At 31.2% G+C, this 62641-nt stretch overlaps 4 protein-coding genes across 7 annotated transcripts; 2 read left to right on the forward strand and 2 right to left on the reverse strand.

Moving 5' to 3' along the window:
• Positions 1-7367: 7367 nt before the first annotated feature.
• Positions 7368-30523, forward strand: LOC108907539 (death-associated inhibitor of apoptosis 2). Of its 3 annotated transcripts, XM_018711268.2 has the most exons (5): positions 7368-7453; positions 7555-7651; positions 11186-11219; positions 11313-11356; positions 29007-30523. In XM_018711268.2, exons 2-5 carry the CDS (start codon positions 7617-7619, stop codon positions 30109-30111), a joined length of 1218 nt encoding a protein of 405 aa, XP_018566784.1. In that variant the 5' UTR covers positions 7368-7453; positions 7555-7616; the 3' UTR covers positions 30112-30523. The 3 variants fall into 3 exon arrangements, with proteins under 3 accessions (XP_018566784.1, XP_018566786.1, XP_018566787.1); XM_018711270.2 differs by lacking the exons at positions 7368-7453; positions 7555-7651; positions 11186-11219; positions 11313-11356 and adding an exon at positions 27223-27405; XM_018711271.2 differs by lacking the exons at positions 7368-7453; positions 7555-7651; positions 11186-11219; positions 11313-11356 and adding an exon at positions 28237-28390.
• A 7004-nt stretch (positions 30524-37527) lies between these two features.
• On the reverse strand, positions 37528-40941 carry LOC108907541 (trihelix transcription factor GT-2). The gene is made up of 3 exons (XM_018711273.2): positions 40743-40941; positions 39847-40689; positions 37528-38606 (listed from the first exon to the last, which is right to left on the reverse strand). The coding sequence occupies exons 1-3, from the start codon at positions 40828-40830 to the stop codon at positions 37627-37629; spliced, it is 1911 nt and encodes a 636-aa protein (XP_018566789.1). The 5' UTR covers positions 40831-40941; the 3' UTR covers positions 37528-37626.
• An 812-nt stretch (positions 40942-41753) lies between these two features.
• On the forward strand, positions 41754-52155 carry LOC108907540 (protein inturned). The gene is made up of 9 exons (XM_023455418.1): positions 41754-41923; positions 41979-42237; positions 42287-43324; positions 43383-43661; positions 43893-44147; positions 47290-47544; positions 47600-47869; positions 47929-48068; positions 50791-52155. Exons 1-9 carry the CDS (start codon positions 41802-41804, stop codon positions 50900-50902), a joined length of 2730 nt encoding a protein of 909 aa, XP_023311186.1. The 5' UTR covers positions 41754-41801; the 3' UTR covers positions 50903-52155.
• Positions 52156-57948: 5793 nt separating this feature from the next.
• LOC108907545 (F-box only protein 6) lies at positions 57949-59872 on the reverse strand. Of its 2 annotated transcripts, XM_018711282.2 has the most exons (4): positions 59510-59872; positions 58831-59340; positions 58494-58754; positions 57949-58372 (listed from the first exon to the last, which is right to left on the reverse strand). In XM_018711282.2, exons 2-4 carry the CDS (start codon positions 59308-59310, stop codon positions 58163-58165), a joined length of 951 nt encoding a protein of 316 aa, XP_018566798.1. In that variant the 5' UTR covers positions 59311-59340; positions 59510-59872; the 3' UTR covers positions 57949-58162. The 2 variants fall into 2 exon arrangements, with proteins under 2 accessions (XP_018566798.1, XP_018566797.1); XM_018711281.2 differs by having other exon boundaries at positions 58831-59872.
• Positions 59873-62641: the final 2769 nt, after the last annotated feature.

Below are 62641 nucleotides of genomic sequence, written 5' to 3' on the forward strand. Positions count from 1 at the left end.
ACCGCTTGGTAAATTTCCAAAAATATTTTGTAATTTTATCAAACTCAATTCAAGTGAATTAAGTGGTATAGTTACAAAACTGCACAGTAAATTTACTAAGCATTTTTATGATAAATTATTGAGTAAAATTACAAAACTGTGTAATAAATTACTATTCAAATTTTGTGGAACTGCTTGGTAAATTTCCAAAAATATTTTGTAATTTTCTCAAATTGAGTTGAAGCATTCTGTTTAGTAAATTTACTAAATTGTTTTGCGTTAAAACTTCCTACACATTTTTAGTAAAATTACCAAAGAAATTTTTAACAGTGTACCTGTATTCAAAAGTGCACGCCTACTGAGATATAGCCTTCTAAATATAGAATAGATAACCCATTTTTTTTCAAATAATTTAAAAACTATTTTTCTTGGACACTTCAAATTTGGTTCACTTATTTTTTTATAGAAGGGCAAGGTAAATATAGAATTTGGAGAGAATACATGTACAGGATGTTCTATTTCTAGTGCCTGTGCGCCACTGCATATCCCGTAACTTTTTTGTGTGTGTGCCAATGAAGACAGAATGTATATTTTTAAAAATAAGCACTATTTTAGAAGATTTTTTTGCTCTTACAAAATTTCGATATCGTTTATGGATTTCGAGGAAAATTCGCATTTTTTATACATTAAATATAGGCACAAATTCCGTTTTATAAAAAATAATTTATAACTGCAGCCTCAAAGCAGGGAATAATAATGAAAAAACGTCACATTAAAAAAATAACTACACATTTTTGGTATTAGTATTACCTATCAATAAAATAAAAATCAACACTAATATTTTAAATAAACAATATCAACTAATAATGTAGGAAAGTCAACATTAACATTTTTAAAAACTGATATTTGTAATAACATTAAAGTAATATTACAGTAAATGCTCAAAGTTACTTTCTTTTTCTTAAACGCGAACATTAGTTCTTCGAAAATTAGAAATTATCCAATAATTGTACATTACCACTCATAACATTAATTTCATGTTCTTTTCTTTTACTGAAAAGTTATTTTAAAATGTGGTCCTCAACGCTCCCCAAATGAAATAATTACATGAGTTTAGGTCCGGGGATCGAGGTGGCCATTTTAAAGGGCAATTATTTCCTCTACCTATCCACCTGTTAGACCTTTAATAACCTGTAATACCTACCTGTACCCTGTAATACCTGTAACCTGTAATAACTGGTCTTTTAATACTCTATTAAAGAAACTTTTTGAAAGCCAACCTCTCCCGTTATTTACTTGAGGAATTTCTTCGACCCTTTCCAAAATTTGTTCCTCCAGTTGAATAATTCCGGCCTTACATTATCCACTATTTAATGTTACAGGTAAAAACGTGCTGTTTCCCGAAGACATCTCTCCGCATTAGCAAATGTTTTGTGATTAGGGAATTTTTCAGCATATGTTCGAACAGTAGCACAACAATTTCCTTCACAATAACCCAAAACTACTAACATATCAGTTTGTTCAGCAAAAGTATAAATTGCATTAAAAAACAAAGTAAGCTAAAATTAAATCACAGCTAGCTTGACACATAACCTTTTAATTATTGTTATGAATTTGTTTCTCTGTTATATGGCGCCTCGTATTAGAATGTTCTATTTATCTTAAACTGATTTTATATTATTTAATGTGTAAAAATGCCAATTTTACTCGAAATCTATAAACGATATCAAAATTTTGTAAGAGGCAAAAAATCTTCTAAAATAGTGCTTATTTTTAAAAATATAAAAATAAGCACTATTTCTATAAATTCTGTTGTCATTGGCGTACATACAAAACAGTTACGGGATAGCCAGTGGCGCACAGGCACTAGAAAGAGAGCATCCTGTATATGTATTTTCACCAAATTCTATATTTACATTGCCCTTATATAAAAAAATATGTGTACCAAATTTGAAGTTTCTAATAAAAACAGTTTTCAAATTATTTGAAAAGAACTAGGTTATCTGTTCTACAGGGTGTTCCTAAATAAGTGTCGCAACGGAAAACTGTAAATTCCTCTTGAAAAAAGAAACATTATTTTCCTCTTCCATTTTTCTATCCGGGCTTTCGTTTTCGAGATACACGTTGTCAAAACTTTAATTTTCTTTTAGTTTTTCGCCAATATCTTAGGAATCGTTTGAACTACGGGACTGAGCTTTTGTACACACATTACCACTATTAATAGCTACTTTTTCACAGCCTTCTCGAATTCATTGGACGTGCCAGTGGTGGAGATTTTAAGGTATTGTAAGGGTTTTCCTCCCCCCTCAAATTTTACGCCACTGGAAAAATTGACTTTTGACAGCAAATTCTAAAGCGCCAATGAATTTTACACAATAAGAGTTCTCTTGGTTCATTGCTCTAAAGTCAACCGTTTTCAAGAAAAATGACTTTATGAACAAAAGCAAACATTTTTGCTAACGTTCCATGTCAATACTATCGAAAAGTTGACCGATAGAGGTGAAGCCGCAGCGGCAGAAAGAAACATGATTAGAAGATGTAATGCGTGCATTCAAGCACAACGGACGTAATTTTGAACAGTTTCTGTAAATTTTATTCGCCAAATTGATAAAAAAAAGTTAAAATCCTATCTGTTGTTAAATTTCGTTAAAATTCTTAATTATTACTACCTATTTTTTGAATTACAAAAGATTTTCGAAACGTTAGCAAAATGTTTGCTTTTGTTCATAAAAAGTCATTTTTCTTGAAAACGGTTGACTTTAGAGCAATGAACCAAGAGAACTCTTATTGTGTAAAATTCATTGGCGCTTTAGAATTTGCTGTCAAAAGTCAATTTTTCCAGTGGCGTAAAATTTAGGGGGGGAAAAACCCTTACGATACCTTAAAATCTCCACCACTGGCACGTCCAATGAATTCGAGAAGGGTGCGAAAAAGTAGCTATTAATAGTGGTAATGTGTGTACAAAAGCTCAGTCCTGTAGTTCAAACGATTCCTAAGATATTGGCGAAAAACTAAAAAAAAATTAAAGTTTTGACACCGTGTATCTCGAAAACGAAAGCCCGGAGAGAAAAATGGAAGAGGAAAAAAATGTTTCTTTTTTCAAGAGGAATTTACAGTTTTCCGTTGCGACACTTATTTAGGAACACCCTGTATATTGAGAAGGCTATATCTCAGTAGGCGTTCACTTTTGTATATATAGGTAAGTTAGGCTAATTGTAAAAAGTCTTATTTTCATCCAAGGAACCTGTGGTCAAGCGTTGTCCATTCTTTTCAGGGACACCCTGTATAATTGATAACAAAACACATACCTGATAATATATTAAAATTGTTAAATAATGTAAACAATCAAATAAGTGTTTTGTATTTTTGTTCTCTCGCCACCTTAGACAAAGATAAACATGTAAAAACCAATTACTACAATTGAAAAAGCTTTAAAATAGCAGGTGTCATTCAAAATAGGGTGCCATTTAAAGTTTAAGGGTATTTTACCCCCCTGCTTAAGGGGTAGCTTCCTTCACGTATCCCCCTTGAAAAGAATATCGACGTGTCTCAGTTTTTTTTTGTTCCGAGTGAATCGTCCTAACGTTTATTTCTTAAATAAACTCTGCCAATCAAACATACAGATGCTACTCTTATTATATTTCAGTATCGTGTACAATTATAGTTATTATAAACATGTCCTTGTACTCAATACTGTTTTGTAATAAATACATAATACCCATTCTAATCGCAAGGTATAACCTAAAATTCCAAGGATTGTGTGGGTGGGGGGTAATATATTATATTTATTTTTAAACTTATTAAGTTACGGTGTGCGGTATTCTGTTACTTACTGGACAAACAGTCTGGTTACGTAAACATCAAGCATTTGTCAATGCGTTTTGGAAAGGATATTTCTAGTTTATAATAATCCGTGACTTCCGCTATGCGCGAGCGGCCACAAAAATCCATTCTGATTCATAATTGAAATCTCCGCTAGGCCAGGAATTCGCCCGGGGGCGCTAGGGCCGGCACGACTGTGTGGGAATGGATTTTACGCCACCAGTCCCGAAGGCTTTTTATGTAACCGCGCCGCATATCTAAGCGGCGGAATACCAGCTAGTTCTACACATGAACTTTTAACTGATTTGAAACGAGCATTATGTATCTTTAAAACAGCAGGAAATTGTACACTGACGGAGATATCGTTTAGACATCGGGGGAAATTGATTATCCCCACGAAAATACCTGCTTTAAATAGGCTCCCTCCAGAAATGTTACGGCTGCTGTCATAATGTATTTTGCTAACTTTTTATGTATTGTTGTAAGACCATCTTTTTATGGTAGCTACAGTAGCAAGTTGATGAGTTTTGTAACTACCAGCAAATATCTTTTTTACTTCAAATAAGTAACTTTTTAGACACTAATAGGTGATTTATTTTTTGCCATAACTAGATTTAAACATTGTCTGAATTTTCCCTTCATGTTTAAAAAGTTACAAGTAGAAAACAATATAGTTATAATTGAACAGTCTCATCATCCCTCGCTTTTTATTTTTATCTTTTTATAATATAAAACAAAAATTATGAGCTACACATTACATACAAATACTTACGTACAAATTACATACAAATAATTTGTGTATTACATAGAAATAATTTCTGCTAAGCTTGGCATATGATATTTTAACATTAATAAGAAAAATAATTGCTGTAATAATACTTATAGATTATCTTAGCAAAACTTTTTTATTGGCCGATTTCCCTGAGTATTTTTTACGCAGTATATACTGAATCCGAATATTTTTTTTTGCGCCAGACGATTGATATGGTACGATTTTCCTGGACATCCTGTATATATCAAAATATTATTCAAATGTAACCGTAATTAACCTACACAGTTTCTATAACATTTGCCGTTTGGTTCCTAGCGGCCGAGATTTTACTGATGCCCACCCTGTATATTATTATGGAAAATAGAAAAAATGTATAGATCACAACCAATTATGGTTCCAATTTAAAAAAAACAACGTTTTTATTTGTTTTTGTGTATTTCTGCTAGTTGATTTCATCGAATTTGGTTCACACTGTACATTGTTATGGGAGATAACGGACAAAATGGAACGATAACAGCTCAACCCGTGCACTTGCCTATGCAAACAGGCTTGGCCAGAATAGGGTAAACTTCAACGTTCAATTAGATTATAAACAGTAAATACTGTATTCATGATTCACTGTAAATTTCTGTTGTTGTTCTCTGAACAGAGGCCGAGGAACAATGAACTTTACTTGTTTGTAAAGCATATCAGAGTTTACCATTATTATTATTAAGTGCAGTTTGTTTATTTGGAATTGTGGAGATTTTATTGCTGTACCGATTCGTCCTTAAGACAGCTAATCTTGCATGAAAGACTCGTCATTGTGAACACCTGGAAGGCTACCGATTTATGAATGAAAATAGCGGTTTGGGTGTTTCTAGAAAGGAAATTATTTTTCTGCCACATTAATTGTTTCAATGCTGCTTTGTTTTTATTCGGTAGCGGCTAGGAGGAATTTGATGTATCAGCATTACCTTTTCTTTTATGAGGTACTTGTAAAAAACCTGAAAATTGTTTATTGATTTGAAATCAGTGATATTGGCTTGGTGCACAAATACTGAATCTGAAACGAATAATACAGGAAGTCGAACTTGAAAGAGCGAAAACAAAAGTTGTTATTTATCGAATTTAAATATCAATATTCATTAATTATTATTTTATATACCTACAACTTATGCATTGATAATAAGTATTTTAATAAAAACGACAAAAAAATCCCTTCCTCACAAATTTTCAAAAGATTATTAAGATATACCTACGATAAGGAAAAATTAAAAAAATTAAGTCGGTAAAACGACGAAGAAAGAGCGAAAATTGAGAGAAAGGAAATTAATAAAAGTGGAAAAGTTTGGGAAACAGAAGGAAGTTCGGAAGAAAAAGGATGAAAGTGCAAAAGAATGACTTCCTTGCACTTTTCTTTTAATTTGGAGCTTATGCTTATCTTATTCTGATTGTCCTTTTACGAACTTATTCTCTTTTATTATCTACACACAAGAATCAATTTTCGGGAATTATTTTTCACTGAGTCACAAGCTCGTCAAGTTTCTTAAGGAATAGATCTGGTACTTTCCACCGACAATGGTATTATTGACGTAGCAAAACGAGACTTATACGGCAAAATTTGAATTAAATAAACGCCGGGCATTATATGCAAATTGGAGAACAAAATAGAATTGTACGATTTCGTGTTTTTTAGTTGAACCTGTTTTATTTTTCAACTTTCAATTGTTTTTCACGTACACCTTTGTCCGGGGCAGCACAATGACTTATTTACATGATTTTGGAGTCTATTGTTCCAAGTTAAGACCCATAACCATAAATTCTAAGCGTACACGTATTTCTTTACAGCGGAGTACCTATTTGTTTTGAAAAGTCAAGACGAACTACTGCTTCGAAATATTTTAATGAATATTTGGAAAAAAATTCAATTGAAAAATTATGATTCCTTATTACAAATGATCTAATTTTCGTTCAAACTCCTGGTTACATGCATGACTTCATAGTTAAGAACGGTATAGTAACTATTGGATGAATATAGGTACTTGTAATTTTTTTATAAGGACATATTGGTGACGACAACAAGACTATTTTCTTTCCTGAGTGATTTACTTGATAAGTAGGTACCTATTTCCCGGCTCTAAGTACTGTTCATATCGAAAATCGACATCCATCGAGAATCTCGAGTGACCGGTAACGAGTATAAAGTAACGAATACTGATCATAAGAGTATCTAGTTCACGATTACTGGAAAGTAACTGGATCTGACATCATTATAATAAACTGAGCGAATTGGTCAAACTCTTGATCTAGTGCAGATAATAGTAAGTGGAAATAATGTGTTTTTTTTATAAAAGAGAAACAGCTAATGTTTGCATTGAAGTATCAGTGTTAAATCTGTTAAAATATAATTATATACATCTTTTGAAGTGTATGATAAAAACAGAGAGATTAAATAGTCTCTAAGAGTATCAGAACAATGAACGATAATATGAAATAAGAAATTTTGTATTAAGTACCTACGTTTTAAGATATCATGCTATCTAGAGGATCGTCGGCGCCAATTCTTATCGGATTTTGCTATTTCATTTTTGGCACATTATTGTATTACACTCCGTACAACTTTAAGTATCATATCAATGACATAATGAAATAATTAATGGCGAGCTTAATAACTTAATGCGTTCATGTTGATTTGAATGCAATGTACAACAAATAATAATTTTTATCTTTTATCGTCTATTATCTTATCTTTTTTTAAGTTTTAGCTTAAATACGAATACCTACTTAAAATATCCTTTTTATTTACTTAACAAGTAAAAGTATATTCATCTACAAAAGAAGGCTGTTTCAACAAACGACCACAAGTGGTTAAAAACAATGTAATCTACACCGTATTGGGTAGGAATCTTATACTTTTATCATGGTATCATTTTCAGATATCGGTTTCGTGCCCTAAGATATTTTATTCTAAGTAAACTAATATGTTTTTTTTTTTTCAGGTAACAAAAATCGTTTAAGAAACCTCCAGACAATCTAAGTGAACGCGAAAGAAGAAAATATTATGGGACTTTCCGTACTTCGAAGAAACTTGCCTGAGTAAGAATCCTACTTATGATTAATATTATTTTTGGTTATCGAGATATTTTTGTAGGGGTACATAAAATCTTATATTTCCTCAGAGATTGGTATTGCAAAAATTAGTATATTTAAAATAAAATATGTTATATCTATACCTACTTTTGAATAACAATTCTCCAGAATTAAAATACAGGGTGTAACATAGGGAATAAGGTTGGGAATAAATTAAACAGTGGGTTTTTTATTTTAAAAAATAAATATTTGTCATATAAAATTATGCTCTACGGGTTTTCTTTTCCAAGCTACAGGGTGTTAAAAAATTTCAAAAAATTTAGTTTTTTAATATCATTTTCAATGCAAAAATCTTTTTTCAATGCCTATTTGACCATGTTCGGTGGCTGAGTCAAAGCGTACTTCATAATGCTTTTATTATTTTTATATTCCTCTGTTAGCAGTGGGATAAAATGGTATTTACAAAAGTTTTATTTACGGAAACATTACATGAGCTAGAAATAAAACGCAAGAGGGTAATTTTGTTTAAAATAAAAAGTAGATCATAAACAAATATTAAAAAAATGTTTTTACCAGTGGCGTACCACAATTTTCTTCGAAAAACCTTATGGTACAATCCGTACGCGCGCCACTGAGTAACTTACAAAGTCAATTTTTTCCTGTAACTAGGGGATTATCAAATTAAGCTAAGGCTAAAATTTCGTTCCATTATCTTATAATGTTCGAAATTTATTGGAGAAAAACTAAATTTTTTGAAACTTTAGCGCCCTGTAGCTTGGAAAAGAAAACCCGTAGAGCATAACTTCATATGAGAAAAAAATATTTTTTAAACCAAATAATCCACCGTTTAATTTATTCCCAACCTTTACGTTACACCCAGTATTTTAAGTTGATTTAATATTGATAAAACTTAGGTTAATGATTTTATCAGCTAAATTAAAAAATTCGTTAAATTGTTATAGAGATGTTAACCAGTGACAGAGGTATTTGGCGACACGGGCTATTGAAAACCTCAGAATCTCTACGCCTTCGAGTTTTTTGAAATATTCGTAATTATATTTGATAAAAAGATATCTTCTCATCTTACAGTTAAATAAATCGAAAATAGTTTCCAAATTGTTCGTTTTACAAAAAAGAAATATAGGAATTTTGTGTACAAACGAAATTTAAAATATAATAAACTAAATTTAAAATATAAAATAAAAACTTCCAAGAAAATCATTACAGTAGAAATATTTAATTATTTGAAGAACAGCCAAGGAGTACAGCTACCCAAAAGTTTTAAAATGAATACGCCAATGATTCTGTTTTGTAAGTAAGAACTTAAGAAACACCCTGTATAATAAGTTTCTCAATACATAGGTGTATGCATATCCCAATTTTTACTGTTTACAAATTATTAGGTACTTAAAAATTTTATTACCTATTGTTGTTACTGTAAAAAAAAATTATTTTCAATATTATCGGCTTTTCTCTTGAAGCTTCTACGCGCTGCATTTTTAATCACTGATTATTATTTGGGTTAAACGAATGTATACCTACCTAATGAAAAATCATCAAAACAAAGCTCTACGATATGGAACATTTTTATAATACTTTTAGGAAGTGCATAAACAGTTAATATATATTACAAGGACGGCATATTAGACGCCTACGGCCCTGTCACAACTTCATAATCATTATCAGTAGATACAGGATAATAAAACGAAATTGCATCATTATTCTTACTCTATAGTATACCTACAGAAAAATAAATTGTATATCGTTACAAAATTCTGAACTGACAAATTCGCAATTTGTAAATTATGACAAAAGTATCCATTTCAATTTTGCGTAGATTATAGTTAGTAAGTATTTGGAGAAATGGTGTAATTTTTGTATAAAAAAATAACATTCAAGAAACATTGCTAATGATGAAGGGAACGGTTGTTGTTGAAACGTTTGTCAATTCTCAAAAGTAGATCAACGTGTAGAAACGTGTCTGTTTATCATTCGTAACAAATTATTCAGGCGCCTGCAATCGCAGATAAGTCACAATTTAAACTACCTACAGTACTCATTATTATTGTACTGAGAATCTTACAGTGCAGTCATCAATAAGTTAATCTCCCTGATGAAACATTTCTGCTTGCTCAAAGCCGTCAGTTTTATCGTTATCATTTTTGCAGACTGCATCGGAGTTTCCCAATATTATAATTTCCTCTTTCCGATTTTATTTCCTAAGTACGTTCGACAGTAAACACTAATTAGACTTTATCTGTCGTGATTTCCCACTTTTTTTTAAATATATACAACAAAAATTATCACCCCGATAACTTAAATTAAATTTAAATAATGCTTTATATACAGGGTGTGCCACTTAAGACTGTTACACTTTTTTAATTCTTTTAATTTTTGTCTAATATTTTTTTATGATTACAGTCTTAAATGGAATATCATGTATATAGAATTTTTTTAACTTTAACTTTTAACCAAATGGGTTACATTTGGATTGAATTAAATTTATTTTATTACAATTTAATTGAAACCTTTTGAAAACCATAAAACTTCTTTCCTCAGTTTAAAAATAAAAAAAGTTACCAGGGAGGTCATTTTCGGTGACAGCGATATATTCCACAAAATTATTTGAAATTAATAAAATATTGTAGGTATTCTGTTTCTGTTGCATAACGACTTGTTGCGCAATAGTAGTGGACAAAGTTCATGGTTCATGTTAAAAATAAATTCGCAATTTCATGCAAAAAAAAGCAGACACAAATTCTGGAAAAATGTTGAGATAATATCAACTTTTTTACATATTTCGTTGATTTTTGTTTTAGTACTGTTCATGTTACAACTTGCAGTTAACAACAATAAATAGAATTTAAAGATTAGTTAAAATAAAAAGTAAAAATGTAACGGAAACAAAAAATAAAATTTCTAGAATTTTTCTGTAATACGTTCTTATATGAACAACAAAATTTTGTATGAACCCAATTTGTACGATTCGCAAAAATATATTCTATTTCTCGTACTAACATAAATTATCCTAGGAACTCGTTATTTTCACGTCCTAATAAATGTCAATAAAATCTGTGTCTGCCTCATTATATCTGTCTGCATGACTACATAGATTTAATTGACAAATAAATTTATTTGGAAAACTGGCTCTTATAATAGAAAATTACAACTCGTTTTTACAATAATTCTCTGATTTACCTAGGCCATAGAGTGTAACTATCGCCTCCTATGAGCTACGCCAAAAATTAGTCGGAAATTACTATTTGTTAAGCAAAAAAAAAAGGTAAAACACAATTTTTAAGTTGATATTTCAAAAAAGTTTTTCAATTATTGAGAAATTTCAAAATAATTTTATACACCCCTATTTTATATCTTCTAACTCGTCAATATTGTTTAAGGCTTGTCTGGTTTACTCTTTAACTTTAATCTTTAATATTTCCAGATTCGAGTTTTGTCATTATTAATTATATACAATTTTTTAAAACGATAGATAGATTAGTTTAATGATACCAATTTTTCAGCAATTTTTATTTGTTCTAGGCCGCTTTCAGACTACACAAGCGACATAAAATTGGTAAGTAGGTATCATTTACCATTTCACACACAAAACCTAAAAATTTATTTATATGTAGGAGGTATTTATTTTCTTTCTTTCCGTTTGTTCCAGGATACAAACCCCAAAAATATCCCGCTTTGTAACCATGATTATAGGTATGTATGTATTCTTGTAGTTTACTTGTTAGTGATATTATTGACCCTGTTGATCCTCATTTATAAATAGCGCATATCCTTATGCCTGTTGATTTTCAATGTTGTTCCGAAATACCACAATTTGATTCACTAAAGGCAGATAAAGGACGACATTGAAAACAATTGTCGAGACCGATTAGTCATTCCAGAAAAATTTAAAAGGCGTTTTCATTAACGACAGCCACATGTTTGATAACAGTGGTCCAGTTTGTCGATGCATGATTTCAATATTGTGTTCTTTTTATCAGTGATTCAACTGTTTCGCTAATGCAAATGTGGTCATCGAAAATTGCGGTCTCTGTATTATTCACAGTTAATCGTGGATGCTCCCATTTCAGATATAACAAACGCATTGTAGAGATAAAATGAGTATTATATTCAAAGTATACAACCAATTATTAAAATCTTATAGACGTCAGCAGGTACTTTAAATTTCTCGCGATAAAAGTGGACTTCGGAAAACCAAAATTGGAAAGAAAGCCGAAACAATGATATTGTTTGTTAATCATGTTATTTAAATTAAATTAATATCAGGTTTTCATCTTTCTTGACGTCAGTATTTTCGTCAATTCATAATTCTTTCTAATTAGGCATATATTATTATATTAACAAGTCTCTACTCTAAAACCAGATTGCAGCTGAATATCCAGTGACGTGCTGTTATCATAACGACCCCTTTTCAAAATAAATGTTGTTAGCCACTAGCACTATACATATAGTCCAGACGGTATCTGTTTCATAAAGCCATATTTAGGTGAATCGTATATCCCCGGAGATTTTTGGCTTTTTGGCTTTTTGGCTTTCAAATATCACTAGAAAGTAACATTTTTCTATGCGCATAACAAAAACGTGGGCTTAACTTTTGGCGGCACAATATGTTAAAAAAATTGGAAAAATGTCATATTTCTCTTCCTATTTAATTATGTATCCTTTTAAGAGTTGATTTTAGGCGAAAATGGAAGAGGAATAAAATGTTTGTAATTAATTTTTTTTACAAAACATGACTAGTTATAAATCGTGTGAATCATGATTATTATGGTAAAAATCGAAAAAATCACAAAAATGGGGTTAAAAAACAATACTTTTTAGGGAATTTTTTTGGTGTATTTAAATTGGGTATAGGACCTTTATACTTGGCTCAAGAAAACTTCAAGTTATGTAGAATCATCACACCAAAATTCATCAAAATCGGTTCTATAGATTTTGCATAATAATTTTGCAATCCAAATAAAAAAGAAAAATTTGCAAATTTTCAAAATTTTGCACAGCAAAAACCAAGGCCCTTAGATACTTGATAATTTAATCACATATAGAAGGGCTCTCAAGCGTTCAAACTTTTTTTGAAAAATTCGAATCCGTCAATTAGGAGAGCTCTGGTGCTTGTTTAAACATTGGTCGAATTTTTGTAGTTATAAACAATTAGAACTTTGTGAATATTCAATCAAATCAAATTTTTTAAAGCAGGTTTTAAAAATTCTTGAATAGACGCTTCTTAAAAAAAAAACAGATCGATTGATCAATTAGTTACGTAGTTATGGACGATTCAATTTCGAGCAGGCCGAAGCGGCTCCTTGCTTCCCCCACCACCACTCGTACGATTTTATTGAATTTCTCGCTTGCATAAATAACTAAACACGTTTTAAAGTAGGTTGCCAATGAAGAAAAGTATTGTAATCTTAGGCCTGGTAAGTACTCGGAATACCAAAGGTATTTTTCGAAAAATTAGCCCGGATGTCCAAGTACATTTAGTGTAAATGACGGCTATAACTACGTAACTAATTGATCAATCGATCTGTTTTTTTTAAAGAAGCGTCTTTTCAAGAACTTTTCAAATCTGCTTTAAAAAATTTGATTTGATTGAAAATTCACAAAGTTCTAATTGTTTATAAGTACAAAAATTCGACCAATGTTTAAACAAGCGCCAGAGCTCTCCTAATTGACGGATGCGAATTTTTTAAAAAAAGTTTGAAAGCCTGAGAGCCCTTCTATATGTGATTAAATTTTTAATATCTAAGGGCCTTGATTTTTGATGTGCAAAATTTTGAAAATTTGCCAATTTTTTTTAATCTGGATTGCAAAATTATTATGCAAAATCTATCGAACCGATTTTGATGAAATTTGGTTTGATGTTTTTACATAACATGAAGCCAAGTGTAAAGGTCCTACACCCAATATAAATACACCAAAAAAAATCCCTAAAAAGTATTGTTTTTTAACCCCATTTTTGTGATTTTTTCGATTTTTACCATATTAATCATGATTCATTCGATTTGTAACCAGTCATGTATTGTAAAAAAATTAATTACAAACATTTTTTTCCTCTTATATTTTCGCCTAAAGTCAACTCTTAAAAAGATACATAATTAAATAGGAAGAAAAATATGACATTTTTCCAATTTTTTTTAACATATTGTGCCGCCAAAAGTTAAGCCCACGTTTTTTTTATGCGCATAGAAAAATTTTAATTTCTAGTGATATTTGAAAGCCAAAGAGCCAAAAATCTCCGTGGATATACAATTCACCCAAACCAAAACAGATACCGCCTGGTCTAATAGTTTTCTTGAGTTATACAATCAGAATATTAAAAAAAAATACTGTTAACTTTTTCTAGAAAAACTATAATTTTGCGTAATGGAATTTAATTATTACAAACTTGGATAATCATTAAATTACACACACCAAACTTTGCATTGTCAGAATATACTTCAACATAAGAGAAAAAGTTCATGTAAATATGTTTCTCAAAATCTCCGTTTTCAAAAAACAGGGAGTTCAAATTTATGAAAAAAATACATTTCTTGGGGTAATGACTTGCATGGAAAAAAATTTGACCTGCTATACAAATTTGTCAACCAGTAGCAGAGGTATCTAACATCTCCGCTACTCTAAGAACTCCAAAATTTCAACGCCACTGAATATTTTAATTAAGTGCATTTAATTCCGGTTGGTATTTCTAAGAAAACAATTAATCTTCTGTTTTAATCGAAAAACAAGCTATTTTCGAGTAATTATTTTTTAATTTTAAATATGCCCTGAATTGAAAATAACTATTCGTTTAAGAAAAAAAATATATATTAATTATTAGCTGTTAAATGTTGAATACATAATGTAATTAAGAAAAGTCCAATAAAGCTCTAGCGAAAGAATTTTAAATATTCTGGGAGATAACCACCCCCTAAAAAAATTAAAATTTCTATGCCAATGGTTTTTTAGCTTCTGATGGTTACAATATGCTTAAAATTACATTTCCAATAACAAACGCTATTTAAAAAAATATACATTTTAGACTATAACCATTTACGTAAAAAATAAAATAATGGTTAAATGATACCTAAACGTTTATATTTCTTCGTATCTGTATCAGAAAGTTATTGTTTAGTCTAGAGACTATACCTGGGGCTAGTATTTCATTAATATCGTCTCAATGTATATTTAAGCACCGTTACGTAGTCTACAATGGTTCCATTTTCTGTTCCTAAGAATAAATACATACAAATACTATTACCACCGACTTCAACGTGTTCACATTTCCTTAATGCCTATAAGCCATTCTTTACAACGCAGGTGGCCAGTACTCCAGACAGTTGGTTTTTCGTTGATGTATTCGACACTAGGCTTCTAAGATGCAGGTTTTTTAATTCGATGTAGTACATTTGTGTAAAATTTTAAAATTTGACCGGGCGGAATTTCCCATATAACTACCTATAGGTTATCCCTACTAGATTGCTAAATTTGAAGTTAATTTCAAGAAAATACTTGTCAACCTCAAATGAAATACCTTGCAAATATAAACATTTAATTTTGAAATATATAGCTAGTCTTTCACCTGCTCTATTTTTCCCGTAAAAAATTATTTTTGATTCGCATAAGCTTCATTTGACAGGATTTTTTTAAATTTATTTGAAATAACCTTAACACATTAAAAAAACCGAGAGTTACTAATAAAATATGTATATATTTAGACACTAAAAAACTTGTTCATACGACAACCAAAAAGACAATTATGGCTAAACGTTCAGTGTGAAGGAAATTCGATAGGATTTGGTCCAAATCATTTGGAGTTGTCGTCGTCGCCAATAACCCAGTCATTAAAGACATGAAAGAGCCTGTTTAGGGAAAAAAATACTATTAGAAGTTTCTCTGCGGAATATAATGTTCGGAAACCTGTTATAAATAAAATATCAAAAAATCAACTCGAGGCTAGTTGGGAAACTTTGTTTTAACAGTGGTCAAAGTTATGGAAAAGTGGTTTTTTGACTCACGTAAAAAAGCTATTATTCACAGCGAAAAAAAGTTTATACAAAAAAGGTAAGTATTAAATAAGCCTATAAAATGAAAAAAGTCCGATTAAATTCCGATAATTTGTTTATGCACAAGAGCTCAAAAATGGTCGAAAATTGCCGTTTTTTTCAATTGCTAATAATTAATGCAATTTTCATCGCAGACACTTGTAATTCAGGATTTTTGAGGCTTTTTACACCCTTAATAAGTGGTAAAAATTTCAGCTCGAAAGCTTCATTGGTTTGGCGTTGGCGGAATTTGTTATCTAAGAAGATGCTATTTTCAATTCATTTTTCCCAAGCTCACAGGCGTTGTAGGGTTTTGATCATTAGTTGTTTTTGTACCTAAATAGTTGTATTGACATAGGCATTTACTGAGAATTTAGTTTTTCAAATTTAATTTGTTTAAAATTGACTGAAAAAATGTTAATATTTATTAAATTGTTAAGATAGGTAATTATTATAAAATAAAATAGTAACCTCTTTACTTTAGTTTTCTTCGAATTTAAAAAAAAAATCGTTGTTGTAAGTTGATTAGAAGCTGAGATAATTTTTTTTATTTATTTAATCGCAGTGACCTTAATTATTAATATTAAGAGCCGAAATTTGGAGAGAGTATACATTAAGAGCTATATTTTCATGTCCTACATTAACATTAAGGTGAATTCAACTATTTAATTTCGAAAAAGAAGATAGCGGCGATGCGTTCTATTACTTGGTCTAGCGAACGAGTGGGGAAGGCGAGGCTTAGCATGCGCGCTTAACGATGTAATAAATATTAACATTTTTTCAGTCATTTTTAAACAAATTAAATTTGAAAAATTAAATTATCAGTAAATGCATATGTCAATACAACTATTTAGGTACAAAAACAACTAATGATCGAAACCCTACAACGCCTGTGAGCTTGGGAAAAATGAATTGAAAATAGCATCTTCTTAGATAACAAATTCCGCCAACGCCAAACCAATGAAGCTTTCGAGCTGAAATTTTTACCACTTATTAAGGGTGTAAAAAGCCTCAAAAATCCTGAATTACAAGTGTCTGCGATGAAAATTGCATTAATTATTAGCAATTGAAAAAAGCGGACAATTTCGACCATTTTTGAGCTCTTGCGCATAAACAAATTATCCGAATTTAATCGGACTTGTCTCATTTTAAAGGTTTATTTAATACCTACCTTTTTTGTATAAACCTCTTTTCGCTATGAATAATAGTTTTTTTACGCGAGTTAAAAAAACACTTTTTCATAACTTTGACCATTGTTTAAATAAAGTTTCCCAACTAGTCTCGAGTTGATTTTTTGATATTTTGTTTATAACACGTTTCTGAACAATATTCCGCAGAGAAACTTCTAATAGTATTTTTTTCCCGAAAAAAAGCTATAATGATTGGCCTACAATACCTAATTAAGCAAATGCAAATACGTACTTCAGCAATACTTTAAATGTAGGAAATAGGATTTAAATCCAAAGACTTTACAATACCCTTACTTCCTTTTGTGGGGATTTTGACGGTAAGAAGGGAAATAAAATCCTTTCTTTCCCATCAAACCCTCATTTCGACCCTCTCGAGAACTAATGGGGTAGTGAATTGTACGTTACGATATTCCTATTTATGTTAGAGAATTACCGTCATAAAAATTATTGTATTCAATGAGTACAAACATTTAAAATAATATGTCTGGATCTGGTCTAATCACCAAGCACAACATTAGGCGCCATGCCGAGTTAAATCTAAGTATAAAATGACAAGCCTCTTTACCAACTAGTCAATATCCATTGTAAATATCAAATAATTCTTGGTATACCTTCATCAGCTTTACAATATAATAACTGTCGTGGTTTATTTAATTCAAACGACCCATAATTGCTCATAATAGCCTGCATCCACTACCTATTAAGGTCCCCATGCATTTCGAAGACGGCCTACGCAGAGGCTTGGTAAAAACTCTCGTCGGAAGTAGGTGGACTAAATTGTACATTGTTTTCTCTATGATAAATGCGCCCACGGCTGTTGATTTCAATTAATTTGCCGGAAAATTAACTTTGGCGGATTATCGACGTATGTGCGTTTACGTACACGTGAATAAGGTGGTGTGCAGATGGCTTTTCGGCGTAGGTGAGCATCGACGCCTACACCGTCGGCATCATCCCATAATTCACCCGCAAGAGCAGTATTTTTTATGTAACGTTCAACATAGTGACGAGAGTAAATTATATTTTCTGAAGGCACAGTTTTTCTATGTACATACTGTATATAAAATTAAGAATTGTACAAGGTGGTCTTAAATTGTTTTCGAAGTATATCCAAAAATAAGGATACCTTTTTGTATAAACTTTTTTCCCCGCATAATTTCTTTTGTATTTCTCTTTGAATTTCTAAGATCCATAATTACTATTTTTATATTTGAAATGTGTGTTAAGTAAGCAGGTAACTAAAAAGATAAAAGTTTTTTCTGCTTGATCGAATGGCGAAAACCACATTTAGTTTCCTATCATGGTTAATTTCGGATATATTTAATATTTTCAAAAATACTGCAAACGCCATTTTTTTAATGTCAAAGAAGACGGTAGCAGTCCGTATTCCACTCAATATTTGTCTATGAAAGTATGTAGGCGTTAAACTTGATGATTGCAATAATTCAGTATTCCATTAAAAAAAATTAAGTTAGGTACCGCCCAGAAGAAATATGAAAATGTTTGTCGTTGTATAAATTCCATACATGTCTATGTAAATATTGCGCCTTCCCGGGTCAAAGTAAATGGTTACAAATGGATTCTTTTGGAGAAAAGACAAAAATAGAACCCCAATAAAAGCCTATTGTGCTACAAAAGTCGAGAAAAGTCAGGTTAAAACAATGCAGTATCTACGTTTTACCTTTTCGTGCTCGTAAACTTTCATGATCTCATTGTGCGACACATTTTTCAAAGGAAAATTTTATTAACAAACTAATTCAAAACAATTTCTCGTTAAACAATGGGAAATAACCATTTTTACGAAACGAGCATAATACTATATTTGCTTTTCCATTTCATATTTACTATTTCAATAACGAAGCAAATAACACGGTTTCAATTGTTTACGTTCGTAGGCCATCTACTTTGTTGCGAAACTCTACGAGGAGTGTGTATTTAAAAACAAATCATTACAATAATCCATAGTTGTCAACAATATTGGGCCTTATTTATAAATTAATTTTGATACGTACCTCAGATATGCAAAATAATTGGCTAAATAGAGACACTATAGGTCTTTTTACCTAACAGTTTTTGCTGCTAAAAAAAATTGAAATGTTGAATGTTGTGGTTTGACATTTAGGTAGATATTGATTTATAGAATATCGTAAGTAAAATATAAGTTGGAAAGTTTTTATTGTCCATGGCTGTTCCACACTTATCCTGAGCTACACAGTTAGTAATACTTCTGGTTCTAGTTTTCTTCAGTTGGCATAGTTGACCACTTCTTAAAGAGATACTATTGATCCAGTAAGAGAATCTTTCTTTTTCTACCAAGTATTTTTAGGAACAATATCACCTACACACATTTTTTTACTCCGTTTTATTGCAAATAGGAATTTTCACAATGACGAGACGTAAAAGTGCAAAAACTGAGATATATCACCATGATTTTCATTTTCCTTAAATAAATTTCGACAGGTAAAAATTTCTCCGAAAACTAAAGGTGATTCATGATGAATTTCCAAATTGTTGAAACATTTATTAGAATTTGCGATATGAATTTCCTTTCATTAATAATCTATAATGGCCTGATGAACTTATATCTGACATTCCTTAATCTTAATCTTAATAACTAATTATATTGGATAGATAAAAGTCGAAAATAAATCCGTTCCTAAAGTGGGTACATAATATCGCCGATAGTAACAAGAATTCTTTGAATTAATATTGCCATTACTATTAACTAGTTTTATCTTCGGTTATTCCAAATTCTAAAAAGTGAGTAATCGTATCTGATACAAAATATGGTCATGATTACTTCAAGTTACTATTTGATTCAATCAGCTAAATGTAATATTAAATAATCAGATAAATAACACACGCCAACAAAATGAGACTAGCCTTCCAAACTTTAAACCGGAGATTATACTTTCCCGAAGATTTTAGAAACATCCTAACCTACAAGTACGAAAACAAGCTATATTTGAGGTTACGTTGCACTATGAGTTCATATTTCGCTACAAAGCTTGCTGTAGTATCTGATCCTCTTCCTCGTAATTCATTCATAAATTAATTTGAAGATTTGAAATCAAACTACAAACACCTAAATATCCACTGGCTCTTCGAGTTTTCGTGGTCGCTGATTACAAATCTGAAGTCAGAATTGCAAAATTCGGAACGGCATTTTCTTTTATTCCTTCTGCCATTACATTTATAGCGTCAAAGACCTTCCGGAGAAGTGGTTTCTGGTTGAAAATTATGCCGGTCTGTGTAATTTTTAATAAATTAATAGGTTTAGTCAAATCTCCAACTAGGTAACTATGAATTTTGTTCAAGAAATTAACGAATACCTGCCATTGAATAAAAACAATGAATATCTCATGGTTATTGACATAACAAATTTGTTATTGTCGAAATTATCGAAGAAACGGTATTTTGGTCATGTCAACAGAAAATAATAAACAAATTCCATTATCTGAAATAATAACATCAATTTTGACAAACACAAGTATAGAAATAATTATAATTTCTATAGATAATGCTCAAAATAACAGATAATTAAACCATACAATAAATAAGAAAAAATAATATTAAGTACTAACTAATAGCAAAGGGTTGTTTTTTTGAAAGGATATTAAATAAATACATTTAGTAATTTTCATGGAAACATGAAGCTCAGTAATGGTATTTCGAAAAGATCTTGGTTGTGTAACGGAGGACACAGTTCATTCACTTTCGCTTTCTAATTCTGCATTTATGTTTACATTCTAGTCAGCAAATTATCGTTATGGTGATTTTCACCTCATGGATACTTGCCAGTTTGCACTCACATTGATATGAATCATATTTTTAGCGTTATATAAAATTTCCACGTTGTATTTAAGGAAAAACCGGCATCTTCATAGTGTTCCTGTTTAATCGATTAGCAATAACAAAAGCTAAAATTATCCATATTTGTTCATTTGAACTATAAAATTTTTTAAATACAGTATATATAATATATATTTAAGGGTTTTTTAGAGATAAAGAGAATTTCCTCTGAGAAATAAATTTTTATTGAGATCATAAAATTATATTTCCTAATACAACTTTATTTCCCCTATAATTTTAGTACATGTAATAAAATATGGATTTTCTTTGTTACTGACAAATCTACAACAGGACTTAACATATATTTTCTGATTTTTATCTTTTAATTACATTTAAATTGAACTTCATGGTTGTCGCATTAATTAAAACAATCAATGTTGTATATTACTCAGATATTCAACAACATTTTCGATTATTAAAATCTCTGAACCGTATTTAAACTTTAGACTAGAAATATTTGTAATGATAATTGTATACAGTGACTCGAAGTAGAACTTATTTTAATTCCAGAAGTAACAGTAAAGTATTAATTTTATAAGGGAGAAAAATGTAAATTTCGAATTTGAAGCTTTGGATTATACATAGAAGTAAATTAGTTTTCATTTTTTTGCAGAAAAAGTAACAAACAGTAATGATGCAAAGCAATATAAACCAGTCAGGATTATTAGTTAACATAAGTGAAGTTGTATATATAAATGTTTGATGTTCATGCTGTTATGACTAAAACAGCTTAATTTTATGATATTAGCAATAAACAGTAGCGTTTACGTTATGCTGATGGTTACAAAGAATATCATAGAAAAAAAATGCTCTATCAAAGAAATAGAATAGCAAGAAAAAATTTAAATAATTACCTAGCACACGACAGAACTTAAAGAAAAAGTAAATAATCTAACAATATGTAATTCCATCTCAACTAATTAAATTACTATTATTTTTAATATAGTTACCTCTCAAAAATAAATTTGTGTACCGCACTGAGAGAATTCCGAGAAAGTTAAATCAAGTATTTATTTATAGCTGTTTGTAGGTTACTTTTAAAATCATGCGTATATCCACATAAGGGGATCTGATGTTGTTGTTTATTTTTATTCAAATAAATATTTACAGACCAAGTCTGAATAAATGGCCATTAGGACGAAAAAGATTGATACGTCAGCCAGCAAAAGTTTTGACGATTTTCGTATAAACGAACTTTTCTACGTAATTATTCATTTATTGGTTACAATGTTTCGAATTGATCAAGTGAAGTTTATGCCATATACGGGATGTAACAGTTGCATTGCAGGCGAAAAGAAACAATATTACGCGGTATTTATTAAATTGACTTCAAAACAATCACTAGTTCGTCTTTGGTGTTGATGTTGAAATAGAATTCTAACAATTATTCCATATCTTCGCAACACTGTATTAAGATTCGAATCTTCTAGGCTTTGCACATATATTTAATTACTGTTTTTTTAATCATGTGTAATTTTGTTTACAAATTCACACAGTTCTTTGTTTCCTGAACATGAAAACACGCGATGTAAAATGCAACGGCCCAGAAAAAGAACAATGGCATTTTTGACAAGTCACTTCACACAGTTATGACGTACCTGTGTTCTCGTACGTTCTAACTCATAAATTTTCTGTAAAAAATGGCATCAAATTAGGTACCTAGAAACTTTACACGCAAAATAAGCAAAAGAAATGATATAACTCTTTCACAAAAAAGTTCCTACTCTGAATTATTGTAAATTATGTTTACAATTTTTGTATGTTTATGTTTGCTTGTATGTGGCAACCAATTAATTAATTTTTTTTTCGAAAACTGGTTATCACTGTAAAACATAATAAAGCGCAGTCATAATTATGCTATTAACGAAGTCCGAGAAAATTTTATAGCTACTTTCTTGTGAATGTAGAGAAATAAATGTTTCCTGAAGAATACCTACTTAAAGTTTCTGAAAATCTGAAAAATATTCAATTTTCTACCACCGCTTACTTTAAAAATTCCGCAAAAATTTTTCGTATCTTCGAGATAAATATAAACCGCAATCAGGGACCATAGGTAGGCGTGTACCTACCTTTATGAGGGTACCTCTATAAACTGTTAAAGGGAACACGAATGTATACAGACAGACCAGTGTTTCAAGTGCTCGAATAAATAGTGAATGAAACCTAGCCTTTGTTGATAAGAACTAGCGGAAACGACTTTATTTTTACAGTCGAATTAACCCAGCGCATCCGGTACTTTACAGTGGCTAAACATAATAAATGCTTTCTCCGTCTACTTTAGAATGTCAAAGGGTTGGACGGAGGATCGGTCGAACTAAAGTCACATAAAAAGATTCATTCCCAACACAGAACTGATATCTTCAAATATCCAGCAAGGACTGTTTTGTTTAGTTATACTCGTAGTTTTATAACATATCCGAGCGCCTTATCATTTGAACGTAATTATCAAAATATCAAGAGATTTCGGAACGATCGTTTTGTTTACGTTATGCAAATATTTATTTGCAAATTACGAAATTACACACCAAATGACGAGGTTGCCTTAATTTTGGGGCCCCCTCAGGGTCGAATACTTAGGCACTCTTGCAATAAAAAACGAAGGCCGTCATTATTATGCGTTACGTCATTTCGTGAAATTTAATAGGTAAGTTACTGGCGTTACTGCGTACTGGTTTGACATTGTTCAAACTCCAATGGACAAACTTGGTCTCGTTAAATGGCTATAGATTCTAAGATAGTAAATATTTATGTTTTCGTGGTACGTTTCCGAGGACCGGGTGATTTTTCCACCCTGACTTATGTAGGTACTTATTTATTACTTTGTTAAATATTGCGCAAGAGGTAAGGAATTATAAAGCCTTATCAATTTTTAATAGCAGTAGGTACTGATAGTGGTGTCAAACAAGTTCTTGTTCTTAGTTTAATAAAGTAATACGAAGTGATTACGATAGTGGATTAAATTGGAATACATAGTTTGATTACATTTTTAATTTACCATATATGCTGAAGATGGGTAAAGTTTTTTATAGGTAAGCCTGATAGCGTTGAAATTTGATTTTTTATTAACGAGGTCCGACTTCCGAGGAATATCACACAGGGCTAAGAATATTTCCAATAATATGTACTAGAAATTAGGAAATATTCGTATTTACGGTGAATAGAATCATCCACCATATCTAAAAACTATTTACCTGCTTTCTTAAATAAAATCAGTGACGAACAACGTAGATCACCTAACTGGATCAAGTGATTGAAGATACTCAAATTGTTGTATGTACATATAGGTAGATGCCTACTCATTTAGTGATTTGTGGAAATATAATGATTCCTACAAATCTGATTAAAATATCGACTTAAAATTATTAATGGTGTTTATAGATATATATAAACACAAATATAATAACATAAATCTCTCATTCCTTTAACACTTTAAGAAAAAAAAATCAATATAAGTAGGTACCTTACGTTATGTGACAAAATAAATATGTATACAGGGTGGTCCGAATTTTATGCAGGAAACTTCGAGGGTAGATAGATCTCTTTAAAATAGTAGGTGTTTGCCTTATAAACATAGGTCCGGAATGGCCTCGTTTTAGAGATACAGGGTGTTGAAGTTGTTAAAAATTTATATTTTTTGTTTATATCTCAGGAATGTATTAACCGATCTAAATAAAATTTGGTACAAATACTGGACAGGGGTTACCCCCTTTTTATAAAAAAAACCTACGCCGCTGTATTTTTTACAAGTTATTGTCACGGATTTATATTCTAATGCACTACATAAGTAAAAAATGTGACCTGAATTTTTTCCCTAAGGTTCACCATTTTCAAGTTATTCATACAAATACAATCCCCTTGTGACAGACACTTCAATCATAATATTACAAAAATATTTATGTTTATGCATAAAAGTAAATGCAATTTGTAAGCACATCAACAAAATTCTTTCCACATCACTTGTGAGGTATTGTTCCTGGTGTGTTTTAGTTTTCCCTGGAGGTATTATCTTTACAAATAAGAACAATTTAAATCAAAGTAATAATAAAAATACATGTATTTTACCAAGCAACAACAACTAAACAAGAAACAAAATTAACGTTAAGTATTTACAGCAATTGTTTAAAATTCGAACCACCCACATCGATACATTTCTGACATTTTCTTTAATGGAACTAATTGAAGCTAATATCATGTGGTGGTTTTCTTTTAATTCATTACACCCGTCTTCTATTCGCTGCATTAGTTGTGATCTAGTATCTATTGGAGTAGAGTAAACTTTTCAAGTAGGTCACCCCAAACATAGAAGTCCATGGAGTTTAGATCTGGCGATCTTTCTGGCCAAGACACTGGACCTTCGGCACCATTATGGTTGACATTGGCATTTGGTCTTCTACCTATCCATCATCTCATATAATTTTCATTAAGCCATTCTTGTATTATTCTCCTAAAATGCGCAGGAGCACCATCCATTTGTATCCAGCTATTTTGTCGTAGATTTAATGGTTTTCTAGACGGTTTAGAAATGACTCCGAATTTCATGAGGATTTTCTTGTGACCAAATATCCAGATTGTGAAAATTCACTACCCCTTGCCTCGTGAACGTAGCCTCATCGGTCCAAAGTATTTCTGGTAAGAATTCAAACAACTACTGATACAAATTCAGGCGTCTCTTTGCATCTCCCGGAAGTAAATTTTGCATAGGTTGTAAATGGTACGGATTTCTGCCATCCTTACGTAGAACTTTTCAAATTTTCAATTTACTAAGTTGCCGAGACGTTCTTCGTGTACTTAGCCGAGGATCGTCGTCAAATGCTTTTAAAATTTCATTTCTGTGCCTTTCATTCCTTTGTCTTGATTTTCCAAATATTGTTTTAATCCAAAAAGATGAAAGCGATGAGAGGAAACAAAGGTGTCGAGCGGCTTACAAATTGCACTTACTTTTATGCATAAACATATATATTTTTGTAATATTATGGTTAGAAGTGTCTGCCACAAGGAGATTGTATTGGTATGAATAACTTGAGAACGGTGAACTTTAGGGAAAAAATTCAAGTTACCTTTTTTACGTATTTTGTGCATTAGAATATAAATTTGGTACAACAGCTTGTAAAAAATACAGTGGCGTAAGTTTTTTTTTGTAAAAAAGGGGTGACCCTGTCCAGTTGTACACCACTGGTTGGACCTTTAGAGCTCATATTTTAGGAAATACAAGGCCTATTATCATACATTATCTGTACTAAATTATATTGAAATCGGTTGATGGATTCCGGAGATATAAACAAAAAATAAATTTTTTTTAACAACTTCAACACCCTGTATCACTAAAACGAGGCCGTTCCGGACCTATGTTTATAAGGCAAACACATACTATTTTAAAGAGATCTATCTACCCTCGAAGTTTCCTGCATAAAATTCGGACCACCCTGTATATATTTTATTCGCATGCCTAAAGTAAATTTCAATATTATCGCTATATCGATTATTATACAGGATTCTTTCTAAGACCATTTCATAATTTCAGGGGATTATTCTTCGATCACTTTAGAATCTTTAGATCAAAATGATACGTTTGTTTTTGAGATGCGGGGTGTTATTTTATATATGTATTGAAAATGATGGACTAAAAATTATTAACAAGTGACGGAATTATTAGAAGGTACTGTCACTACGTATTGTGGAAATTGGATAAGTTTATTTATATTTTTTTAAGAGCATCTTTCATCTGAACAAAAAAAACAAGCCCTTTTTTAATTTATTATTATTTCTTTTTTAATTTAAAATAAGCTTGTTACAGAGCTGAGCTGATAAATTTAAAATATCTCTCAAAGTATTATTTTCACAAAAAATTTATATAATTTGCTTTTCTTCAAAATTTTGAACATTATTTAACCATCAGTAGGTAGTTAAAAATCATTGGTGTAAAAGTTATATAATAAAAATTAGGAATGTGGCATACGTCTTTTGTTAGAAACATCGTTAAGTATCTAAATTCCAAAACACTAAGTGGTGTCGAAACACTGAAGTTTTTAATGTAATTGCTTCTTAGGGATACTCATACTCTGACAATTTTGAAATTATTGAGACATTTCAAAATAAAATTCAAACATTGAACGCCCTGTATCTTTAAAACCAACAACGTTTGCATAAGGTATATCTGGCTCAATCAACTTATTTTGGCCAACAGAAATATTTAGATAAATGTTATAATTTTAATTGTACTAATTACTTTCAAAATTAAATGTCTTACACCCCGTATATATGCCATTTCGGACAAAAAAGACATCATTCAATTTTCGATGCACTTCTGCTTATCGTTGTTGTTTACCGGAATATTCTTTTAATTCTCTGGAACAATTCCACTGAAGGGCCACGTTGCGTTACGCATAAAAAACATCCACCAAGTACATGTAACTGATAATAAACATTTGAAACGCGAATAAAGCCGTGGGTTCCACCCACTATTATATACATTGGATTTGCCCAGGTTCTCGTCAGTTCTCATTCCCATTACATCTTGCGCGTTGCAGTTAACAGTAAATGTGCACTTGAGTTTAGTGTTGCATGTTAGTTTCTCACGGTCCGCGATCTGTTCTCTAGTGTTCCATTGGTATAATTTCTAGTTGCGAACCACGTTTTCCATCGAAACCGTGAAAATCAAGCATAATGTTGAATTTAAAACGTAAGTTTTTATTTATGTTTATACGTTCGTTCTTTTATTTTCTGTTCAAAGACTACGTTTGATTATAATACCCATTTTTAATTAGCTGGGGTCGATCTAGTAGCACGTGAGTGTCTACAAACTTGCGTAATGATTTTCATTCATTCATAAGAAATTTAAAAGGGACTGGTCGGCTGGAAATAACTATTTCATATAATAATAAAATGTTTGCAAATATTTATGAAAACATATAAATCCAAATATGTATATTATATTAAAATATAGACCAGTCGATTGCCTAAGCTTTAAGTTATGAATTTTAAATACAAAAAATTTTACTGGAAAACAAACTTGTATAGCTAAATGTCAAATTTGATTTACGGTTGTCAAATGGAGGACCCGCTTAAATCTCTACTCAGGTAGATATTAAATAAGCATTTTTACATACCTATGCATGTAGAACATGCTTTGCTCTCTTGAAATTAATAACAAATTTTCCAAAAAAAATGAAGCGTAGGTAGTTGACACAACTTTTCTTAGAAAAGATAACAGTGCAAATTGGGAATTTCTTGTAAAATCTTGAAAATTATGGGGGTATTTTTTTCTTCTATATTAATGACGAAAGAAAAATCATTTTTGCAAATTATACCTACATCCTCATTATCACAAATTACTAAAAACACTGTTTGGTGCATAGTACCTGCTAACCTATCGATTTTAAATTAGATAATTGTGGTTTGAAAAAGTTAAAATTTGACTGGCCTATCGCAGTTAACAAAATTCTTCCGAGCGGAGGGAGTTGAGTTTGCGCCCTGTGGTAGAATAAACGCAAACGCAACCATCTCAACTCAACTCACCACAGTTGGCGCTGTCGTTATTGTGTTGTCGTGTCGAAATTTCCTGTGAGCTTGTCTCAGTATTCGTGTGTTATCTGTTTCTGATATTTATAGCGAAATTAAAAATGTTAGCACCGCCACGAAGACTTTAAATTGATCCTCTTTGCAAGGTTAGTTAAAATTGATAAGACCCGTACCATAGCGTTGTTATAACTCGGCAAAAATCGAGCACAAAGCAGCCATATGTCTGCCGCAGCCTTGTGTTCTACTTACGCTTTTAACGATTTCTATTTTCGTAACCGTAGTTTCACTGTAATCTAAAAGAAAATAGTTTTCGCGTGGCTAACTAGCCGTTTTTATCGATTAGTACCTTGATAATGCCGCTTACCGGTGTTTTTCTAAGAATCCGTCTGAGATGAAGGCAGGCATAGGTCTATCTCTGTCGTTCTTTTTTTGTGTTTCCGGCGCTCGGTCATTGATGTGATCTCTCTGGAATGTGGTAGGGCTGGATACTTTAATACTTACCAAGGGGCCGGGGAGCGGTACGAAAGAATGCTGGGAATCGTGAATGGCTCTGAATTCCAGCGACGTTGCCGTACGTCCTTCGTACCTCCTGAGTGCTCTTGTACTCGATTTATTGTAACCAAGCGGCTCGGTAAAGTGTTACGCGACGCAGCTCAAAGTCCGGGTACTGTTATTTGCACTAGATTATACAACACAGTTCTCAAAATCAAATCAAAAATGATTGTTGGATCGCTTGAATTAATCAAACACTTTTTGTTACAGAGTTATTGGTCGTGAAAGGGTAGATATGGCTAATGTGGTAGTTCCTCGCCGACAAAATAATCTGATATCGAACATAGGATATATATTTGACGAACCTGATAACGGTTCCAAAACAAAATCAAATATTCAAGAGACCAATAATATTGTAAATGTTTCACAATCAAGCTTAGAGACCGCAGTAACGTCTGACCCAGAATTCGAATCGAGACTCCGAACATTCGAAGAGTGGCCCAATCCCCACGTGTCTAAGGAAAGTCTAGCAAAAGCGGGATTTGTCTATACCGGAGAAGATGATATTGTCCAGTGCCCGGTATGCAAAATAGAGGGACACCGCTGGGTTTCTGGTGATATTCCAATGGAGGATCACAGGGTTTGGAGTCCAAATTGCCCCTTTGTAAGACGTAATATAGAACACGATCATTCCGAGGGCGGTGCCAGAAGATCATTAGATACTTGTGGTATACGCGGCATAGAAATCTTCCCCAATTCAATTCCCGAGGACAATAAATTAGATTACAAGCGATTAGGCATCCATAAAATTAAGTCGCCAGTTAACGAAGACAAAATTACCGTAGAGAGCCGGTTAACCACTTTTGAGAATTGGCCCAAATCGTTAAAGCAAAAGCCCGCCGAGCTAGCAGAGGCAGGTTTCTACTATACCGGCGTGGGGGATCAGACGTTGTGCTTCTACTGTGGCGGGGGTCTCAAAGATTGGGAAGAGGATGACGATCCCTGGGAACAGCACGCGCTGTGGTTCAGCAAATGTATATTCGTGATCCTGAAAAAGGGGGTGGACTACATCGAGAAAGTTAAACGCGAGAAAGACTGTCAGCTCTCCCTGCCCTCCTCCAGCCAGGAGGCTAAAGCCAAAGAGGAGCCGGCTTCGGGTGCTCCGGAATTAAGTGGGCAGTGCGAAAAGTTCGCGGGTAAAGAATCCGAGGCAGCGGAAAAAACTCTGTGTAAGATCTGCTTTAAGAATGAATTAGGTGTGGTATTCTTGCCTTGTGGACATATTGTAGCTTGTGTGGATTGTGCTGCCGCTTTAAAAACATGTGCCGTCTGCAGGAGACCCTTAGAGGCTACGGTCAGGGCGTTCCTCTCATAAACAGACACTCTATCTCTAACTTGATCACTCTATTTCAAAAAACTTCTAGTTCTAGTCAAGTTTATTTGATTTTCAAATTTATGTTAATAAAAAATTACATAGAAGGACTTTTTTTGTCTAATATTAGGAGATATATTTTTATACGATCTCAGTACAAATTCTATTATAATAACTTTCTTAATTTTAAGTCACACAGAACACTACGCTTCATTTTAAATTTAGATGTAAGGTTTGAAACGCTTAATACACCCCTACATAGATCATTAATGACTGCGAATCATATCTCTTGTAAACTAATATCTACTAGTGATCAACTATTGTTTTTTCGAGACATTTTTATTATACTGACGCATCAATTTTCATGTATGATTGTCTGTATGTTTCATAAAGAATATAATATAATTTATAATAATGGAGAGTATTTTTTACCCGTCGAAAAATAGTTAACACTGCCACTGAAATCTCGAGCAGCTTGAATTGGAAATTTCACTTCGGTTTTGAAGTATTCAAAGCACACTACAAATATTAACACATTTAGATTGTCATTTACTACTTCATAATCAATAAACAAAATTATTTTTGGCACACCTCGTGCATTCAGAGAATGTGTTGCGTTTACAAGAATAAACGTCACACCTCTAACATAAACGATCCCCTCCAATAAAGAAAGTGAATAAGTTATCTAACCATAAATTTTTTGAAATTTTAAATAGAAACGGTACAACAATTAATTTCTTTTTATTCGGATGTCTCATTTTTATATAATTTACTCAAGTGTGTATTTAAGCAGAACTGTGTGATTTGAAAATAAAATCACCCATCATCAGTGATAAACAAAATTCTTTATATATTTTCTGGATTTTTATTCGTTCTGGAACTAGGCAACCACCATTACAAGTACGCTGTATTGTATTATGTAGGCATTTCACCTTCAAGAAGTACACGGCACTACGTAACAGCCGTTTCACATGAAGCGTATGGTCAAAGCGGAACCATAGAGAAAGGAATCGTATGTAGTTATTTTTTCGTTATATCTGGACGGATAACCAAGTACCAACTGTTTATATGAGCATTTCACATGCAGCGCGGATGGAAATGTTCATATAAAGATTATAAAGAAATGGTAACTTGGTTATCCGCCCTGATAATACGCTTCACGTACGCCCGTAAAAATAGATTTTTCATTAATTGAGAATAAATACAGCACAAATAATCAGCTGCTCGAAGTACATATTAATTTAACAAAATAATCAACTTAAATACTTAAAAACATGTGCATATAGACATTAATTCCTTTAATTATTAATATTTGCACTCTTGGCAGCTGATAATGTATGAGATTTTATAATTTTTTAATATTTTGTTAAAATGCATATTTAAAATTCATTAGCCATTTTCAGTTTAACATTGTTACTTTTGTTTCTCTGTTTATTGTTATCTTTTTTTTTTGTTATTTTTCTAAATATATATTTTTTTACAAAATTTTTTGAGACTGATATGGTTTTAACTTTGAAATTTATAAATAAATTTGTGAAATAAAGCAAATTTAATTTTGCATTTTATTATTATACAAATCCTTCAAATTGTAATTTTTTCTGGTATAGCTACCTAATAAGTGACATTTTAATATTGGTGATATATATTGTTAATAAATTGCAGGCATAAATTAGAATAATGTTTGTTAATATATTTTAATCTATTAAAAATTTAAAGAATGCTTGCTTTAAATCAGTTGTCTGTAGTATCATTCAGTAAAATTGAAAAATAAAAGTTAACTGGAATAATCCACATTCAGGTGTGCGAATAAAAGAATACTAATTTTATTGTTAAAGTCATGCTTTGTTCCATATTTTCAAAATAGGTATAGCAAAATTAAGTATATGGTATTTCGTTATATCTGTCACTAACCGTGATTATTTAATTTGATAGCTATCTCTTTTGAGAAAATAAAAGGAAAAATATCGCTTTAACAATGTACTAATTCAGATTTTTTATTCAAACATCGGATTATTCCTATTTCTTTTTATTTTTAAATTAGGGTTTTTCGTGAATAATTCACCAAATTAATACACCTTATTTTTGCTTTATGCTTTTTTTAATATGCGAAACGGGATATTTTGTATGCTAGTAAAATGTGTTGTTATAGAAATTGATTTCAATGTTATTGCTTATGTTATCCTTTTCTAATTACTTTAAATTATTATTAATGTAGAATGTATTTAGGTATTTGTTAATATTTGAAATAATATATCATATTTAAATTATCATGTGTGTGAAACAAGGTCTGGGTATATTCAATATTTTTATCCTTTTTTAAGGTGTACGTTAATTCATACAAATTCAAAAAAATAATATGTAAAAAATCTTGTCAAATAAAGTCAAACAATGTTTTTGAATACCAAAAATCTAGGTGTGTCACAGACAAGAATTACTAATTGCTGATACCTGCTGCAGGAAACTGTATGGGCTGCAAGGCCCACTTAGTATTGAATTTCACCATGCTAATAGGTACTCGTTAAACAGTCAGTAAAAAAAATAATTATTCAAAAAAAATTTAAACATGAAATGTTTAAGAAATTAATAGAAAAACACATACCTGATATGATTGCATTATTTGAGATTGAACCATCAGGTGTGTATTTTTCTATTTAACATTAAACACTTACCTATTTGCATTCTCAAATAATCAATCACATCAGGTAGGTATGTGTTTTTCTATTAATTTCTTAAACATTTTATTTTGGAAAATTCTTTTTTTTTGCAACTGTTTATCTGAGTATTAGCACGCTGTAATTCAATACTAGATGGGACATGGGACAAACAGAGTAGTCGTTTCCCGTAGTTTAAATATGATTCTTTTGAATTTGTATCAATTAGCTTAATAGCTTAAAAAAGAATGAGAGACATACGAAAGCTAATAAGATAATATATGTACGAGTATTTAAATTTCGCACTTAAATAATTGTGATATTGAGTTTCAAAAAAAAATGTTCATCAACAAATACAATAATAAATTTTACAAAATGAATCAAAATCAGTAACTTTTAAGTTAGTATTTGGATTTAAATAATTTTTTTTACACAAAATTTTATCATTTCTTCATTAAAATCATAAATTTTAAAAATCGTTTTCTGAGTGTAACATTTTTTTTGAAAGTCAAAATAAATGTAGGTATAGTATTTATATACATATGTAGGTAGATGTATTCCACCGTCTTGTAATATACAAGTAATAAATATTATTATCAATAACTGATTTTTTTTATGCATAAAGTTACTGTAAAACCGATATATCTTTAATTATTGTAGTTTTAAATGTAAATAAAATAATTTCAAACTGCATTAAAAATATGTACATATAATAGCATTTATCCCGGACTGCATTCAGGAACTCTGTCAAGCAAAATATTTGCCCTGTCTGTGAAATCGTTGCGTGAGGAAATAGTACTATTATTTATAATAGTAGCACTATTTGCCACTCAATGGTGAAATAGATTTTAATACAACTACTAACTATCTATTCTCCACTTCTTATATTCACATATACCTACCTACTGTCTTTACAATAACAGACTTATAATAAAAATTCTCTCTGAATATGAGGGCTCCGCGTAGCTCGCTCCTACATTTGCAAAATGTTTATAGCGGTGGTCATGGTTACCGTCGCGCGGCAGTGAAAGAATAAGTGGGAGTAACGCATATTTACTATGCAGTTTGGGTTCTGTTTAGTCTGACAGTAAACAACTAATAACCATCCACAGCTTTTTCCCGTGTTAAACGTAATTTATTCAGGTGTGATATAAAATTTTGTTACCTACGTATTGTTTCCTGTGTGGTTTTTAAACGATTGTAAAAGTTTAAATTGATTGTAAAAAACGGACCAACAGTAATTATATCTATTGAAGAGTCAATGGTGTGAGAAATATCAAACTTTAACGAAAAAGTAATTACAAAATTTATTTCGGACAAAAGCAGAAGAATGGATATTCACTATAAAAAAATAATGTTGAACACATTTTCCGTATATTTCAGTAGTACTTAAAATAAAACTGCCCAATTATATTTAATTTTTACTTTTTTTGAATAATTTGTATACCTAAATTTTTCGGCCCTTCAAGTCGAGAGCTGCCACTGAATTTAGACATGATTTTTGTTAATAACTTTGTTTTTCTTCTAAGACATTTAGCTGAAATTTTGCATAGGGTTTTGTCTTATGTCTGTGGACATATTTTTTGTGTAAAGAAATTGAAGCAAGAATGAAAAGCAGGTTTGTTGTACCCATGAAACCTCCTACTTTTTCTGCATACATGTTTGGTACAACTGTTTTGTTATTTTTAACCCAGCGTCTCTTTCTTTTATTTATGTCACTCCTTGAAAAATTTTGATTTAGAGCTTAATTTACAAAATATTGAAGCCTCTTTGAACATGTGATACTGTCACATTCCCTGTTAATTTCTCTTAAGACACGAAGTTTTACAAAAATATTCTTAGATGATACCGATTCAATATGTTTTTTTCTATAGTCTAATATTAAAATTACCTTTGCATTTTAGATTTAAAATAAATTATTTATTTATTTGTAATAAGCAAAATTAAGTTTTATTATTATTATTATTATTTCATTAAAAGAGCTCTATTCATGGAAATGTTGGATAGATATATTGACCAATTTTAATACTGATTTCTTGTGTCTTCTTTTTTACGAGTTATGATAATAATGGGGAATTTAGTTAATTTAAAGTCTCAATTTCAAATCACTCCGATTTCTAAAATTAAATTAAGCAAATTAAGGGAACGTTTAACCAAAACCCGCGCCAATGTCGGTATTTTAAAAGAAAATCACTACACCTTGTACAAATAAAAATATTCCTATCACACGTGTGAAGACGAGGTTGCAATATCTTGAAATCCAAGCCTTATGTCACAGTTAAAGAAGATAAAACAAATTAAACAAGTGCTTAATCTAAAAAACATTATGTTTAAAGAAACAGCGTATAGAGAAAAAACTTGGGAAGTTTTTTTCAGAAGGTATATGCTAAATTTCAACCAAAAATTTCCCTGATATTTCCAGGTTCTTCAAGTCTGATCTGAAAAATTTTCCAGATTACACAAAAGTAAGATTTTTCAGTTACCAATTACATCCCCAATTTTTTGCCACATAAATATTTAACAAGGTATGATAATTCCGAAAATTATACTGTGGCAACATAAAATTTGCGCCAAATAGGAAACTTTTATATAGGGCGTTATTTAAATACATAGCCGTACTTCAAGGGGTGATTCATTCAAAACGAAAAGTTTATATAAGCATTAAGTCCGGCAATGCTTCGTTTTCAAGATATAGTGTCAAATTAAAAAAAAAAACAGTTTTTTCGTAAAAATCTTAATAATCCATTAGCCGATTTTGTTGAAATTTGGTTATTTATGGTAGAAAAAGGCTAATTTAACCATAACTAGATTAAAATTGCCCTATTCAATATTTTTGACAAATAAAAATGTGCCACTGATTTTTTTAAAACTTATAAATTTTTCCGTATTAAGCAACTAAAAATACAACTTTTTTGTCTCTTGAATGATTTTCGTATATTGCTTCCTTTTTGGAGAAAAAATTATAAAAATCACATTATTGCATGTCCCTGGGACAACATTATAAAAAATTAAAACTACCAAACTATCTAAAACGGGTGTATAGTTCTTCCGAAGTCAGTTTAACATACGTAAAAAAGCTGAGAAATCAAATTTAATGAGTTTCATGGGTGTCCCTAAAAAAGTTTCCTGCTAAAGGTAGAAAATTATAATAATTTGTATGTAATGTGTAAAAAATTTCTATTATATGTTCATTTGACCAACATATTTTAATTATTTATGTCCTCAAACTATTTTATTATATTGATGGTAAATTTCGTTTTGTTCCATTTCAAAAGGTCTCCAAAATGCCATGTTGTAAACCAAATATCTCTCTTATTTCTTCCTTTCATAATCGTAATATAGTGATTAATAGAAGGGTGCCTATAATAAATTAAAATCATCTGAATTACACAAAATTCCGCATTCCCGCACTGCACTGCTAGGCGACTTGAATTTTATGACGCAATGAACCAGGCCCGGATCCAGAGACTGGTTTTGGGGGTGGCGCAAAGCACTTCTTTATCATTATTATTATTATTATTGTTGTTGTTGTTGTTATTTTTTTGATGACGTAAGGTGTAGGTTAGGAAGGGGGACTTGCATTAATATCGACTAACTGCCTGTTGTCGTTTGGAGAAATTGAAGATCTTTAAAAAATGATGTGCTTTGGATCTGGATCCGGGCCTGCAATGAACCAGAGCAACAGTGCGCATTGCTCTTTGCCCGCACGCTCATTATTCAACCGAACATATACATTTCTACCACCTGTACGTTTAGTTCGACCAGACCTATATATGGGTATGGCTAAATAAATATGGGAATAAGTTTTTCAAATATTTCAATCTCGAGTTGCTGCTTAGCGACCGAACCTGGTACATACCTTGAAATTTTTGGTTCTTCAATTAACTGGAAAAACTATACCTGATATTTTTTTTCCATATCAATAGTCTATTCCAGTCTTAAAAATTAATTTATTATGTTGTTCCAGGAACACACAATAAAGTGATTTTTATTTTATTCTCCAAAAAGAGAAAAAAAATAATTTTAATCTAGTTAGGGCTAAATTAGTCCCTTTCTAGCGTAAATAACACTGCCAAATTTCAACAAAACTGGCTAAAGGATTATTAAGATTTTTACAAAAAAACTATTTTTTAAGAAAAGTTTGACATCCTGTATCTTGAAATCACTCCTTGAAATTTGGCCACAATAAAGTGATTTTTATTTTATTCTCCAAAAAGAGAAAAAAAATAATTTTAATCTAGTTAGGGCTAAATTAGTCCCTTTCTAGCGTAAATAACACTGCCAAATTTCAACAAAACTGGCTAAAGGATTATTAAGATTTTTACAATTTTTTAAGAAAAGTTTGACATCCTGTATCTTGAAATCACTCCTTGAAATTTGGCCACATATTTAAATAACGCCCTGTAGATATATTTTAGAAAAAAAAATTCCATTAATAATTTGTACTTGTCTGAATACCAAATAGGAGCAACTGGAACATATACCAGAAGTTTTTTTTTCAGAATGACTATTTTTTAATCAAATTTTAAAAAACAAATTTTTTCGAAAAATATGTGGAAGTTTTGCCTAAATTCCAACGACATTAATTTATTTTCACTGGATTTATAATTCCAATATCAAAACAAGATTTTAAAAGAATACAAATTATGTAAATTTTTATTTTTTAAATACGGAAGCACAATAAAACATTTTGCTTAGATTTTTTGGAACAAAAGTCCAAAGTTTGTCACAAAAAAGTATCGAAAAGGCGAGAAAGGTAAATATAATTTTAGTAAAGGATTTATTTACCCTAAATATTCAAATATCCTTTTTTTGTCAATATAAAAATCAATTTAACATCAATCATCACTTAATTTGGCTTAGAATTCTAACTTCTACCGCTACTATTAGTACTTTTAAAGTGTTTCACGTATAGTTCGAAGGCCTCAACTTTCCTTTCTTCCAAATCCAGCTTCCTTTTCAACATCTGCATTCGCTCTATGTGTCTATTCTGCTTCTCTACCATCCTTTTCTCGCTGCATTTACATCTTTTATTAGGACCAACAGGTTCATCATCACCGTCGCCACCTCCTAACTCCTCTTTCAGAATGTCATCGATCTCTTGATAGAACTGGAATCGGCCAGGTCCGGTTTTATTCAGTTTATGAATCTTGTACACACTAAACATCTTCTTCCACTTCTTCTCGCAACTTTCTGCGGATTTATGTATACCGACAGACTTTAGTTCCTTCGTAACTTCTTCCCACAGCTTCGATTTCCTTCCGTTTTTGAATTTTTTCTTATAATTTGCGTAAGCTGATAGTAAGGCTGACGTCTCGCTGTAAGACCAATGGTTTTCATTATCTTCAGTCTCATCTGGCTCAGTTTGGATGATTATTTGTTCATATCCAGCATTTTCGCTATATGCATGGTCCGAGTTTTCGATTACCATTTCCGTATTATCCATAGAGTTATCCTCGGCTAAATATTCTGTGCCGTTTTCCTCGTTTTTTGTAGTGGTAACATTTTGATCGTTTAGTGCTTCAGACATCTCTTCATAAAAGTAAAACCTCGGATTTTCTCCTTTAAGTTCGCCCCTTCTGTACGAACGCAGAAGGCTTTTCCATTTGTTTTCAATTTTTTCTGTGTCACGGTAGATACCTTGATTGGCGAGTTCTGATGATATAACAGCCCAGACAAATTTTTTTGAGGGACATTTATTAAACTTGGTTTTATGTTTTTTATAGGCCTCGATAAGTTTCAACGTCTCGTCTGCCGCCCACGAGACGGGATCTTTAGAAGTTTCTAGTTCGGCCTCTTCCAAGATAGTTTTGAATTGGTCGGGGTCTACAATCTTTTCAACATCATCTGAAAACAAAGGAATAATACGATAATTGAAGCATAACAACCCTAATAAGTATATAATAATTAAGGCATATGAAGTAATTCATTTTAATGTAAAAACATTTTTTATTTAAAACATACCGACGTTTATTCCTTTAGCTGAAATTGTACATTAAGTATTTCTCTCAAAAAGTTGATACAAGAAGGTATAAGTATTTTTTCCTCAAATTATTTTACTAAAAACCAAAGAAGATTTCTTTTTAATTTATCTTGGTCATATCTAGGATAAAATATTTGGATAGGCCATAAAATAGGCACTAAAGGTGTCTCTATTTGCTTTCGGCACTGTATTTAAATTATTAATAAAGGATGTCCCGTATAAAAACCAACAGAGGGCACGTACTTAGACTTCAAAATAATGTGGTTTAGGATAATTTATTTCTATAGTAAGTTGCTCGGTTTAGCCGCTAGATGATGTTAAATGCGGTAAATATACCGTAATACTTTTAGTATAATTTCATGTGTCGAGCACAGCAAACGTAATTCAAAAGGTGCTAAAAGAAAAATAAGATAGTGTTTCATTTAGTTCACACGACTTGTTTTTCGCAGTTAAATAAGGACAATTAATATAGGTTTACATAAGTAACTATTTTTTTAAATATTTCTTTTTTAGCTAGTCTGTGATACAGTCTACCTCATTTTATTTACTAATAAAAAGTCCACATTCTAGTTATCATCAATACATTTTGATGTAAATTTGATTTGTTTTAAAAATGTTAAAAAGCCAAAACAATGGTGAGAAATTTTAAGTGCATGCTCTTTCAAGAAAATTATTGGAAATAGTCACCGGTTCCTTTAACACTTATCTCTATTACTTCTCATGAAATGTATGTACTCTACAAAGTATTATTTCACCTTTATTATCAAAGAAAACAAATTTTCAATAGCAATTAATCAGATTTGTATTAAAATAGTACTTAAATTACGCGCAAACCCTTTAGAACACAAAAAATTTGCAAAAGAAAAAACAGTATAAGCAGTTTTAAACAAAATAAGAATAGTTTGCTTAAGGATAAATTGTTCCCACTTCTGTATATGCAACTACTTCGGTTACCATGTCAAAGCCCTGAACATTTAAGAAAACAAAAAAGAATTTATAAGATACAAGTTCTGGCTATTTAGAAATGTTTTTCTGCTCATTCAATAAAAATGTTCAAATAATTTAGAAGTTGTTTTAAAATCCTATTCTTATATACCTACATACCTGTAATGCGCATAATATGATCAGCAATTTCTAATTCGGTATCATTCAACACATCGTTCATTTCCTGAAAATACTGGAATCTTGTGGGCATACTAGGCTTTTCTAAATTTTTCCTATAGCTGCGCAGAAGGTTCTTCCACTTAGCCGAGCATTTCTCATGATGTTTATGTATATTATCTTTTGCAAGTTGTGCAGAAACCATTGACCAAAAATGTTTTTCTTTTGAAAAATTTTGTTTCATGTGCTTCAACATTTGAAAAGCTTTTAAAAATTTAAGAGTTTCATATCTTGACCAGGATTCTTTTTCCGGAACTTCTTCTGTAAAACTATCCTTCAGTTCTGCAACTTCTGCCGAGGACAATGGGGTATACTTTACTTCCTTTTCATCCGTTTCACTATCAGATATGGAAACTTCTGTATTATTAAATATATCCTTCATTTCTTGATAATATTGGAATCTTGTTGGTACGTTTGGTTTCTCATTTGCAACCTTATACGTTCTTAATAAATTTTTCCATTTTTCAGCACATTTTGCTGCCGATTTGAAAACATTATACTGTGACAATTCAGCAGCTATCATGGCCCAAACTACTCTTCTTTGTTTATGTTCTTTAAACGTATCTTTATACCGCTGATAAATCTTTATTAATTTTAATGTTTCGTGTCTACTCCAAACCTCTTTATCATTTATTTTCTCATCAAGGGGGGATTCATATTCATCACCTTCCGCAGGTTCACCTTCTTCGTTCACTTCGGACTTTATTGTTTCAATTTCCACTGCACAGCCTTCTTCTATATCCTGGTCTTGCAATTTATTAAATAAATCTTGGGCAAATTCAGTATCTGCAAAGAATATTTATTAAGAGATTGAAAGAATTGACTTAAATGCTTTAAACCTGTGCGACATTTTTCAGCTACATCCGTAGACACATATACACGTATAACTTTGTTATTAATCGCATCGTATATTTCCAAGGGTTCCATTTCAAATTTAGAACAAATTTTCAAACTCAAATATATGAAAGATATTCTTTTCAGATATTTAAGAAGCTACCTTGTACTGAACTTAAATTCACAGAGCATCTCTCAACTCAACTAATCGAACAAATATGGCAATGCAGATAGCCGCGTTCCAACTGTCACTTTGGTGGTACATTCCAAATTATTCTGATTTCAACTGCTTGTGATATAATTTTAACTTTTATTTTTCTTATTTGTTAAAAACTATTTAACATAAATATGTTTATTTCCAATTTTATGCTTGTCTTTTAAAATTCATATGAAAGAGAATATTAAAAGCAATTAATTTAAAACATTGGCGAAGTTTCATGCAATAGGAACAAAGGAATACGCTTTTCAGAACAGGTCCTTTTTGAAAACACTATAAAGGATCATATTTTAACTTTTTAGTCTGGATCCACATGCATGCGTGATCACGGATACGTATGCGTGATACTTATATGCGAAATTTGGTCCGTTCACATGCAATGTCTATGATAATTCGTACTACCTCTGTCATTCTACTTCAACGATCACGCTCTAACCGATTATGTGATGGAGAGTATTTATTGATATGTACATACAAACACTCAAACAGGGGCACTTTTCTTTTATTCATGATTTCGAAATCATAACGCCGAATTGATGGAAAGCAATCAGGTTGCTAGATTTTGGATCGTAACGCGTTATGATTTAGAAATCATGAATAAAGAAAACAGCTATTTTGTACAAAGTTGAAATTAATCAACTTTCATCCGTTTTGACCTTGACGTAGTGTAAAGTCGCATTATTCTTTACTGATGCACACAATTGGATGTTGATGATCACGTGGTTACAACGGAGCAGTGATCATGCTCACATGTAGATCCAGGCTTTAGTTCGTTGACATTTCTAATTTAGAGGTTATATTCATTTTTTTAGTCTCGATTTTGTAATCCTCAAAATCATAATGTGAAATGGAATCACAAAGACTTCTGGATCCTAGGACAACAAATAACGATATTGAAAATCATAGTTCTGAAGAAGACGAGTGGAGTGATGGTTCAAGCTATAGCTCATATTATTCTGACTCCGACAGGTATTTATTAAAAGAAAAATATGAAATAAATTATTTATTTACTATGCTATTTAAGTACTGTTCCTGACTGGGAACCATATGTGGATGATTTTTCTGGGGAATTGTTATATATAGAATGTCATCCTTTTGTCACACAGAATAATAAGGAAAGTAAGTTAAAAAAACATGTAGAGCCGTTTTCAAAAAATCAAATGAGGCGTAGCACAAGAGGTAAATTTTTACGACTTATTAGAAGAAAGGAAAGTAAAAGAAAAAGCAAGAAAGGGCACAAACATGTAGATCTAGAATCCACCACATCAAAAGTCAAATTTCAGGTAAGGTGCTTAAATTTTTGTAAACCTTTGTTCAAATTCAAATTTTTAGGATTTCCAAGAAGGAGAGGAGAAGGAGGTTATGCTTGACATAGATGTTGAGAACCGTCACAATTTAAGCGGTGATAAATCTTTAGCTGAATCTTTGTTAGGTCTTATTGTTAGTACGTTATCTGATGGCAACAGGGTGATGATTGCAGGATTTTCATATGATAGTAAGGCAAAACATGAAAGAAATATTAAAATTGGAGATTGGTTGAAAAGTATCAACAACATAGAGGTTAATGTTCAAAATTTAGATGATATTTTACAAAAATTTATTAACCGTGATGATGTGCTCTTGAAATTACAAAGAGTCGCTGGTATAGAAGTGACGAAAGAGCCACCTATAAATGAACTCAACAATGAGTCAAATTTTGTTAGAGAATTGTTAAATTTTAAATCTGACGATGACCAGCTGTTAATGCAAACTTTATGTAAGCATCCCTTAGGAATTGTTTATATAGACACAGAGAAATTAAACGAAAACAACCAAGAAAACGAAGATGTTATCTATTGTTTTCCGAGACCATTTAAGAAAAATATTTTGTGTAATTCACGGGGTATGTATATCACTCTGAATCACTTATTAAATGATATAACACAGACAGCTCCCAATACCTCGACAATTAAGTATAAGGATTGTTTAGCACACGTGGTTTATACTCCATTTGAGAAAAATTTACTATTGTTTATGTTACCGGACAACAGAGCATCCTTACAAGAGATATTATCAATTAATAACGAATTAATTAGATTACTTCAGTTTTCCTATGAAACTGTTCATTTGTGTTTCACTAATGAGCAATATTTCACCCAAGTTGACCACTTCTTCTCTCGATTCTTTGCAAGAGTTTTAAGCAGTGGGCTGTGGGCAACTGCTCAACAGTTTGTCGAGCTGGAGAATTTATCCACAAAGTCATTAGAGGTAAGCCCTTGTCAATTCGAGAGTAATTTTTCATTAGCGGCAACTTTGAATCTTCCCGATGAAGCTCAAATGCAAATTGACGATGCTCTTGCTGAATTAGAAGCAAGCGACTATCGAGAATGGGTAGGTATGACATTTGAATTTGAGAAAATCGAATATAGGCAATACACATCTCTTTCAGAACGAAGAACCTTTAGATTGCCAACGTCTATTCACCATTCTTGGAAGCGCACTTTATCATTCTGGATACTTGCTTGCCACCCATTTCATTCACGAAGACTTGATTGACATCCACTGCTTCTGCAAACAACACGGCTTGTTTCATCTGTCTCGAACTGAGCCTGTGAAGTCTCTTGTGCTGTGGAGAGAAGTGTTTCCATATTCTTGCAATAGAATACAAAGCCCTAAGGTTAAAGTGCCGGAAGGGCGCAGATATTTGTTGGTAGTAGGCAGCGCCAAGGTAAGACTGTTAATTTGTATTATTTCGAGCATAAACGTAACAGTTTGTCATTGTTCATTGTAAACGAGTCATTAATATTGGTGACACTAAAATTTAGAGATTTTTAGTTGGCTATACCAGTCGTATAATGTTGGTTGCCTAGGCCCGACGGTCAGGTGGCTTGTAATTATTTATGACGGCAATGTACATTTGAGCATAAAAAATGATGTTATTTATATTTTTAACATCTAGGACCTACTGGCAGTAATAATGGAAGCAGGTGGTTGTACCGAGCCATCCGAAGACAATATGGGCCCAGATGCTTTTTACGTAGAAGAAGCTCAGGCGACTTTGGCGCATATTCAGGAATTGGGTTTGAGTGAATTGGCTGACCGATTCCTATCCATGAATCCGGGTTCCCAAATTTCTGTGCCCATTCCTCAAGGAAACAAGAAACGTGGCGATTTTATCAACCTAAATTTTTCTAAAAATTCAGATGGCGCAAAGGTAAAAATAATATATAATTGTATAAATATGTATATAATTATATAAATATATATATATATATATTGTTATGATTGTGTATGTGTGTATAGTCTTGTATGTTTTATGTGTTAGCGCCAAAATTAAAATTTATGTGTATTGATATTAATTTTGTTTAGATTGGTGTATTATGTGTTGTATATCTTTGCCCTATCTAGCTTGAGACTCTATCTCTGTAGTCGGTTCCAAGTGTTAGCAAAAACCACACCAAGCACAGCTATAAAACAAAGGTTTAGTAATAAATGTATTTATTAACAAAATTTCTATATATGTCAAAACTTGTCACTCTATTTCTTAAATACACTAGTTAATATATTTTGAAGTATGTCACAATGTTTCTAAATCTTTATATAAGAAGTTATATTGATGATCTCGTCAAGTTAAATTTCATGCACTACTGGTTGCATACCTCAAAATATTGTAGTAATAACTTCTTATATAATATTTGTTAATTTTCTCTACTATTAAAATTTAATGCTATAACAACTTTGGCCAGTTTAAAATATATGAAGTGAATTAGATTAATTTAATTGATATTGTATTGATGATTTGCTAAACGTTTACTATTAATTTTTGTTCTCTATATTATATTTCGTATACGATTTGTTTTTATTATCAAAAGGTACCTTTNTTTTGATCTATAAAGTATGGCCTAAAAAGTCAAATTTGTGATTTTTTTAAATTATTGAATATGTTGGGCTCAATATTTTTCAAATTAAATTTTTTAAGATTTTTTCCATATCGCTCACTGTTTTAATCGTCATTTGAAGAGTAATCTGTGAAAGTTACTGATATTATATATATAATTAATAGTTAATTAATTACACATCGTTAGAGAAATATTAAAAGATATTTAAATTAAAGCAATAGCAATTTTCTTATACATTTCAATTTTCCACTAGAGGAAAGCAATCAAATGAAAGGCGGACTTGTCATTGTTAGTGGAGTCAAGATAGCTTAAAATTACGCATTATTTCGAAATAATTATGAGAAGCATGGATTTTCCTAAAGCCTTTTGAAATTACTAGGAGATAAGTATTAGAAAAAAGTTATAAACTTATTTTTGTGCGCTAATTGTTTTTTAATTGTTTAAAGTTTATAGTTTTTTTAAGAACATTTAAAATAATTCGATGAATTTAAAATCGAATTCTTTCAAATTGTCAATATAGGGGTTTTCGATGTCGCTGAACAAAAATATGAAGTCGGAAAATGAAAATTCAAAATGGCTGATCCAATATGGCCGACTATTTTAAACAATTTATTTAACAATTATCGATTTTAAATCAAACTCGTTTATTATTTGTAATATTAAGTAATAATATACATTAAAGAATTACAAGTGTACGAGAGTATAATCTCAAAATGGACAAAATATGTGAATAATACACTTTTCAACATACTGATAACTGCAGCTTACTCGAAAACATAAAATTCATATTCTTATACCATTTATAATAATAATTATTTAATCCGTATAAACGAAAAATGCTTTTAAAATAAATAAAACTGTAAGTAACAAAACCGTTGGATTGTTCACTCAAAACCCTGCAACTTTTGTCTTAATCATTTTTTTGTTTGAGCAGTATTTTCTGAGATAGAGGGGGGGTTCCAAACATCAATAAGATAACTGATTTTCACAATTTCAGATACAGAATATACGTTTTAAAAATGAATATTAAATCAATTAATCAAAAAACGTTATACNCACACCTAGCGCATATATAAGTTTTGAAGTGGGTGGGTAAGATGAGTCTAATTCTAAATTTTGAGAAAAATCGATGCAGTTATAAAAAATTCAGAGGTACCTATATTTTCAGCTACAGTAACTGGGCAATTTGTTAAAAAGGACAACTATTATTTCAATTTTTTAAGAAAAATAAAATGCACCATCTTAAAGTAGAGATTTTAAGCTTAAAAAGTGCTCTCATAAAGTTTCAATATACCATTTACAACTGTAGTTTTTGATCTATAAAGTATGGCCTAAAAAGTCAAATTTGTGATTTTTTAAAATTATTGAATATGTTGGGCTCAATATTTTCCAAATTAAATTTTTAAGATCTTTTCCATATCGCTCACTGTTTTAATCGTCATTTGAGGAGTAATCTGTGAAAGTTACAGATATTTATTTAAAAATTAAAAGAATAACAGCTATTTTATTATTATTGTACAAAATTATAGAATGACGTAACTTTGTATAAGTACTTTATATTTAAAGACATAAAATTTTGATAGCTGGATGACTCTTCTTTCATTTAAATTTTTGTGAGAACGATTTGATCAATTAGATCGAAAGTTATAACAAATTTAGTGTAGCGCGCTCGGGGCTATACTTGGGGGCCGCCTACAGCCTTCAATTCGCATTTTAGAAAAAAACTTTAACATTTTTTATGTAAAATTTCCTGTTTTTTCAAATGGCGCAGTAAATTTTCTTTGAAATTATATTTTTATATATATTTTGCAAAAACTGTAATTTTGCATCTAATTTGTTAAATAAATAATTTAGCCTACACTCTACAGTTGGTAACTTTTTATATGTTGTTTCTGACAATTTTACAAAGTGAAAAATAAAACATTCTCTCTTCCAGTAATTTTCGTGAAATCTATCTTGGACTCCACTATGTTGCCAATTTGTCAAAATTACATTAACAACAGCTCAAATCTATTTAGTACTCTGCACTAGAATGAAAACTCACGACGAAGAGAGAGTCCCACATCTTGATTCCAGTTTAAATTTTGAAATTTCTTAAAAAATTTAATTCCCGAAGTTACTATACTAGGTGATCTACTGGTGCCACTTCCAGTGTATATTTTTGCTCCGTGGTTCTTATTAGTTATAAATTTTGTGCAGCGTTGGGCGCTTCACCCATAACGCTCGTTTCCCACTTCTTCCAAAGTTGCTACCTTACCAGGAAGTAAAACTTGTCTTCCGATAATTTCTCACCTAGTCTCACAATTGTACAGAGTGGCTCAAAATTACTTAGAACCATTATACTATTAACATGGATTTTCTTAATTACTACACTAGCATTTATTGTAATAAATATGTTGCTTGTTTATAGAAAGTTGCTTTTTATGAAAAATGTCACCTTTGATTTTTTACTTCAAGGATTCTGTGGGTTCTCCGAAAAAGAACGAAGTGACGTCCATCTTGAAGAGACGCAGTTCAGACCAAAACTTTGTTATGCAGTACAGTTCTATGACTTCTCTACACGACGATTCCTATGATAGACAGTCCGAAGAGTCGGGAAGTCAGGGAGGCTACAGCGAGAGGAGCGAAGTCAGCGACGATTCCCGGAGAAATTTCCGGAGGGGAGTAAAATTCGATTCCAACGATGAGGATTCAGAAACGGATGAATTTGGGGTTAGTATAAGCGTAGATTGAAGGCGTTGAAACTATAAATTTACCTGTTAATTAGGAAGGAAGTCAGATGAGTGTTGGCAGCTTCGATATATCTGAAATTCGGCAAAATCTCCTCTGCGATACGGAAGACTGTAGACCGATGCAGCTGACGGCGGGTAACGACAACGTCTTGTACCATTTCGTGCAGCTCGACACAACCGAAGGCATCCTGCTGTGCCCTCCCGAGTCGAAATTGCAGACACAGACCTACGAGTTGATTTTGAACAACTTCAGGAGGTGTTGCCAGCAGATTCACACATTGTTTCAGAACACCTTGCGGTTCAAGGTAATTAGTTTTTTCCCTTTGTGGATGGTGTTTTTACACTAATAGTTATTTAATGTTAGAACATGCCCGCCCAGGATATGGCCAAGTCCGTAATGAATAAAAGTCTAATTGCCATTAAAGAGCACGGGATCATTTTTGAATGCCCATATCTGGATGATAAGGAGACTAAAAAGTATAAAGTCAGTTACTGGGTTGTCGGGTAAGTACCTTACATCGCAAAATTATGCCACGGGCAAAGTAATCTTAGACTAGGCGGTATCTGTTTTGGTTTCTTTTGGACTTAACTTTTGGCGGCACATATGTTAAAAAAATTCGTAAAAATGACATATTTTTCTCCTATTTAAGTATGTATCTTTTCAAGAGTTGATTTTAGGTGAAAATGGAAAAGAAAAAAAAAATTGTAATTAAATTTTTTACAAAATATGACTAGTTACAAATCGAATGAATCATTATTATGGTAAAAATCAAAAAAATCGCAAAAATGGGGTTAAAAAACAATACTTTTTAGGGAATTTTTTTGGGGTATTTAAAAAGGGTATAGGACCTTCATACTTGGCTCAAGAAAACTTCATGTTATGTAGAATCATCACACCAAATTTCATCAAAATCGGTTCTTATAGATTTTGCATAATAATTTTGCAATCCAGATTTTGAAAAAAAAATTGCAAATTTTAAACATTTTGCACAGCAAAAACCAAGGCCCTTAGATACTTGAAAATTTAATCACATATAGATGGACTCTCAAGCTTTCAAACTTTTTTTGAAAAATTCGAATCCGTCAAATAGGAGAGCTCTGGCGCTTGTTTAAACATAGGTCGAATTTTTGTACTTTTAAACAATTAGAATAACTTTGTGAATATTCAATCAAATCAAATTTTTTAAGGCAGGTTTTAAAAGTTCTTGGAAAGACGCTTCTTAAAAAAAAAACAGATCGATTGGTCAATTAGTTATGTAGTTATAACCGTCAAAGTTAACCGTCATTTACACTAAATGTACTGGGACATCGGGACAAATTTTTCGGAAAATACCTTTGGTATTCCGAGTACTTACAATGCTTTTCTTTGTTGACAACCTACTTTAAAACGTGTTTAAAGTTATCTATGCAAACGAGAAATTCAAGAAAATCGTACGGGTGGTGGTGGTGAGGGAAGCAGAGAGCGCGGCCGCTTCGGCCTGCTCGAAATTGAATCGGCTAGTTCAAAACCGCGATGCGCTTAAAAATTTTTAATATCTCACCTTCTAGAGGTCCGATTTTGATGATTTTTTTTTTAATTTTAGCGTATTTTCAAATGCCTATCGTTAATAATTATTNGAAGCAGAGAGCGCGGCCGCTTCGTCCTGCTCGAAATTGAATCGGCTAGTTCAAAACCGCGATGCGCTTAAAAATTTTTAATATCTCACCTTCTAGAGGTCCGATTTTGATGATTTTTTTTTTAATTTTAGCGTATTTTCAAATGCCTATCGTTAATAATTATTGGTCTTTCAACAGTCCGATAATTATTTATCTTTAAACTTCCTTTACTTATCAACTTTATTTTTTTATTGTATCAAAGGTAAGTGCATAAACTTATATACTGTTTATCAAAGATCAAAAACGAATTTATTTAAATATTCTGAAATTGTTTAAACAACAATTATTTTCAAAATATGACGAAAATTAGTAATGTAATGAGTTAATTTTTCATTTGCTTATATTTTAAACAATAAATAATATTTGAATTATACTTTAATCACAAAAAAAATTAATATTAAAAAATAATCTTTCTTTCATTTCAATATATTATTTCGTATATGAAAAATACGACCTTGAAAAAAAAAATACATATATATATACCATTAGGAAAAGAATCTCTACAACCTGTATATACAGTGTTATTTTTTTAAAACCTGACATAGGCCAACTTTTTTATTTGAAGTAATAGACTACTTCCGAATGCAAAGTTGTAGGAAATAACTTGATTAAGAAAAATTTACAAATAATTTTTTCCGGTGTTGCCAATTAAAAAAAAAATATCGTTTTAGTAGCTACTGCAGAAATCTGGCAACACCGCAAAGAATTATTTGTAAATTTTTTTTATTTTTTTTTAAAGAAGCGTCTTTTCAAGAACTTTTAAAACCTGCTTTAAAAAATTTTATTTGATTGAATATTCACAAAGTTATTCTAATTGTGTATAAGTACAAACATTTGGTCAATGTTTAAACAAGCGCCAGAGCTCCCCTAATTGACGGATTCGAATTTTTCAAAAAGCGTTTGAAAGCTTAAGAGCCCTTCTATATGTGATTAAATTTTCAAGTATCTAAGGGCCTTGGTTTTTGCTGTGCAAAGTTTTGAAAATTTGCAATTTTTTTTTCAAAATCTGCATTGCAAAATTATTATGCAAAATCTATCGAACCGATTTGGATGAAATTTGGTGTGATGATTCTACATAACCTGAAGTTTTCTTGAGCCAAGTATGAAGGTCCTATACCTAATTTAAATACCCCAAAAAAATTCCCTAAAAAGTATTGCTTTTTAACCCCATTTTTGCGATTTTTGTCGATTTTTACCATAATAATTACGATTCATTCGATTTGTAACTAGTCATATTTTGTAAATAAATTAATTACAAACATTTTTTTCCTCTTTCATTTTCGTCCAAAATCAACTCTTGAAAAGACACATAATTAAATAGGAGGAAAAAATATGACATTTTTGGAATTTTTTTAACATATTGTGCCGCCAAAAGTTAAGCCCACGTTTTTTTTATGCGCATAGAAAAATTTTCATTTCTAGAGATATTTGAAAGCCAAAAAGCCAAAAATCTCCGTGGATATACGATTCACCCAAATTTGGCTTTTTGAGACAGATACTGTCTGGACTATCTTTAAAGGCCTGTATTTTAACGTTTTAAGCGATTCTAATTTGTTATTTACACTTTTAGGCGATTATTTTATGTTCCACATCCTAGAGAGATGTACGTCTGTTATCAAGACTCTATTCCGCAGAATCTGATTGAAATAGCCTTTAAAATGAATATGGGCAGTATGAGTTAAGTTATCTACGAAATACAGGGTGTCCCACTTTCTAGGCGTTTAGGCATAAGGTAGCAAGTAAAAAGAAAAGTTGAAATTCCAAGCCTGCTGAGTTTTAGGTGCTAATTTGGGAAAAATTGTAATAACAATTTTTTTAGTAAAGGTTAATTTTGCTAAAAAAGGGTAAATTGTCCGTATGGAAGTGTAAAACCACCTTTTTTGACATTAATTTTGAAAAATCAAATGAGTACACAACATATTCCCCACTTTGAATCATGCGAGTTTCCCGGTTTTTTTCTCTATGGATTCTTCAATGTATTGTTCTGCAACAGAAGAACTTTTCCATTCCCCATGTCTTTTAAGCAGCGAAAGATCGACTTCGGCATCCGCCAGTAAAGTGGCGACGTTCTTCAAAAAAGATTCCCTGTACATTTATCGGCATCGGGCAATATCAGAAATGTTATTTTTTTGGGGAAGTCTCGGATTGTGATGCTGTGTATCCTTGGCTCGCAATGCTAAATACTTTCTATACAAGGTATTACAAATCAAGCAGTTAACCGCATATTCTTTGGACTGAAATAATGGAACTTTTCTCATGCCACTTTTCAATTAGAAGCCCCATTTTCAAAATACAGGGTGTCAAAATGAAAATTAAAAAATGATGTTTACTGATAACTCCGGTGATTGTAGAGATGTTTATTTGAAATTTAGCGCATATTTTGATCTTAGGTTGGCACACTTTTTGTGTAATTTTGGTTAAAAATATCAAAGTATGAACGGTAGGGGGGGGGCTTGCAGTATTCATGGACCCCCTATTTTTTTTTTTGAGTACGCCTATGCTTTCCGAATATTTTTTTTGATAAAGCGGCATTTTATTCGGAGCCTCATTTACGAGATATTGTAACTTTTTTGGATACACGGCATCAATTTAGTGGACGTTAGACTTTAATTTTTGGGATTTTATGAAAAATATCTTTTATATGGTACCAATACTAACTAAAGAGCAGTTAAAGAATTGAATTGTAGGAGCTAAACAACACTTTACGGTGAAACCACATATTTTGGTTTGAGGCTTGCTGTACGAGATATAGCAGTTTTTTAGATATACAGGGTGTCTCATAATTAGTGTTCAATAATTTACCACTTGATTCTATTGCCAAAAATTAAAATATTTTTTCATGTAAACATGCGTCGAGAAGCTACGCCTCCCTAAATGGAGCCTCAAAAAAATTCATTTTTCTTTTTAATATTTCCGAAATGGGTTGAAGGAAAATTATGAATTTTGACACCATGAACGCTCTTTAAAAGTAAAAATAAATAAAATTTTTGAAAAATTTTGATCAGGGGCGTCTCAATTGGGGGGGGGGGTCGCCGGCTAAAATTTGCCCCAATTTTTTTGCTTGTCTAAATTTTCAAATTTAGAGGCCAACATATGATAGATCTTCATTTCCTTTACAAAAAAGGTACTCTCCATTTCTTTCGATAAAATGCTCCATTTCCAAGAAAAACGGATTTAAGTGCTTGGAAAAGTACACTTTGGAAAGTTATAACATATTAAACCTATTTTTCTCGAAAACGGATTGCTTTTTGGATATAGAACAACATTACCATTTTTAATGGAAAACTCAGACCATCAAATTTACTGTTTAAATTTGAAAATAGCAACAAATTTGGGGCAATTTTTACCCGAGCCCCTCCTCCTGCTTGGGACGCCCAAAACAAATTATATGTATAATGATATGATGATATATCAAAATTCATAATGGTACATGTACCCATTTTAGCTATTCAAGAAAATTTTTTTGAATTTTATTAATGTAATGTAAACTCGCCACACATAAAATAATTATTCTTTATAATAATTACTCACATTTCTTGTTGTTTGTAGAAAGTATGAAATAAAATATTGCACGGTAAACTTTTTCCAGTACTCGTTTCGAAATTCCAGAAAACTTCTTACTCACACTGTAAAAATGTATTTACCGGACTTATAACGTAAATTACTATGGCAGGTTTAGGATTTGCAATTTGAAGAAGTTATAATTTTCAAATATCTGCTTTTTTAAAGTATATTTTAAATATTTGTGCATCATTTGCTTTTTACTTGGGTATTATGTTAATTGGTTGTACGCCCATAAATCGGGACACCCTATACTTATGTTACAAAGTATTAAAAATAAGATCTCATTCGTTTCCAGTTAAATAGATGTAAGTACTGGATTTTTTCCAGATCTATAATATACTTTCAAAAAAATTAATTTACACTTTAAAACTGACATCCTTTAACTGTGAAATTATAAAACTGCTTATCGATTTTGTGAATATATTCCGTCCGGTTTGTGAATCTCAATTTTTATTTTTGTCAACAAATATTTAGGAATTTGCTTTTGTAGTTTTACTCATTTATTTTAAGAAACACGGTACTGTATTAAGATGTAAATGAAAGTTTTTATAAATTTTAATCAAGGAAAGTGTTTGATTTAAATAAAAATCATATAGTGGAAACTTACAATAATATTAAACTAAACTATAACTAACAATATTCAAAATTGTATACCTACGAGTATATATCCACTGCCCCTCATCTCCCGATCTTCCCACACTACCTGACCGTATCCGCACTCTTGGCGGTTTTTAAACATGTTTGGAGGAATTTTTCACCTATTTTGCATCATTTTATTGGAAAATTAGAATATACATTTTGTAGTAATATACTTCGACTTTTAAAATGCGGCTAAAAAATTTAAATCGGATCACCTCCAATGCATCCAGAAATTTTGCAAAATAGTGCACCAAAAAATTCAAATTGGAATTGTGCCAAAACTATTTGGTCCGACAGCGCCTGCTTTGTACTCACTTAAAGTACATACAATTCACTGCTTTTGTGCACAGGGTCAGCTTTACAACTTAAAGAATGGTGGAGTAATGAATTTAAAAAGAAACGCAAAATTTTCCGATTTTTTCGGGTTTTCTTTGTTTCTAATTATCCGATTGGATCAATTCTCATTTTATTTGTATTTGGATTCTCTACAAATTGTCTCTCTATAGCATTCAGATTGCTTTGGTAGTTTAGGTTTTATAAGCAAAAAAACTAAAAAAAATATATTTTTTTTTTGCATAAAAATGTTTATAAAAAATTAATTAATAGTAAATTGGAGTAGGAAACACAAACATATTATCTATAGACAGTCTTTTATATGATGGCACAGTCCACCTGCTACTAGAATTTTTGTCACAAACAAATCCTCTATTAATTGGCCTATTAAGGGTAAATAGTAAGAGTAGCAGTAATACACGATTCCAAGAACACTGATTTGAAATTATTTTTTAAATCAAATGAATAGTCAAGTTATAATTCATTGGTTAATGTCAAGTAAACCAAGCCTCGAATGTTGAAAGAAAAAAATTTAGCTGTTTTTAAAATTATATATTGTTAAATACTGTTGTTAATTTGGAAAAATATTAAATTTGATTTTAATTTTTGATTTGCTCCTTTTGACTCGAATGTGTTATACTTATATTTTACTTTTCTACCTCGGCTAATTCTCAGGTTGGGCACAAGTTTCTCTTTATCTCAGTGTCGGTTCAAACTCCCAGAAAAAAAAACAGTTGCACACAATTATTTAACATTTATTTTTATGCAAAATCAAGAGTTAAAAAAACATTTTATTTTAAATATCAGCATATTTTAATGAAAAACCTTTCCCCTTTTCTTTTTATATTAAATGATTATCACGGTTACCCTGTACTTTAAATTTTCTAATCTATAAATTCTTGTTATTTGAAACCTGCTATTATTGTAGAGGTGTAACCCTGGTTGCTGACTTACAAAATTTCAAATATTTTACAGAAATACTTTTTCAATTAAAACCTTTTTGTGTTACTTATGTCTCTACAATTTAGATGGCCTCACTTTCGCTCATCTTTCTGTTTTTCCCTATGAAGTTCCTTTAAGGTCTGTCCACATGAATAGTACTTATGTCACTTTCACTCATTCTCTTTGTATTTCTGTTTCTTCCACTCACTTCTTAACTAATTCTTACTTAATATTTACAAATTTCCTAAACTAACAATAATGTTTCTTTATTTTTATTTATTTTTCTTCTAACTGTAACTATCATTTATTTCTCTTTTATCTAAATCTGGGTTTTGTCTCATGTCATGTAGATTTGCCTTTAAATTTGACAACTACTGTCATCTTAATTTGAAATTTCTGATAATTTAATACTGTTTAAATAAAGATTTTTCATTTCTCTTTTCTCATCTCTATTTATGTGTCTTTAACTATAACTTATTTTATCTATCTTAAATTGATATGCTACTTTCTTGGTTTTGCTTCTATTTTAGATATGAAATTTCTGTTATTAACGTTCTATCTTAGGAAATTTACTATCTTATCGTTGATATTTTAATTACATTTATGTTTATATCATGTTTTTACCGGTTCAATTATACAACTATTTTAATTTTTTTATTGGATTTCCATTGACTAGATCTGCTTTTCTTGTGTACATGCTTCTTTTTTCGACTTTACTTGAAATTTTTCTGTCTTAATATTATAATTTTGTTCCTTTCATTTTGTGTTGATTTTCAAAAACGTCTCAATATATATAATATACAGTATGTTCGCGGATTGAGTTTACAAGAGGACAAGTGGACCAAAAACTGAAAGATACGAAAAAAGGCATTCTTGAAAGTTTTTGCTTGTTTAGAAAATACGTATCACCAGGATGAACTTCAATTTTGTTGTACAGGGTATATCGAAAATACAAAAATGCTATTTTGAGTAAGAGTAAACATACTTTATTTTGGAAAATACGAAAAAAGGCATTCTTGATAAAAGTTTTTTCTTGAAAAATGAATGTCACGTCATCAAAAATTTAATTAGTATTCTCTAGCACACCTCTAATCAGAGTACCTAGAAATGTTTGATACATTTTTCAGCGATGAACTTAAAAATTTACCATTAAATTTTTGCCAAAAAATGTTTTTTTTGAACGGGATGGTTGTCTAGCACATTGTGCTCGTGAGGTAACAGAATGGCTTAACTATAGATTTGGTCCAAGATGGATTGGTAGAAATGGTCCAATTTTGTGGCCCCAAAGAGCCCTGACTAAACCATGGCTGATATATTTATATGGGGCCGTTTAAAACAAATTGTTTATGTATCTCCAGTGCCAAATAATATTGAAATGCTAAAAGGCAGAATTACCCAGGCTGTTCGTTCAATATCCCAGGAAGAAATCAGAAATTCCTTCAAATATCTAAGGAAGCAATTGGAAAAATGTGGTCAATATGGGGATGGTGTTTTTGAAATTTGATATCTTCATCATATTGCTTTATTCACTTTTTTCGGCTTAGTTGCAGTAATTATGTTACGTATTATTTATTAATTACACTTGAATAAGACGTGTTTCAGTTTTGTCCTTTGTTCCCTGTATAAAAAAATTAAATTTTTGGTAAAGTGACATTCATTTCTCAAACAAAAACTTCTATCAAGAACGCCTTTTTTTTCATATCTTGCATATACGGTATGTTTACTCTTACGCAAAATAACATTTCTGTGTTTTTGACCCACCCTGTAGAACAAAATTGAAGTTTGTGATTCATATTTTCTAAACAAGCAAAAACTTTTATCAAGAATGCCTTTTTTTCATATCTTTCGCTTTTTGGTCCATTTATCCTCTTTTAAACTCAATCCGCAGACGTGCTGTATACATGATGTATTAAATATTATGGGTGTGTAGATTGGCCTACGTTACTAATTATAAATGAAACTAATTTGCATGATAAAAATTACTACTCTGATAGATTTGAAAGATATTTTAAAATAATTTCAAGTTTTTAACAAAAAGAATTTTACTATTTTTGGAGCACTATTTAGTTCGTGAGTCTCAGTGTCCATAACCTCCGACAGTTTAGTTGAACTACATACATAAAATTAATTGACCCGATACTGGATAATAGAATGCTGGGCGGGCAACGTTAATTTGGCAAAATAAAGAACAATTGATTATATCGGTGCCTCGTTTTGTTACAGGGCGTCTCAATTTTAATCTGAGACTTTGAGAGAGGATAGTACAACGAAAGATAATGATACTTTGTCATATAAACTTATTTCGAAATCTCAACCGATTTCGAGATACAGGGTGTTAAGAGAAAAAAAAAAAATTAATTTACTGTAAATATCTTGTGAAATAATAAAGGTATTTGAACTAAATTTGGTGTATGCTATATTGGGTCAAGTTTTCATAAAATATGTAATAATCAAGACTTTTCAACAGAGTGGCAGAAATATGGGAAACTCATTCGACTATTTTATAAAAAAAAAAATAGTAAGGTCCTGTGCAACACAATAATTGATTATATGTTCTTAAAAAGCTTGCCAAGGGAAATAAAACATACCGTTTACATTCTGTCAATATCTGTCTCTGTTTTATGGCAAATTGGATTTCTCTTCTTTTCGAATTAGCCAGATACTGTACGCTAATGGATTTTTTAAATTCCTGTTAGAAATATTTCGGCTAGTTTCAATTAATTTAAATAAAAAAATAAAGAAGCATATTTCGAATCAATAATGTTATTATTTTACAAGAACCTCAAGAGAAACATTGATAGCAGTAATGAAAATAAAAAATTTTTATGTGTGTGCCAACTTTTCGGTGAGAGCTTAGGGGAGATTACCCCTATTAAAATTTATTTTGTTCAAAATTTTTTCGTTACGAAAGTCGTCCCCTAAAAAACAGTTTAGGTCCCCTCCACTGTATTGGCACAGTTACAATCCACATGTCCCCTGCTCTTTAATAGGCAGCCTAGGGAGTCATCTTAAACCTGACACTTAGTAATTATAAAATTTACTCATCTACAGCACATATAGAAATAAATCTTGTGCCCTTAAAATAAAACAATTACATTTTTAAATTTGTTGTATATCACAGTCCAAATGTCACCCTTCTCAGCCAGGAATACAAAATTCTACAGAAGCACAACATTTCCACATTGTTTTCTGTAAAAACAATTTTAAAATCTTGATCAAAATCAATTTTATTCCAATTTAAATTGTTCTTACAAATATTGTGTAAATTTTACTTATGGACTATAAAAAGTATTTCTTTTACATTGTTAATATTTTAATAATTTATGGGGTATCCTTAAATACAACTGTTTAACTTTTACAAAATATAATATTAATTTAATAAGTATATAGTATGTCGTTAGTGAAAAATCGTTCGAATTCCATATTTCGCCCAAAATAAAAACGCTGTATGATGTTGAAAAAAGTTACATATCCATTTTGGAATTTTCATCAGACTGGCTTAAATTTGTTCCAAGCTCATCTTCCGACGGGTGAATACTATCAAATACAATCTTCACTACACCACCGGCCATCTTACTTCCGTAATGGCCTTTCCAGAACTGGGTATCACTTCCTTCATGTTCGAAAATTAATACTGCAACATCAGGAGGATATTCCTTTACTAAAACTTCGACCTAAAGAACAAAACTAATGAAATATCACTTAAACCCACTTAACATTTTCGATTTTTTTGACTCGATAAGTTTTTTCATCCACAATTAATAAAAAAAGATACTGACAATAATCACTACTAACCTTCTCCCACTGTCTTCCTTGCCACTGTTCTACATTAGTTCCAGTTGCTAAATAAAATAGAGCATTTGTATTGGACTCGTCCTCCTCATCGCTAAAATCGTCCAGTTCTTCTTCATTAAAACTTTCCTTATACCCTTTAAGAACTAGACTATAAGTACATCCACAGTCAAACCTCCCAGTAACCCATTCACTTGCGTAAATGTGAGGATTGAATTTATTTAATATATATCGGAGAAGTCTTTTATTTTTAAGTGAAATTATCTAAAACAAAACATTTGTATTGATTTTTGATAAAAATTAAATTAATTTTAATTATACATTAAATTAAAATACTTACTTGTATTTTATTGCAATCTTGAAATGATGTAGCAAAACAACTAGTATGTCCATTAAAGTCGGGCACACCTAAAGGTAATGGATCTGCTCCAGTTGGTGGATCCTCTATTGTAAATTTGTCCCCAAAGTTTTTTATTATCTTCCAGTGTTTGTATTGCTCCTGTCCATTCCCATTCTTTAACAAGTTTTCAAAATTATTAGTAGTAAAATAACAGTAGTACACATACCATGGTAATTTCTTTGCCTTGCTGTGATGTCTATTGTAAACATGCATCCAAAAATTTTCAGATTTAACAATATTGCACCACTTTTTGCAGACTCGGGTTAACTTTAGCACATCCTTTGGTGGTACATGGCTTAAAATATTTGCAATAATTTCCTCTGGGAGGTAAATGTCATTAAAGTATAAACCATTCGTTGAATCATCCTCAAAGGGACTCATGAATTGAAATTTATTTACAGGGACGAACTTATCTGGCATATCGAATTTTAAACTGTCCAGGTGCAGAGACTGAGATTCAAAATATTTTAATGCATTTCCCATAATTATAACACAAAATCATGCACTTTAGACTTTGTCGGTTTTAGTAAATAAAAGTAGATATAGAATAGAAAATACAGTAAAACCAAATAGAGCCTAATATGGGTCTAAGATTATTTAATTTTTGAGATTTACTTACATCAATTTTTTTGATATATACATATGATACAAATGTTTCACAAAATAGACCAAAATTTCATAAAGAAATATATGCCTAACTCTTTTATCTATGTATATGCCAATGCTAGCTGCTGAAATCGATGATCAGTGAAATCTGATAAGAAAAAAATGTAAACACCACTATTTACTGTTACGTGCTATGTTCTGTGGCTTTCTGCATGTAGGTATTTCACTCAATACTTAGACAAATTAAACCGACTTAATTCCACAAAACATACATTAATACTAATTCGAAATTGAATGTTAAAACTCGTTCCTTTAAAATCATGTGCAGAAAATAGAAGTGATGTCTTTCATATATAATCTATACATATGAGTATGACTAAATCATAGACCTAGTAAACTAGTAGTTTATAAGGTCTATGAGCTAAATAAGTAAATAAATAAGACCCGTAAAAAGGATAGGAAGAGCAGAATCATGAATGTTCGAGGGCCATCTCGCAATGGGCCTGGAAAACACGCCATCGTTAGCACTATTTACGTATCGAAAACTGTAATACTAACTTGAACAGAAAAGTAATATTGTTATTAGAACCTTTAGAGTTCGCTGAAAAAATTAAAAATTTGATGATAATACATGTATTCTTTCGTGCGGAAGCTGAACAAACTGATTGCAATCGGTAACTAGCCAATCATAATACAGCATTTTTAAAATTCTTAATCATGATTGGTTCTTTACTGTTGATTTCAATCACTTTGTTCAATACGAAAGAATACGTGTATTGAAAATTAGGTCACAAAGGGGATGTGTTCTGTGGATTAGGTTTGAGGTTATTTCTTCTCTATGTTGTATTCACAGATTAGAAAGTGGTTGTATTATGACTAATTAACTCGTAAGTTACCGTGCTTTTGATAATAATTGTTTTCTATTTTAGACTAAAATTTAATGTAACGCAAGAAGATAATTATAATTGTTGAATCGTTCATCTGAATTGTCTTACTGCTTTTGCTTGTTTTACTTTTTAATAGAAAATGTCTGGAATGATCTCACGTTACTGTTGTGCACCAAACTGCAAGAATACATATTATTTATATACCACAGATACTTCTTACAGAAATAAAAGCTTTTTCAGAGTTACTGCAGAGTGCAGACAGGAAAATGATTTGGATAGAATGTAAACCAGATTTTAACTTCATCAACGAAAAATGTTATTTTTGCGAAGACCACTTTGAATTAAAATGTTTTAGAAATAGTAGGAAGAATAGCCTCAATAAAAATGCAGTGCCAACAATATTTAGTGAATCAAATAGTATATCATCACATTTAGATTCTCTTAATAGTAACGTTTACTTGAAAACTACTCTAGAGTCAGTTAAATAGTTTGTTAGTGAAACATTAGAAAATGCCGAAATTAATAAATGCCAAACATCAATGATGATTTTCCAGAACCACCATTTAAAAAACCAAAATACACTTATTCCAAATTGCCATCTCTAAATACCACTGCAAGTACTAGTACTGTTATTGTTAACGATACCATGCCGGATCATCATTTATCTAGGTGCCGGATGAAGTAGATTCAAATACTGGTTGTGTAAGTACTTCACATAATACTTCATTTTGCAAAACTTCACTTGTATGTCGAATAGTAGACAACAAAAAACGGATTTTTGGATTTGTTACTCATACTATCAGTATTTAAATTTTTGCAGAAAATAATAATCAGTAGTACATGCATCGTACTGATGAGAACCAATATAGTTTTAAACAAATGTATCTAACAATATTTTCCATAAAGAGGGGAAAGGTAAGTATATGTCTATTTTGTATCACAGTAATCACTATTAATTACTAGTAATTATCTTCTTTTCCTATTTATAACAGAATAAATTTAAGTACATGCATTTAAAAAACAACTGCTTATGCATTTTTTAGTTATTGTTTAAAAAGTGAAAACAATAATTGCCTCTTAATGGATATACCTACTGAAAGAGTCAATCTTTTATACCATTTTTGTGTGTAACTTACATGAAATGAAATTCATGTCATTGACTACATAATTTTGTAAAAAAATCTGGTCAATTTTTACATTAGAACTGATATTTTTTTATAAAGCTTTGTAGACAATGAATATGAATTTTATTCCATATATCCGTTGCATTCTGAATATTATGGTATATTTAAATTTGCCGCCAAGTGTAGCGCAATAAAGCGACATCTATTGCATAGTTTTCGAACTACATTCTCAAACCAAAGACGGCTAGCACGGTCACTGCAGTTTCTGTTTTGTGTTCCAGCTGCTTTGTTCACAGGCCGGATGTAAGATGGCGCCAGTTGCGTCTGGAGCAAGTGATGCTTCCAATGAAGTCTTTCTTAACCATACCATTAAGAATATAAATACGAAGATGTGTCGCATATCACATGTATGGTATATAATTTTGTCTATGGTATATAAATTCCGTTGTGTTAATCGCTGCAGCACAGCATATATAATTAATACTATGTTCTGACTGCAGTGCAGAGCGACTACTAGACCATCTATCATTCTCCTGCGGTATTAATTGGTGTTATTCTGTAACATGGTACGGCCCCAGATTAATTAATCTGGTCCTCCGCTATACTCTCGGCCACTGAGACGTTGCTTCCAGTAGTATATGTTCTAAGGATCAAAAAAACTAAAAAACGTACTCGTAATTCGCAATAGACTATTGTGAATCTGAACCACATAACACTTAAAATATAATGGAAAATACACTAAATCTTAGTTAGGTACATTTCCATTGAAGGGCGCTAGTGTTGAAATTTCTGAAAAGTCCCCGCGGTGTGATTGGTTGCCTAATGATAATATTATGTCTACTGTCGTCGTACCTCATCATCCCGTGTTGCACTTACCATTAGGTTGCGGCTCTCAGGGTTTCTGGACATGTTATATGCTTCTCGCGCTGTCGCGCTGGACTCTGCTCGAGATGTAGCTAACCTGGTAATATTGCGCTTAGGCATGGCTAGGTGAGAGGACGCGATCTAATTTGTAACAACTTGTCGTTCCCTTAGATAGGATGTAAGAGAGGTTTGACTCTAACAAAGGGAATTTGGATAGAAATGATATGAGATATAGGATCGGTATTGGAAAGATAGGTGAAAAGTGACTTT

This window comes from Anoplophora glabripennis, unplaced genomic scaffold (assembly GCF_000390285.2).
Source record: "Anoplophora glabripennis isolate ALB-LARVAE unplaced genomic scaffold, Agla_2.0 scaffold326, whole genome shotgun sequence".
Classification (NCBI taxonomy): Eukaryota; Metazoa; Arthropoda; class Insecta; order Coleoptera; family Cerambycidae; genus Anoplophora; species Anoplophora glabripennis.

What these genes read in the sequence shown, in the direction of transcription:
- LOC108907539 (XM_018711268.2), top strand. Translation starts at nt 7,617, where the DNA reads ATGGGACTTTCCGTACTTCGAAGAAACTTGCCTGA. An exon ending in CTTCGAAGAAACTTGCCTGA is followed by an intron (nt 7,652 to 11,185) that starts GTAAGAATCCTA and finishes TATTTGTTCTAG; the next exon opens with GCCGCTTTCAGACTACACAA. An exon ending in ACACAAGCGACATAAAATTG is followed by an intron (nt 11,220 to 11,312) that starts GTAAGTAGGTAT and finishes CGTTTGTTCCAG; the next exon opens with GATACAAACCCCAAAAATAT.
- LOC108907541 (XM_018711273.2), bottom strand. Translation starts at nt 40,830, where the DNA reads ATGGAACCCTTGGAAATATACGATGCGATTAATAACAAAGTTATACGT. An exon ending in AGCTGAAAAATGTCGCACAG is followed by an intron (nt 40,690 to 40,742) that starts GTTTAAAGCATT and finishes TATTCTTTGCAG; the next exon opens with ATACTGAATTTGCCCAAGAT. An exon ending in TCATATTATGCGCATTACAG is followed by an intron (nt 38,607 to 39,846) that starts GTATGTAGGTAT and finishes CTTTGTTTTCAG; the next exon opens with ATGATGTTGAAAAGATTGTA.
- LOC108907540 (XM_023455418.1), top strand. Translation starts at nt 41,802, where the DNA reads ATGGAATCACAAAGACTTCTGGATCCTAGGACAACAAATAACGATATT. An exon ending in TGGTAGTAGGCAGCGCCAAG is followed by an intron (nt 43,662 to 43,892) that starts GTAAGACTGTTA and finishes TTTAACATCTAG; the next exon opens with GACCTACTGGCAGTAATAAT. An exon ending in AGAACACCTTGCGGTTCAAG is followed by an intron (nt 47,870 to 47,928) that starts GTAATTAGTTTT and finishes ATTTAATGTTAG; the next exon opens with AACATGCCCGCCCAGGATAT.
- LOC108907545 (XM_018711281.2), bottom strand. Translation starts at nt 59,373, where the DNA reads ATGGGAAATGCATTAAAATATTTTGAATCTCAGTCTCTGCACCTGGAC. An exon ending in AAGATTGCAATAAAATACAA is followed by an intron (nt 58,755 to 58,830) that starts GTAAGTATTTTA and finishes GTTTTGTTTTAG; the next exon opens with ATAATTTCACTTAAAAATAA. An exon ending in AAGGAAGACAGTGGGAGAAG is followed by an intron (nt 58,373 to 58,493) that starts GTTAGTAGTGAT and finishes TTTGTTCTTTAG; the next exon opens with GTCGAAGTTTTAGTAAAGGA.